At 47.5% G+C, this 60,948-nt stretch overlaps 2 protein-coding genes and 1 long non-coding RNA gene across 3 annotated transcripts; 1 reads left to right on the top strand and 2 right to left on the bottom strand.

Moving 5' to 3' along the window:
- Positions 1-318: 318 nt before the first annotated feature.
- On the bottom strand, positions 319-6,495 carry LOC134473304 (uncharacterized). The gene is made up of 3 exons (XR_010043505.1): positions 6,055-6,495; positions 4,189-4,287; positions 319-3,823 (listed from the first exon to the last, which is right to left on the bottom strand). It is a non-coding gene; the product is annotated as an uncharacterized LOC134473304 (long non-coding RNA).
- Positions 6,496-6,594: 99 nt separating this feature from the next.
- Positions 6,595-13,197, top strand: Fzd5 (frizzled class receptor 5). The gene is made up of 2 exons (XM_013157732.3): positions 6,595-7,154; positions 7,385-13,197. Exon 2 carries the CDS (start codon positions 7,623-7,625, stop codon positions 9,378-9,380), a length of 1,758 nt encoding a protein of 585 aa, XP_013013186.1. The 5' UTR covers positions 6,595-7,154; positions 7,385-7,622; the 3' UTR covers positions 9,381-13,197.
- A 3,984-nt stretch (positions 13,198-17,181) lies between these two features.
- Positions 17,182-50,622, bottom strand: Ccnyl1 (cyclin Y like 1). The gene is made up of 10 exons (XM_005005766.4): positions 50,042-50,622; positions 40,591-40,665; positions 39,147-39,181; positions 33,274-33,374; positions 30,454-30,489; positions 28,235-28,286; positions 27,715-27,834; positions 24,094-24,260; positions 20,946-21,108; positions 17,182-19,678 (listed from the first exon to the last, which is right to left on the bottom strand). Exons 1-10 carry the CDS (start codon positions 50,271-50,273, stop codon positions 19,568-19,570), a joined length of 1,092 nt encoding a protein of 363 aa, XP_005005823.1. The 5' UTR covers positions 50,274-50,622; the 3' UTR covers positions 17,182-19,567.
- Positions 50,623-60,948: the final 10,326 nt, after the last annotated feature.

Below are 60,948 nucleotides of genomic sequence, written 5' to 3'. Positions count from 1 at the left end.
CTTCCTTCTCCTCCCGCCTCTGTCCCGCCGGAGCCCACAGCCTGTGCCACGGTCACCCTCACTGGGGTGGGGCTACCTCGGTCTGCTGTCCCAGGCACTGCCAGCATCTCACCGACACACCCAGAAGGGAGCTTTACTAATTTCCTGGCTGTCACTCAGTCCAACAAACTGGCCATCAAGATTTCCCATCACAAGAAGACATGCTACGAGGCAGCGAATGCTGCCAGGCTTGGTGGCCTCTCCAGGTGGCCAGTCACCAGCTCTGCAGTGCTGTATTTCCCTACAAATAAGACCTAGCCAGAAAATAAGCCTCAGCAGGATTTTCCAAGATGCTTTTAATATAAGCCCTACCCCAAAATAAGCCCCAGTGAAGATGGTCAAAATATCAGTGCATTTAGCAGGTACACTGTAACAGACAACGGAGGTACTAAGTCATAAAATAGCAATGTTAATACAGTTAACTATAAATATTATTGATACTAATTTTTTTCTTTGTCTTTTTGAGACAGGGTCTCATTATGCAGTTAAAGCTGGCCTGGAGCTCACTTTGTAACCCATGCTGGTCCTGAACTTACAACAATCCTCCTGCATCAGCCTCCCGAGTGATGGGATTACAGGCATGCACCACCATGCCTGGCTTAACATTAATATTTAAAATAAATGACAACATAAATTATAATTATTTATAAATACCCAAGTGGGTGCCCCTGGATAAGAGATAAACACCTGTGCAAACAGATGAGCCAGAGACTCACTGCCCAGTGACGGGTGGGAGCCCAGACGTGCCACAGGAGCCACAAGCGTGCTTGGAAGGGGTGGACAAGGCTGCGGCTAAGGCGCACCTCCCTCCTTCAGTGTGTTATGTGCTGGCACCACGTACTGTAAGCAGGCCATGGGACCGAAGCCCTCATGCAGACCCGGATCGCTGCCCACGAGACTGGGGCAATGGCTGTACCAGGAATGGAACCACAAGCACAGCGAGCCGGACTCGGGGTCTGGAGACTCACGCCAATGTTCTGGAAGATGGAGCCATGCCTGTATGTGGATAAATGTAGACTTCTGTACATGAATAAATGAATAAAGGTAGATTGTTGCATATGAAAACATAAGCCATTCCCTGAAAATAAGCCCCACTGCATCTGTTGGAGCAAAAATTAATGTAAGACTAGGTCCTGTTTGGGGGGACACAGTATGCAGTGGCAGTGGAAGTGCCACCCTGACTCCCACATCATGGCCACTGTGGTGTGCGCCCTCCGACCTCTGCCCCTCCAGCTATCCAGCAGCTGGGTGCATCCCAGCCCGGTTCAGCCCCAAAGCTTTCTCCGCTTGAACGCTAAGTGTTCCGATTTCCTGCGGCAAACCCCGGAGTGCCAAGGCTCGCACTTGGCCATCCAGCAAGCCTGGGGCCTCCCCAGGCCCTGCTCCGTCCTCATGGCCTTCCCTGCGTAGGCTCCCGGTGCCAGTGCCCAGCTCGACGCTGGCTCAGAATCAATGCTCAGCAACCTGCAGCTGCCTCTGCCAGGAACCCAGAGGTGCTGCAGGCGGAGCGAGGGGCGCCCCGGGCTGCGCTGTGAAACCGGGACTGGCTGCAGGCGGAGTTCTCTACTGGCTCGCAGGAAGCTGGGGCTCTGGCTTCCCTGCACTGGACCTCTGCACGCAAGGCCCACGCCACAGCTGCAGATTCCACTTAACTTCCAAGAGGGGCGAGGTGGACGGGGACCCCGCTCTGCAGCTGGCGGGCCCAGGACCCCGTGCATGGTTCATGCTGGCTGCCAGGCCCACAGCAAGGCCTGCGGTGGGCACAGGCCCTGAAGTCAGGGAAATACAAGAGGGAAGACGTGCTGAGCTACTTGGCTGACCTAAGCCTGTTTCTTCACCCTCAGACATAACCTCACAGATGGGTTTTTATACAATGGAGCACTACTCAGCTATAAAGAAGGATGAATTTGAGGCTTTCATAGGTAAATGGATGCAGACAGAGGCCATACTCACAAGTAAAATAGATCAGATGTGCCTGGTAAGCATCATCTTGTCTCCCTAGTGTAAGAAACTAAGATACAAAATCTTCGATAGATACTGGGGAAGGGAAAGGAACTGCTCACAAGGAAAGAACAACTGGGATAAGAGGAAGGAGAAATGAAGGAAAAAGAAAATAAACATCTATCTACTTGTATTTCACATAAATATACAATTATACTAATTTTTCTAGTTCACTGAAGACAACAATATGCAATATATTAACCACTGTTAATTTCTTTTTTTTTTTTTTTTGAGACAGGGTCTCGCTATGCAGTTCAGGCTGGCCTTGAGCTCACTTTGTAGCCCAAGCTGGTCTTGAACTTACAACGATCCTCCCACTTCAGCCTCCCAAGTGCTGGGATTACGTGAGCCACCATGCCCGGCCCATTGTTAATTTCTTACCCCGTTTTGAAACTATATTACTGTTTTTATTTTTGTTTTTCTCTCTTTAAAATAAAATTTAAAGATAGATATATACCTCACAAGCTCCCTGGGGTAAGAGAGGTGACATATGTAAGAAGGTGAGCACAGATTATGTGAAACACATACAGGAAACCCTCAGCACCCCTCTTTTGCTGGTATTATGGTTTTTATTACTGCTAATACATTTTTACCACAATTCCACTGCTCCCCACAATTTTACCTGCCACCCAAGCAGACTCAGGTGCCCAGAGCGCGGGTCTGTTCCTTCTCTGGGAAGACGCCACTTCCCACACCAATGTGATTAATTTTTCATATTACTATTATTTGTGGTGCTGGAACTTGAACCCAGGGCCCGCACCTGGAGCTGCATCCCCAGCCCACCTCCTTCCCCTGCATGGCAGTGTTGCTGAGAAAGCATTTGCAGCCCTCAGGCATCAGCCTCCCAGAGTACCAGGAGTGCAGGGATGCAACACCACACCCAGCTGTTAATCCCTTTTTGGCAAAAGACCTAGCTAGGCACCACACCCAAAACAGCTTTCCAGGGTTCTCAAGCCTAGTGAAAATCAGAATCACCTCACGGTTAAACAGCAACAAAAAGAACAAGAAAAAACCCTAATATCTGGATCCTCGGCCAGAAATCCCCACTTAAGAGCGGGTCAGGCGCGGGGTTCTTCGGCTTCCTAGGCAGTTAAACCGTAGCTGGGAGGCACTGACTAAGGGGGGGGGGGCGGCGCAGTTTTCCTCTCCTGTTACCCCCACCATGGTGCGGGAGGAGGACGGAGGGTCACAGCCGAATTCGTCCACTTACCACGCTGTGGAACTGCAAACGGTTCTGAGGTTAGCGCGCTGGCTTCTCACCCGCTCGAGGCTGATAGGACGGGAAGATGCTGAGCTCATGGCAGATGTTAGGGTCCCTGGCTGTGCAGGCTCCTGTACACACAATGGCTGCTGATGTCAGGTGCGCGCACTTCGATCCCAGGCAAGCGAGACCGTCTGTGCTTCGGATTGAACTCAGTAACAGCCACGCGCTAAACACAGCTGGCATCATAGCACATGCTCAGAAATACAGCACACCTGAAAATCATGTTTCTTTGCATTGTTAAAGTAACATACCAAAGAGAACACCGAAAACTGGGAAGACCCAAGGGGCACAGTCAGTAAGGGCAAAGCCAGAGTTTGGACCCAATGCTGCTGCAGGGAACAGAGTTGGGCCCAGCTGAGACACACAGGTCACGTGCCAAGGCTGTGTGCAAGCGCTCGGTACCACCTCAGCTGTCACTCACATCTGCCGACGCTGTCTGTATGCAGCATGCCATTTCTGCCCCAGGGTTCAAGAGAGTAAAGAACATACATGGTGGTGTGTGCCTGAAATCCCAGGACCCTGGGAGGTTAAAGCAGGAGGGTCATAAGTTCAGATCCAATTGCAGCCTGGGTAATTTAGCAAGACCCTGTCTCAACACACACACACACACACACACACACACACACACACACACACGATGTAGCTCAGTGCAAAGGCCCTGTGTTCAACCCCCAGAACTGCAAAATAAACAGGATACAAGAGCTATCTGTTCATTCCTACAGCTTTGAAAACAATGCACGTACGAACATACACCTAGTAAAATTTTATATGCTATAATTATTCCCTGGCGACAAAATCCAAAATCAAAACTTCCAAACTTAGGTAATGTCACACTTATTAAAGAAACATTCCCATTGTTCTGTTTCAACAATCACTAAACATACCTTCAACTCTCAGCTGAATTTCATCAGTTAGGCTCTGTAGAAAAATGTTCAAAATGGCAACAAGATCTTCAGTTCAGAAATTCGAGGTTTGCTGAACGGCTGTAAGGATGGAAAATGGAAAGAGAAATGTGGGCGTCAACAGATGAGGGTGCTTGGTAATGTTCTAAAGCATTAGAACTGCAACTGCGGGGCTGGGCACACAGAGCCGTTGCCTAGCACACCACACCGTAAAACAAATAAATAAGCACCATTTTAAAAAAGTGTTTTCCAATTTTACTCAGGAGAAATTTTTGTTAATTTTTTAATTGACAACAAAATTATATACATTGTAGAATAGCTAAATCAAGCTATTATCTGCAATGCCTCACTGTTGTAGGGTGAAAAAATCTACTTTCTTAGCAATTTTCTCTATCATCATCATTAATAACCAATCTTTATGAGTCATCATGACATGTAAAATGTTTATTTCTACCATTTCCATGTATTAAATAACTTTCTGCAAGTCCTTTTGGTATCAATTTCTTCATCTGACTGCCACAAGGATTAAATGAGGTAAAATGTTATGAATTATTTAACATCCTGGCTAAGACACACTATGCAGCATATTAAAAATCGCCCTTAATCCGAAGCAATATATGAAAAAGCAAAGATTAAAGTGGTAGAAAAAGATACAAAATAAGTCTTTATGGAAGCGTTGTCTTCTATCATTCTTAAAGATCTCACTGTAAAACTAAGGTTTTTGCTGTAAATAGAGAAGGTATACACATCAGCTGATAACCCAGCTTGAGTCAGAGCGCGGTGAACTAACACCAGCTCTCTGGCGGAATTCCTTCGCGAGTGACTAACATTCTCCGGCTTCAGGTCGTTTTTATTATTAGCCAACACTTGTCCGACCCCAGAACGCGCCGGCGGCCAGAAGCGCGCCGAGCGGCCGCCCCGCCCTCGCCCCCGCGCAGGCGCAGACGCTGCCTTCCCCGGCTCCCCTTGGCCGCGGCTCCACAGCACCCCGGCTCTCCAGCTCCTGTAATTTTCAACCGCGATGTTTGCGGTACAGGGGCCAAGCAGTCCCCCGAACAAACGAGCTACAGCATGATCACCTGTAGAATTTCAGGGACGGGAAGATGGGTGCACAGTGTAAACACCACTAACGCTTCTGACATCTGTGCAGTCACTGATATTTATTCCTTTTTAACCTCGAGGCTGGGGTTAATATTATTTTCCACAAAGTCTGTTGGGGGAGCAGGAGGGAAGTGGCTCTTCTGCACTTAGCCTCCTGGTCTGTGCACAAGGAACCCAGATAACCGACTGTACCTCGCAATGAGTCTAAGCCTCGGTACCCCCTGCCCGTTTCCAAGCCTTTTTCTCCCGGTGAAGGCGGGGATGGGACGGAGGTACAATGTAAACCGTCTCGGCCAGCACGCTCAACACCTGTCTTCCGACATGATTAGAACACGCAGCAGAGGCATCTGCAGAACACTGAAAACATGCAGCCTAACGACCCCCCCCCCGGGGGCGCCCCGCCCGCTCCGGGTGCCCCCACATCCCCGCGGCGCTCAGAGCCCGGCTCTGCAGCGGGGAGCCCGGGGGCGCGGCCAGGACAGAGCCCTGAGCCCAGCTACCTGTGAGCGACTCCGGACCTGCCTGGGATTAGAAAACTGGCTGATAAGGGTAACATTCCAGGAGTCTTCCAAAGTCAGAAAGTCACTTTGTCAACATAAAGGTCGGGGCCTGGGGGCCACGGAAGGTCCGCGGGAAGGGTGGGGGTGCTTGCCAGGCGCCAGGCCCCTCGGGGACCAAGCCTGCCGAGGTCCCTGGCTTGTGTGAGCTCGCGTTCTGGGCCCAAGGTGGAAAGGCTCGCTGTCCTACCTGTGACGCGCACTGGTCTCGCAACTGTAAGGGTCTCAGGTTTTGCGTTAGTGTCGATTAGGGGATGTTGAGCACAAGGTAGGGGCTAAGTATTGGCTCTTTGCCCAATACAAGAGCGCAGGAGGGAGACAGAGGGGACTGTAGTTTTTACACAGCGCCCTAGGACGCAGACCGGAGCCTCAGTGGGGTCTCGGGAGCAGAGGTTCGCAGCAGTGGCGCCCCAGGAGGAAGCGAGCGCGTGCCAGGAGCTCAGAGGGACCTCAAGCCCGGGCTTCCCGCCCAGGTTCTCAAGGCGAAGTGATTAGCATTCGCCCCGCCTCCGTCCTTTACCGGCCCACTATTGGCCAACGTTCTGCAGCGGCCGCTCCGGGCGGGGCCCGAGGGCGCCAGGGGAGAGGGCGAGCCCTCGGGGAAGTGGGCGGGGCCGAGTGGGAGCGTGGCGCCGCGGTCCCTGGACTCCGAGCCCGGGGGCGGGGCCGGGGCGGGGCCTCCGGGCGGGCTTTAGAGGCAGGTGACCCGGCCCGAGCGCGAGGGCAGTCGGCCCGGCCCGGACTTTGTCGCCGCTGCACGCCGCTCGGTGCCAGCGGGAGGTAGGCGGAGGGGCGCAGAGCGCGGGGAGGAGCCGAGCCGGGCGCGTCCCGAGCGCCGCCACTGCCCCGGGTGTCTGCTGGAGCGCGGAGCCCCCTGCAGGGGAGCCGGGGAGCGGCTGGCTGAGGCGGGCGCTTACCGTGCAGCCCCGGCCCGGCCGGCGCGACTGTTGGATCCCCGGCCGCGCACCGCCTTGCCCCGCCAGGTGCCGCGGGGCTCATTCGGCCTGTGCCCCCACCCGACTCCCCGCGGCCTGTCCTCGCCCCGCGCCGCTCGGGCCATGAGGGGGGCTCCAGAGGAAAGGACGGCGAGAGACTGGCCTGCGCCGGCCGAGCTCGGAGGGCGCTTCGCTCTCTGAGCCGCCCCACCTGCTAGCATGTGTCGCCGCCGCGGTGACCCGGCCTGTCGCTAAACTTTCCCCGCTCCGGCGCGCCCGGGATCCCGCTTCTGAGCGGAGTGACCGGGGATCAGGCTGGCTGCGGACTTCGGCCCTCTCGGCGGGATCCCCAGAGGTGAGAGCCCGCGCCTTCCCTCGCTCCCAGCCCCCGTCCCCGTCCCTCTGCCTCCTTCCGGGGTACCCGGAGCTCCAGTCCCGAGGCCTGGCCGAGAGAGGGAGGGTCCCGGGAGCGAGCACTCGGTCCCGAGGGGAAGAGGGGGGTAGCTTGGAGATCGGAGCCCTCCGCCCGGGACCCAGCCGTGCTGTCCCTCTGAGAGTCGTGGTCGCTGTTTTTTCTTTTCCAAGAGTCCTTCCCCTGGGATCGGAGCCCGACTGTCCCTCCCCGGCCCCATCCTGCGAGGAGCCACAGCGCCTGGCCGAAGCAGTTTGTCTCTGGACAGATTTCTTTAAGAGAAAAAGAAACCAACAGGTTGTCAGCCCCGGCGCCACGCGCGGCGCCCGGGAGGGGGCAGCCCCGCACTCCTCGGCCTGCGTGGGCCCCGCGCAAGGCGCGGGAGGCCGAGGTCGGGCGGGGGCGGGGGCGATGGCGCGGCCGGACCCATGCGCGCCTCCCTCGCTGCTGCTGCTGCTCCTGGCACAGCTGGTGGGCCGGGCGGCGGCAGCGTCCAAGGCCCCGGTGTGCCAGGAAATCACGGTGCCCATGTGCCGCGGCATCGGCTACAACCTGACGCACATGCCCAACCAGTTCAACCACGACACGCAGGACGAGGCGGGCTTGGAGGTGCACCAGTTCTGGCCGCTAGTGGAGATCCACTGCTCGCCGGACCTGCGCTTCTTCCTGTGCTCCATGTACACGCCCATCTGCCTGCCGGACTACCACAAGCCGCTGCCGCCCTGCCGCTCGGTATGCGAGCGCGCCAAGGCCGGCTGCTCTCCGCTCATGCGCCAGTACGGCTTCGCCTGGCCGGAGCGCATGAGCTGCGACCGCCTGCCGGTGCTGGGCCGCGATGCCGAGGTCCTGTGCATGGATTACAACCGCAGCGAGGCCACCACGGCACCCCCCAGGTCCTTGGTGCCCAAGCCTACCCTCCCGGGCCCGCCAGGAGCCCCCTCTTCCAGGGGGGAGTGCAGTGGGGGCGCCCCGGCAGTCTGCACGTGCCGTGAGCCCTTCGTACCCATCCTGAAGGAGTCTCACCCACTTTACAACAAAGTGAGGACCGGCCAGGTGCCCAACTGCGCAGTGCCATGCTACCAGCCGTCCTTCAGCGCTGACGAGCGCACGTTTGCCACCTTCTGGATCGGCCTGTGGTCGGTGTTGTGCTTTCTCTCCACAGCCACAACGGTGGCCACCTTCCTCATTGACATGGAGCGCTTCCGATACCCCGAGCGCCCCATCATCTTCCTGTCGGCCTGCTACCTGTGCGTGTCGCTGGGGTTCCTGGTGCGCCTGGTTGTGGGTCACGCCAGCGTGGCCTGCAGTCGGGAGCACAGCCACATCCACTATGAGACCACAGGCCCCGCGCTGTGCACCGTTGTCTTCCTGCTCGTCTACTTCTTCGGCATGGCCAGCTCCATCTGGTGGGTCATCCTCTCACTCACCTGGTTCCTGGCCGCAGGCATGAAGTGGGGCAACGAGGCCATCGCGGGCTATGCGCAGTACTTTCACCTGGCCGCCTGGCTCATCCCCAGTGTCAAGTCCATCACAGCGCTGGCGCTGAGCTCCGTGGACGGCGACCCCGTGGCTGGCATCTGCTACGTAGGTAACCAAAACCTGAACTCGCTGCGCGGCTTCGTGCTGGGCCCGCTGGTGCTCTACCTGCTGGTGGGCACACTCTTCCTGCTGGCGGGCTTCGTGTCGCTCTTCCGCATCCGTAGCGTCATCAAGCAGGGCGGTACCAAGACAGACAAGCTGGAGAAGCTGATGATTCGCATCGGCATCTTCACGCTGCTCTACACAGTGCCCGCCAGCATCGTGGTCGTCTGCTACCTGTACGAGCAGCACTACCGCGAGAGCTGGGAGGCGGCGCTCACCTGCGCCTGCCCGGGCCGCGACGCCGGCCAGCCGCGCGCCAAGCCCGAGTACTGGGTGCTCATGCTCAAGTACTTCATGTGTCTCGTGGTGGGCATCACGTCCGGTGTCTGGATCTGGTCCGGCAAGACGCTGGAGTCGTGGCGCCGCTTCACCAGCCGCTGCTGCTGCCGGCCAAGGCGCGCTCACAAGGGCGGCGGTGGCGCCGTGGCCGCCGGGGACTACGAGGCGAGCGCCGCGCTCACCGGCAGGACCGGGCTCCCGGGCCCCGCCGCCACCTACCACAAGCAGGTGTCCCTGTCGCACGTATAGGAGCCCGCCCGCCGGGGACCCGCGGGGGAGGGGCGGCCGGGCTGCTTTCCAAGGTCACTTCCGTTTACCGCCGTGGTGTTGACGCCCCCTCCCGGGGGACCCAGGCGGCCTCCGAGGGGCGCAGCTCTTGGGCGTGGTTTTGCGTTTCTTACTGCCGACTTGAGAGAAGCCCTCTTTTTAATTTATATGTAGGTTTAATTTTTAAACTTTGTTGCATTTTGGCAACACCATTTACCTTTGTTTTGGGGGGTGCTTTGCAGTCTTGAGGTGGGCGTTGTGATGAGTTTCCGCGTGGCTCAGTTGTCTGTGAACCGTGTGGTTTGCGATGGGAAAACACGTTTCCTAAGCGTGTCCTTTGGAAAAAATGTGAACAGTGGAAGTTGGGGTCGCCGTGCCGGGGAGGCGCGGAGGGCGGCTCTCCTGCCTAGGCTTCGCGCCCGAGGAGCCCCGGGCTGCTGGCCGCTTCCTGTGTCCCCCCACCCCACCCCACCCCACCCCACCCCTGCCTGGCGCTCGGGGATTCCGCTTGCATCCTGAACTCTGCGTAGGGAGCTCTGGCTTCGTCGCGCACGGCGGAGCCCTCGGCCCGTCCTGAGTGGGGTGGGGAGTGTCTGGGTGCCCATGTAAACACTGCCGCAGGGAGAGCCCGGGGTGAGCTTGGAACCGGGCAGAGGGAGCCAATGGTTCCTGGTCAGCTCCGCTGATCCCTTATTATTTCCTTTTTAAAAGAACTTGTGTTACAGTCTCGGTGGGAGTAAGCCCACACCCTTTTTAAAAAGCGCTAGGGATCATCACTAAAAGGGGCTCCCTTTTTAGAAAGCTGAGGGACTAAAACGGACGTGCCTGCAGGAATTAAAGCACAGTTCCAGTGCTGCTCTTATCTGCCCCCCCCCCCTTTATCATGCTAAGCAGCCTCTTGCTTTTCTTATTCCTCGCTCCTGGCGAGTTTGATTAGAAACCACACCCACCTGGAGCCGTGCGCGCAGCCTGGGGGAGGGCAGCCGCTACCTGGGAGCGCCTCTGGCCGCTGGGAAGGAAAACAAGTGTGACCCTGAGCTGGGCTGGGCTGGTTTGGGGCCAGATGTCCCCAGAGCCTCAAGGCGCGCAATCCAGAATCTCAGAAAACAGTCGAAACCCACAACATCACTGCGTACGCCCTCAGATATCATCAGCTCTTGTTGCGTTGAGAAGAAAACTTTACTCCGCTTTCTGTTCCTGGTCCTCTTCTAAGTAAGCTCTTACGCTGATGCGCCCACACACACTCGCTCCTTTGCTGTCGCCAAATTCAGCTCGCTTTCCTCATCTGTGTAACGGTCCTCCCTGCATGTGTGCAAGCTTGCACACTGACAAACATGCCCGAGCACACGCAAGCTGCTGTTCGCTCTGTTTGCCTCCCTAGTCTGTTCAAATGCGCCCCAGGCCGTGGCTGGGGGAGGGGCGGCAGCGCCACAGCGGCAGACAAAACACCCGAGGACAGGACTGGCTGGGGACTGGGCTGAAGGGACCCTAAATGGCCCAAGCCATTGCTAGGGAAACAACCGAAAACTTGGCCCTCCAGCTTCATTTGCACCGAAGTTGGAAATGTAAAATTTCAGCCTGGGCTAATTTTACTGCATGGGTGTTGAGTAGATAAGTGGGAATTTAAATACTTAGCTGGTGGAGAGACATCTCCTCCTCAGCTGAAAGACCTTTTAAAAGCTGCTGATATTTCTTTTAAAAACCAGCTGGATCAAAATTAAAGTTTTGGTGGATTCCAGGAAACCTAGCACCCGTAGCTGGGAGCTTTGTGCTTGTATTTTCCGTATTCCTTTCCAGAAGCCTCTTCCTCGAAGCTTGCAGTAGGGCCCCAGACCCTCTTCCATCCTCAGTGAGGACCTTCCTGAGCGCCTTGACCTCTGTCTCCTTTGGTCTTCCTGGGATCTGCTATCTTTGGTCACTGTCCCTGGCATGCGCTGGGAGATGCTCTGGAGGTCTGGTTTCAGAGGCACCCTTCCATGTCCTCTCTCCTCTCCTCGGCTTTCCCACTTCCTTTCCGCCACCCTGGAAGAGGAAGATCCCACTTGGTCCTCTCAGGCCTCACTGACATCCTCACCTTGACTGCCGAGAGGGTGTCTGCGTTTATTTACAGCTGTCTTCCTCCCAGACTCACTTTGCTCCACTCTGTGATGAAAACAGCCAGCATGACAGGCTAGGGGAAGTCCAGCCACTTCTTCTCAGGCAGCTTGGCAAAGTTGGGGAGGACTCAGGCCCACCTTCACACGCCATGACGCCTCCAGGCTGCTGGGCAACCCTCCGTGTAAAGCGCCACCTGTGCCCTGGGTGAAGGGGCGGAGCTTTGGGAGAGTGTCACTGACGGCAGCTGGGCCTCGGGAATCGGGTGGGCACCAAGTAGGCAGTTCTGAGAGTTTATATCGTGTTCCTCCTCCCGTTTTGAAGCTGTCTGAAATCCTTTCTATGGGTGCCTTATTGGTTATTCTGTCGAGATTTTCATATGACCACCACCAGTGGCCAGGGCCTGTGTGTGTGTGTGTGTGTGTGTGTGTGTGTGTGTGTGTGTGTGTGTAAAATTGTGTGCATGTGCAAGCTTAAATCGTGTGCCAACAGCCCTGTTGCAGAGCTGGTGTTCATTAGGCTGGGCCCTCCTGGGCCCGGGCCGCACTCCTCTGGGCTCAGGCTGTGGGGAGAAGCCTGGGGCACACGCAGCTCCTTCAGAGCTGCAGGCAGAATGGGACCCCCACCGCTCGGAAGAGCAGTTGTGTATTTTAATGAACTGCTCCCCCTGCTAAGAAGCTCCTTTCACTTTTGTGTGCTACAGAAAGACCAACGGGAAAGGAGGGACAAAGCTTTGAATGACTGCTTTCTAACACCGAATGTGCAGGCTCGATGGAGTGTAGCACAGATCTGGGCAGGTGCCGGGAGCAGGAGCTGGGCGTGGCCGCTGCCTCTGTGGGCCCTTGCTGGTCTCCAGAGTTCCAGCAAGGGATCCTGGGCTGGGCAGGACAGTTCTCTAAGTTGCCAAGACATTAAAGAAGGGCAGAAGTAGGCTGAATGGAAGCAGCCGTGCTGACTGCAAACTGCAAACTAACATAAGCTTCTAGATGCTTGACGACAGTGACAGGATTTCCTTTCGGCCAGCATAATGTGTGTCTGTGGTACATCATTTACAACATGTCCCTTCGTGTTGCTCCCCACTGTGTGTATAGTATGTGTGTCTTGCCAGTGTGTGTACATATACATAATATATATTATATATATGAGAGGTTTAGTGACTTTCCATACGGGTTTGGTGCAGGTGAATCTATTACTGAGCCACAGGAGGCGCTCGCCGCGCCGGTAGCTGGAGTCCAGGGCCTCCGACCCTTGGGATGATGTCCATGTCTTCGGGGTGCCCGCCCGTCCAGTGCTGGCCAGGCCAGGACAGCCAGAACTCACAAGTCAGAGCCAGCAGTATTTTATTTGTAGACAATCAACTCGAATCTATAAATTATTACTGGCAAATGATTATAATTCTGAATCTATAATGCTCATGAAACTCAGAGCATCCTGATGAGGTTTTATCATTTTCTTTTGTTCCTGGAAGTCAGTAGCAATTATCTGTGGTTATGTTAGTCTCAAGATAACTTGTTGACATTATTTCAGAGAAATTTTGTATGTATTATATTTGTGGGAAGGTAAAATAATGGTTTGAGATTTTTATCAAATATGGAGATTAGTTATTTATGAAAAACAAAGAAATGTCTATTTTTGTTTCTTTGTTCCCAATTAATGTAGATAACTTTTTAAAAATGCATTAAAGCAATGGTAAAGAAAATTAAAAGGTGCTGTTAGAAGTTTCTTCTGCTTGTTTTTCTAAGGGTGTCTGATGCAATGTGGATTCTAACATCATAATCAGGTTTCTCACTAAAATATAAGCAGCAAACTTTTATTAGTAAGTAAAACCGGACAAATCCAATCACTGGAAGAACTAATTAATATATGTGTCACCTGAAATGTCCTACTGATCCATCCTCGGAAGGTCTTATTACTCACTTGAAGGATGCTCCAGGAAGAATGGAGATACTGTCCAGTTTGTGTGGTTTCTTTTGGTGCGGAGTACCAAGAATCGAACTCAGGACCTTGTGCTTGGCAGGCAGATGCTATCCTGCTGAGCTACAACTGCAGCCTGTTGAGCTGTGTCTGTAGACAGGCACCGTGTGAGGTATCTGGGGAGGGATGGGGTCGGGTCCACACTAGGTATTCAGCTCTGGATTCGTCAGGGAGCCTGGAAGTTGGCTTCATAAGGACTCCTCCCGGTTTACCTGCAGAGACGCTGGGTACCATCATCCAACCCCTTCTGCTGACATGGCATTGCCAGGTGTGCCTTTGCCGGCATTGTGTGCTGAAGTCCCTCACACTGATACTTGGTAGTGTCAGCCGGTGTCCTCCAGCCACGCTCTGAGGCATTGTGGGAAAACCTGGGTGGTCAGGAGTTTCAGATGCAGCGTGGTGATGGCACAGATCCGTGCAGATGTGGGTGACAGCCAGAACGGGTCACTCGCAGTCAAGGTGAATGTTCTGTACAAGGGACATGCAGGGTGGTGGCAGTAGCTGCCCCACGGCCATGTGTAGGATGTGGTTCTCCCCTTTGTTTGCTCCTGGCTCATTTCACTGGCTGAGGCGGCGGTTGAGGGAGTCACTGTTGGGAGCAGGGAGATCTTAGGAAGTTGGAGGGTGGACACTAGGTGATACAACTGGCCTGACAGACGGAGTTGGAGCTGCTCAGTTTGTCACAATGAGACAGAGGGCAGAGGCAGAAAGAAGGGTCCTGTGTAGACCGGGCAGTACAGAGCTCCTGGCACCAGGTGAGCACTGGTCTCATAGCTCACTGTTCTCCTCTGTGAAAAGGGGGTGCCAGCAGTGAGAATATCTTGGGGTTCAGAGAGGTAATAACATGCAAGCACAACCAATATACCAGGGAGCTTGCACCATGTGTGGGAACTGTCCCAGGCCCCCAGTAGGATGGTCATATTGTTCCACCTTGATTCCAGCCCCAAGAAACTTAAAACTTTTAAATTTAGAATCTTTTTTTTTTTATAAATTTAAAATTACTCCAAACTTTTAAGTTGCAGAGATTAACTAGAGTTCTTGTATGGCTCCAAGGTGAACATCTTGGCCATCTCAGGGGACCTGCTGTAACGGCACCCTACTGTTACCCTAGATGCCATCCGCTTTAGGATCCAGTCCATGGCAACAGAAAAGCCTTGTTTTTTTCACAGTCATCTCAGTTGATGAGATGCACACAGTCTGGGGACCATATCCTGAGAATCACTGTAACACCTGAACTAAGAGCTGAATTTGTCCCATCCTCAAAGAAAGAGGAATGCAGTTTTAAAGCACACGAGGAATGGTGGAGGGAATGAATAGTTGTGATTTTTAGAAATGGAGGCTGGGTGCTCCTAGTTTGGGCCTGGATTGAAGATGGAATACCAAGGACTTCGAGGTCAGCAGATTGCTAACACAATCTGGCGGGGGACAGCTGCTTCTGGGCCACAGGAGAGCAAGCAAGGGGGTCACTCAGGGCTACTGAGCCCGTGCTGTGTGAACCCTGTGCTGCCCCCAGGCCCAGGCCTGCAGTCCCAGCACACAAGGCATGGGGACCACAAGCTCATGCCTTCCCCGGGCAGTTCTCAGACAGGGTCTACCTCAGAAAGCGAAAAGGGCCAGGGTTGAAGCTCAGGCAAAGGCTCTGGCTTTAACCCGCAGCACTGCCACAAATACAACCTGCATTGCCGCGAGCCTGTATTCCTGCTTTGTAAGTGGTCACAAGCTTCCAGCAGAGCGCTGGTGGAAGGTGAAGGCCACTCTGGGGCTTTGGAGTCACCATCTCGGGGCTGTGGGACTGGTGAAATAAAGAGCAATTTCTGGAAACTAGAACTAATCTGGATATCGTTTGAGGTCTTCTGAAGCAGGTACTGTCTTACCAAGGACTTCGGTTCTGGGGCTGTCACTGGTTTCTCTCATGACATGCAAACTGTTCAGCCCTCCCGGCAAGTGTGAAGTCACCAAACCTGTTCCTCTTAGTGTTAACACCTCCCCCCCCCCCATGGCACTCAGGATTCAGTCCCCATACGTTCCCAGCTGTCCTAATACCCTAGAGAGTCTAAACTACAAACTGGCATTCCTAAAATGTACCTCATAGTGTGTCTGAGTTCTTTTACTTGCTAAAGTCACTTAGAACAGTTCAGTGAAAGCTGCCTTAGAAGCCAGAAGGGCTGGGCCTGTGTTTGGGGGAACAGGTCCCACTCAAGATGTGTTGTTTTCCAACAATGCCAGGCCTCCCAGGTTGGTAAGTGGCTGGCAGTGAAGACTGCTCTAATGCTTGACTTGTTGGTAGTTACTGGCTGCAGTCTACAGATTCTGTACTGAAACTGGCCCTTTCCTGGGGTGCTTTTCCAAGTGGTTCCATACTCAGTGCAGCTTCTGGGTGAGGACAGTGAGCGGTCACACTAAATGTGGCTAGTGACAAGGGTAGGGTAGTGAGGTGATTAGCCTGTGTCTGTAGCTAGTTTCCAAAACACTGCTAACCTAAACAGAAAGTGAAAGGCTTCCAGACACGGAGAATACTTTAGATGTACAAAATTAAGCCAGCAAGTTGCTGTAAACCCAGGACTAAGTGCCTAGATTTCACAAACACGCAGGCATATGGAGGACATGAGGGGGAATGAGAGCCTGGGGTACACACGCATATAACCCCAATGTTCAGCTGTCGGGCAGGAGGATCTTGAGTTTGAAGCCAGCATGGGCAATGGTGGAGGGGCGGCAGCTGTACTGGGATAAACCCCATGAAACTGCTAGTGGGCAACCTTACTTGGGACCCAGGAAACTACAGTGGCATTGGCTTCAAACATCTCAGACCTTTTGTCTTCCCAATGATGTTTAGTTTTCTTCTTTGAGGTCTTTTTGCAATAGTAAAAATCCAAAACCTCAAAACGAAAAGAATCTGAAGCCAAACACTGTTTTATAATCTTCCTGTTACCACCCTCCTGGCAACGTGCTTCCCCACGTCTGTAACGTTACAGGACTTGCGCACTCTCGCCGCTGTATCCAACACGTGAAGCTGCCCTTTTCCCATTCTCACAATGGCTGTCCAGCCTTCTAGAGTGAAAGTGAAATGGGGAACAGCAGTTAGTGATATTCTTAAGTTACAGGTTCCTGTTCAGTGTCCTGCTCCTTTTGTTTGGTTTGTTTCTTGAGACAGGGTCTCTAGCGTCCAGGCTGGCCTGGAACTCACTATGTGACCGAGGCTGACCTTGAACCTTGAACTTGCAGAGGACCCCGGCGCTGCCTCGACCTCCCACATGCTGGGATGACAGGCCTGCACCACTACTATGATGGCACCCAAATGCTGTGTTTGTAACTGAAGCAGAGACTTTGAAAACAGTGTGAAGTCAGAGCGCCTGCCCGCTCTAAGTGACCCTCTGTGCCAAGTCAGTTCCCGTCCCTTCACTTTCTTATTCCACTGAAATTTCTAGCTCGACACTATGCCTGTCATTCCTTTCTCCTTCATATACCCTACCTTCAACGAGGCCATCCAACGTACTGTCACTGAGTATTGAGGCCAGTGACTTTAAGTGCAATAAACTATCTTTAGGTGGGAAAGTGCTTAAAATAAATTTATTACTAAACTGTAACTAGAGGAATGGATGGAAGCAGGTTTAGTAGGGTCAATGTGAAAACACTATTAAAAACTCATCAAGGCCAATGTAAAAATGATTTAAATTCTGGACAGATGTGAACAGAGACATATAAACACACGGTCATATTTAATTAAAATAGAATTTATTAGACTTTCTTTTAATATAAACATGAGAAAGAAAAACCACATTAAGTTGTAGCATTTTTTTTTTGAAACCAAACCACTCAAATCTCCAAGCTCGACACTCCACGAACCATCTGTTGAGGTGGTAGATTGTAGTATGTACAAACCATACTCGGCATTTGTCTGTCTCAAAGAATGATGGAACCTGCAGCATGTAATATAGCGAGAAGCACTGCTGCACGGAGAGAAGTCTCCCCGGCCCAGAAGGGCTGTGTTCACAGGCAAGGCTCGTGGGTTAGCTGGGCGTGGTGCGCACACCCAGAACCCAGCAGTGCGAGGCTGAAGCAGGAAGACGGCAGCTGAGTCTGCGGCCAGCCTGACTACATAATGAGTTAGTTCAAGGCCAGTCTGGATTACATAGTTAAGACCCTGTCTCAAAAACAATAAAAAACCCCAGGATTACACTTCAGAAGGTTAAGAGAACTTTTGTGTGATTGGAAACAGTAATATTTAATACTTCACATTTTATTGTAAATCTGCTTCAATTATATACTCTCCTTTTAAGTTGTGAAGTGTTCTGGGTTCATTGCAGTTAAAATAGGGGGCCAGGGATTTAGCTCAGTGGCATTAGAGCCTGCCTGGCAAGCATGAGGTTGTGAGTTCAATCCCTGGTATCGAAAAAAAAAAAAGTTAAAATAGGGCAAATAGATTTAAAATGAAGATTTAAAAAATATTTAAATCACTTGCTGCTATCAAGTCCAATTAGTTTGCATTAATTACTTTGAATTAAAACTGTTCTTCATAATCTGCCAAACCCAGAGTGGGGAAAAATCAGGTGATCAAAGCAGACAGAGCACAGCCCTGCAAAGAACAACTTTGAAAACAGGCGGCACTTGTGTGGAGAGAGAAAGGAGCCCAAAACAGAGCGACTTCAAGCTTGGGAAGCACCCCCAGAAGTGCAGGTGTGGCTCTGGCTGCGCAAGGCCATGCTCCCCAAGTTGGTCTGAGTCCACTCTGCCTCACCTTGCTGGCCAAGGGCACTGGGGCTGACATTTACGAGACTGGAACAAACGAAAGCCACGGATTTCCAATTTATAAAACTAAACTCTGCAATGAGGTTCTGTGAGTTTGTAGCTCTTCTCCTCCTGCTGTAGCGCCGTGGAGGGTCCAGGCGCAGCACAGCATACTGAGGACTGTAAAGCTCAAAACCGTGCTGCAAGCTGCGGACACTGCATAGCTCACTGTCCGAGTCTGCAGCAGACACCACGAGGCTGGCATCCTGGAAACACGGTAAGTCCCCGACTGTGGACGAGTTCCCTTCCAGGAAGAGGGTGTGTTAAGCTGGATTCGTTTTAAGTTGACAAAGTGAATCTTATACAGTTATCTGTGGAAAGTCCAACTCGAATGTTCCTAAATCAGGTTCTTACTGTGCCTTTTAATACATTTAACAAGAGGAAAATTATTAGAAAATGAGGCACCATTAATGGCTGACAAGAGATATGATGTAGACCCACTCAAGGTAGACAGTAATCTCCTTTACCTTGATGCCCTAAACACTCCAAAGTGCTAGTGGGCAGAGCCCACGGAGACAGAATGGCCAGCGCTGTCCAGCCGTTTTTGGCTTAATGTGTTTACACTGGGCCGCAGCTCGGATGTCCTGCTGCCGCACAGCTTGCATCCCTCGTGGTACTTGCACAACGCCCCACGCATGAATGAACTGCTTCTGCCACCAGTGGCACAAGCAGCCTGAAGAGATGGTCACGCAAGTACCACTAGGTCCCGGCCAGAGGGGAGGCCTCACACTGCCTGCCGACAAGGGGGGGCGGGGGCTGCACTTAGCAGTGCTACTGTCTGTCCCTCAGTGGCCTCACAAGTGTTTCAGCCTCGTGTTTGGGGCTGGGTGCTGCAGCTCAGTGGCAGAGGGCTGGCCTAGCACATGGCTAGGCCCTGGGTTCCATTTCCAGCACTGGGTCATTAAAAAAAGCCCTACTGTTTTCCTGTAATACTGCACTGATTTTGAAGGCATATGCAGCAATATGGACGGGGCAACAGGGAACATCAAAGTTACATTGTTAGTGTCTTAAAACCTAAAAATTTAAAGTAGTCATTTAAAAAACCTCAGCGACTTCTCAGCTACTGGCCTGCACACGAGCAGGCATCTGCGTGTGGCGAGGAGCTCTGCTGTGCATGATCTCTGCTGCGCACACTAAGAAGGGCCAGAGCGCTGCCGCCTTCCCTTCCATGCAGTGCACCTTCACCGTCCAGAGTCTCCTGAACTCGGGGTCTGTCTTCCGCTGAAAATACTCACTTTGCTGGTTTCCAGGCAGGAGAGGGTATTTCTCCAGGCTGTGTGGTTGAGGGGTTCATAACTTTATTAGCCCCGTGTCTCTTACGAGAGGATGGCATTAGAGCGCTGAACACCGATGAAGTTGTCAGCACTCAAAGATCTTCGTATCGCAGCCCTACACAAGTCTTTGTCTTCACACAATCTTGAAATGGCCTAGGGAAGACAAGCAGAACACACATGGAATATAAAATATTCCAGTCATACCAAAAGGAGCGCCACTGACTTGTCACACACATGTGTTCTCAGATACGTCACCCTTCCAGCTGCTGTGGCTACCTGAGGCCTGCAGAGCCAGGATCCAGGGGTGGCGACCTTGCTAATCCACCAAGGTAATGTCCTTCAGGGTGACGACTGGATTACCAGGAAGACGACTGGACTCAGTGACTTTAAAACTGGGTTCTCAAAGACATCCAAGGCATTGCAACAGGCTCCTCACAGCAGAAGGCCTGCCGCCACCCAGTCCTCATCACTAGGGAACTCTCTCAGCCCGCCAGTGAGGAACATGTGCAGCTGAGGGCAGGATGGGTCTGCACGCCCGATGCAGCCACAGGTTCTCCTTTAATGTGCACCGATTATGGCAGAAAAGCACAACTCTAAGATACCACCTCAGGACCACGGAGAGCGAGCGCCATTTCACAGTGTGCGTCTCCCTCAGTGGGGACACTCTGTGTGTGACCCACCAAACCCATAACCTAGAGATACCACTGTGACCCAGGTAAACACCAGTTCCATCACAAAGCTACACATCTCCCTCAAGCAGCGCGTAGCTGAGACAGACACAGGGCATCCTGGGCACAGTCTCTCAGCTCAGCCACCAGTGCTCTGTCCAAGCCCCGGGTTTGCACACGAAGCCACAGCCTGAGTGAGTCAGTCAGGAATGGCTGATAAGCGGTGTGTGCAGACACCATTCCGACACAGCTTCAGGAAGTTAGGGGCAGGGTTATGCAGAAGGGCAGAGGTTCAAAGGGAAACCAATGAACAGATACTTATGACTAAAAATACTCTGAGTAATGGTAAAAGAGGAGATAATATCTAATTTTTAGCAATGTATATCTTTTACAGACACAGGGCTGAAGATCTAGCTCAGCGGCATAAGCGCCTGCCTTGCAAGTGCGCAGTCATGAGTTCAATCCCTGATACTGGGGGGAAAAAAGAAAGATGACACTGGAAGTAGGATGCTAAAGGGTTAATGAACTTACTTTATTTAAAAAATGCAAAGTTTTATAACCAAATAAGAACAATAGTCATTACGGTATTGTTGCCTTCAAAGTACTCAGAGTACAAGATATAAACCAAAAAGAACGCGTATGAAACAGGCCGATGCACAAACTCTGAGTGAGCTACTCCTGTGAATCTGAATCCGACTCTCCCCCACCAGGTGGCCCCCCAGGCTCGCCCGCCAGGGAGCACACAGCCTTACCTCCAGGTTCTGTGCTCTCTCTTTGCTGAGTGGAGCAAACAGAAAATTGACGTTGTTGTCGTCTGCTAAGGAGCGCAGGTCAAAGTAGTATTTGGCATAAACGCTGGCGGGAACGTTAATATTAAACTGGAGCAGCTCCAGGAAGTGCCTCTCCATCTCGTTCCTGGGGAGGGACACAAAACCAACACGGGGCGGTCTCAGTCACCTGGGCCAGGGCTACCTCAAACCTCACATTCTGCTCTGCTAGGATGGCTCTAAACTCAGTTTTCAAGCACATACGGGCTCCCAGCTAGAATACTCCACTAGCGCTCCAGAGGCCAGCTACCCGTGGTCCCTCCGGCTGGCCGGGCGGTAGAGGGAAAGGCTGCGCCCGAGGCCACACTCCTCAGGGCTCCATTAGTGCAGCCGCCTGAGCCACTGCTCGCTCACTCCCCAGGCCCGCTGCAGGGCACAGATGAAAGGGCGATGTGTGCTGTTTATTAGCTCTGAAGAACCTGCAGACATTTGTACTGAGCTGATAACAGGAAGGGGCTTATTGAAGTAGAGATGCGCCAACAAAAGAAGTGGGCACATCACCACGGCAACAAATGGATCCATCTAGAGCCACCGCTATTATCTCTGGGGGGAAAACTCTTGAGGCAACAAGGACTCATCTCAAATAAATAAATAAGCTGCACTGGCTGGGGAAGGAAGTCCCTGCCCCGGCCCCAGCACTGAAGGCTGTGTCAAAGGACACAATGCAAGTTATTGCCCACCTTGACAGGTGACCAACTGTCATCACGACAATCCAGACCTCCTCTGAGACTTCAGCAGGCAGACTGAAACCGTGCCTCACCTGGACTAAGTCCATGGCAGGACGAGCCAGCCCTGGATTTAGTCCAGCAAGTCCTGCTCTGCGGCGGCAAAGTCCACATGTGTGAGGGGGCAGTGTCAGAGTGACCGCGGGCCCGGCCACCTGACCCCAGGGGCTCACATTCGGCACCCTCACCGCTGCACAGCGGTTTCTGCACAAAGTCACATTACACAAACTGACACTTAAACACGGGAGAGGCTCGTTTTATCACACACGCCATTTCCTGGCTTCATTCACACTTGGGAGTGTTTTAGCATCCAGTGGCCAAGGAAAAAGGTTGCTTGCCCCGTCCTAAGTGGGGAGCATCCAAAACGAGCAGAGATGTGCTTTCCTCATTTGTTGAAATTAAAACCAAACTGATCCTACTCCCATAATTAATTTCCTGTTCGTATGGAGCCTTGTCTATAGACATGTAAATCAGATGATGTTTTCAAAATCAGCTAATCAGGACTTAATTTACCACAGGAACGAACGCATTTCAGTATCCCTTTTATTTTTTCTACACTAATACATTTAACTGCAGAAACCCAGTACTTCATGGGATTAACATCCTCGGACAAGAGGCTTCCTCCTGTAGAAGGCAGTAGCCTCGGGAGCAGGGCGCTTCCAGGTTTTGTTACTGTCCCATCAGCTGAATAGCACAGCAAATGTTCTGCACAGGAGCTGCTCGGTTTACCCTACTCTTTGGAAGAGAAGTGTATTCTGATGAGACACACAGAATGGTGTGGAACTTTTAAGGAAAATATGTCACACGTGGCTTTTTAAAAAAAAAACTTTTTCAGTTAAGACTCAAAATGAGACCATTAGACAACAGCAGGGGCTCGAGACAAATGTACATCAAGCATTGCTGCATGCGTTCCCACTTCCAAAGATCATGAACCAAAATGGCCTAGGAGGGGCGCGGCTCCTGGGATTTCTCTGTCCACACACAAAACTCCTCTAAAACCGGCGCTGGGGCCGGCTCTGCCTTCTGCGCTGACACATTTCCCTGGAGCTGCTCTCCTCTTGTAACTAGAACAAAGCCCCAGCCAGCTCCGTCCTGAGAAAATTTCAGCAGCCATCCTGCAGCGCTAGTGCTCAGATGACAAACTCTGTTTTTTCCAAGGGACCAGTTTGCAGACTGATGACAAAGAGCAATCAAAGCCACTTAGCTTCTGGGACTTTCCTAAGTACTTCCACTTGTTTTTGAGTCTTCACTATATTCTGTGTCAGGACGGCTGACCCAGCGGGACCAGTGCAACCACTCGAGTTACTCTGCCATTGGAGGGGTCTGTCTTCCCAGCGCCCCAATACTACTCCTACCACCTACCCCTTTCTCAGTCCTAAAGGTCCCCAATTCAGCTGCACAGGTGGTGATTCTGAACCACAGCCTTATCCAGAACAGTGGGCAAAGGTAACAAAGTCAAACTCTTGTCATGATCTCAGGCTTCCTGTAAATGCTATGACCAGAGTGTCCCTAAATGCCACTCACAAAGATGCTTTTGCTGGCACCTGGGCACTCTGGAGTCCACTGGAGAACATCTTCCCTGCTCCCCACCTCCCTGCACCAGACTGCCCTGCATGGCGGCTGGACCAGATGGAAGCCCTCATCTCTTTGGTGTCTTGGTGCCACCTGTGAGGAGCCTCACACAGAGCAAAGTCCCCCTTGTCCCACAGGCAGCTCAGGGGCCCCAGAGTGCTGCTCAGCTGCCACAGGGCCCCCTGGGGGCTCCCGGCCCATGTAGCCATCACTGCACACATGGCAAGCGCCCTTGCTGGGGCAGCCAGGAGGGCAGGGCCTGAGGCCCTCCCCTCCCCTCTCCTGACCCCTGTCTTGCAGAGGGGGTGGTGGGACAGAGGCAACACACAACCAAGGTGTGGTTCAAGCTGCTGCCAAAACCCTTTCATTGTCCAGAGGCCCGAAGACCTTAACAGTGGCCACATGTCCGTTTCAAAATCCAGGTACATGCCCAACAAAAAGGGACTGGTACTGGTGGGCAGCTTTTAAAGAGCCATAAAGGTATACACTGTAGTATGTCATCCAGTGGTAAGCTTTATAAGATGTTTGGCAAAACACTGCCAGAAAAACTACACCAATTTATCAAGCAAGTTATTACAGTGATGACATGCCAAGGCCTACAAATCAGTGGTGGAAAACGAACTGTGAGGGGCAGCTGGACAGGAAGTATTAGTTTTATGCCTATTTCTATTATCTGCATGTGACATTTAAAAATGCTTCTTAAAACATATACTTTATGGGAGCAAATGAGGGACCGGAAGATGGTTATAAAGTTCACCAAAACCTGACAGACTCACATGTCCTCAACCGTAATGTCCTTGAGGATCTGGCAGTAGTCCACATTCCACACAGCCTGATCGTCCCACACCTTGGAGGCAAGAAGAATGGCTCCCAAAACAATTCTTTTCCAGTTAGTGGGACAAATGTCGATCTCAGCATAAGTTAAAAGCCTTTCTAAGTAAACCTGTAAAAGCAGAGCACTGGTCTTTGATTTTAGTTCATTTAAGAGCTATAGTAAGAACTGTTATGAATCACATTTCTTCCGAGTTTGACTGGAAAGCAAGTGCCTTTTACTTCTGAGTCCTAGAGATTTTGCTCAGTCAGAGCCAGAGGCCAGATTACAACTGGAGGTCAGACAGCACTGCTGCCCACTGGGCCTAAGACAGGCACTGCACCATGTCACACCTAGGGGTGGTGAGGCCCAGCCCTGCCGAGACTCCAGGTACTCGGACACCGAAAACCTCCCCTAGGGCAAGGTACCATGCAGAGCCAGCAGCCTCAGGGGACCTCACATTTTTATCTTCTGGTCACTGACTAACCGTCCTGTGACACTCGTGGAGGAAATGGTGGACAAGGGCGCCTCCCAGTGGCCACTGGGTGGACGGCACGGCAGGTACAGGTCTGGAAAACAGGCCTGGCTCCCTGCTCTTTAGGGGGAACAAGGGACAGCCCTGCCTGGAGCCCTTGGGCCCATCTCCGCTGTCCATTTCATAACAATGAATCTCTTACAAGATCTCCAACTCGAGATCAGTTCTGTTGATTTTGAGGTTTTTGAGCTGCCAGTCTGTACCCCAGGGATGCCTAAACTCGGCTGCTTGTGAGACAACCTCACAACTTTACATCCATCAAACACCAAGCCCCTGAGAACCAGATGAAGTTAACAGCTGAGTGAAGACAGAAGCTGGGAGCTGCTGTTACTTCTAATGACACTGAGAAAGTGGACAGCTGTGCCCCAGTGTCAGACGGGAGATCGGTTCCAGGACCGCATCTGTCTAGCACAGAAGGGTGCCAGCGCTGACTGTCCCAGGATCCGAGTGCCACTTGGATGTGCACCCTCCCTGGTACCTTCAGTCACTGCTGGCTGACTTACATTACCAGATGCAGGGTGGGCACTATGGAACTAGCAGTTACACTATGTAGTGTAGGAAATATGGATAGGAATTGCCCTGCAAATATTTTCGATCCACTGTGGTTGCAATCGCAGCAGCAGGGCCACAGACCCAGGGCAGGCTGTGTATGCTGTCCAGATACTGCACCCAGTCAGCAGAAATGGGCCTCATTCAAGGGTATGGCTTACAGCGGAAAGCCAGCAGCTCAGGACAGACAGGCCTCTCCAACACCAGGGCTACTGTGTGTCACATGGCCCTGGGGAACGTGTCCTCTCATCCCCAAACTCCTCGGCACTGCCAAGCATCCTACGAATGAACCTCCCTCGTAGAACTTGCAGCAAAACAACTAGACCAATTTTACCACTCTTGGCCACATTCCCGTGTCCTGGCCAACACATTTCCACTGCCTGCCCTGCTGTACCCAGGAAGCAACTCCTGTTTATGCAGTTGGCCCCTCCCACTTCTGCGGAACTCAGCTACTGAGTTCCGGCATCTCCTTCTGGGGGCACCTCCCCCTGCCAGGCTCTTCCCGCTACGATGTGCTCACGCTGCCTCCTATTTCCAGCAGGTCTTGGAGTGCTGCTTTTCACCCTGCTCACCCAACCATGCATCTGTTCTGAACTCACCTTTCATCCGCCTACTACCACTATCCCATGGCTAAAAGCACTCCTGGGACACTCAAGCTTATGACCCAGAGGCCTCCTCCCAGCTTGGCACTCCCCCAGGCCGGATAGGAAAGGACACGGCCACCTGCCTCCATGCATGAGCTGCCCCACTCCAATCTGTTGGCCGCTCTTGTCACCCACCCTTCACTGCGGAGCCCAGGGATCCCATCCTGAGTTACACCCAACCCTGCTCACTTACTCACTGTAGTTTCCCCGCTCTCCTCCTCTGCCTCCAATCTGGTTTTTTTGTTTCTTTATGGTACCAGGAATCGAACTCAGGCTTTGTGTTTACTAGGCAGGCACTGTGCTGTTGAGCTATGTCCCCAGCCTCTCTCTGCCTCTAACCTGCACCTTAACCAGTCTATACTCTCTCCAACGCACTCAAAAAACCCTCTCAACATGCTCCCACCAGCCAGAACCCCAGTGATACCCACTCGTCTGTCCCATCTGGAGAAGTCAGACATGTATCGGCAGACACTCACCATCCGGCACAAACACAATGGTCAGCCCTGCTGTGACCATGTTAAATTAGGAGCATTTTGCACTCCCTCTTGAAATCTATCAAAAGTCTAGCATCAGCCTAGAATTTAACCTCCTCCCGAGGCCTACCAGCTAACCCATGCTGTAAGACGGAGCCTGTTGCTCTTCCCGGAGCCCGAGAACTGCCTTCCTGCACTGGCACCTGTGCACCCCGACTTCCTCACTGTGGTCAGGCTGCTGATCAGCATCTTAAGTAGCTCCACCTGGCAGTTCTGTCTAGGACAGAAACCAGCTAATTGCCGTGAGCCGTCACCCTGGTTTACCTTCTTGGGATTTACCACCACCTGAAAAACATACTTAACAACATTCTCGGTCTTTTTCACTAGAACAAAAGCTCGCAGAGGCCCGAACTCTGTCTGACCTATTCTTTTCTCTACTCTAGCCCCGAGACCGTGATAAGGAGTAGCTCTCAGGCAGGCATCTGTGTACCCGGGCCACACAGCATTCTAACCACACCCTCCCTTAGCCGGCTTTCTCCTTCAGCACCCTCTCGTCACCCCTTAAACCTGATGGTGAGGATCTGTCTGAGTTCTGTGCATCTGAACAGCCACTCTTAATTCCTTACTTCTTAAACTCAGCTCCAGTTCCACAGCAACACTGTGCAAGCCTCATCTCTAGATTCTCACCGGATGCTACGCAGTAGGTACTGATCTGAGTACTTTCCCCCCAGGCCCTGCAGCTGACTTTCCACTGTGCACCTGCTGAGGGAGGAGTAGAACAATCAACCACTTAAACACCATTTATGATTCTAAATGCTAATCTCCCCTTAGGAATTCTGGATGACGCAACACTAAAGACCCACCTACAGCTCAGGAGGCGGGCAGGCCTTTCTAAGAAGTAGTACTATCATTATAGACAACTTCACAAGCAGACACAGGTCAGTGGGGGTGAATTAACACCCACAATACTAGGGTCAGAAAACTGAGGGCAATAATTCTTAATCACAACTGTCTGGGGTGCACACACTCCCTGGGACTCAGCTAGAACTGCACGGACATGGTCTGTGTGGACCACTTGGCTTTGTTACTGTTGCCTCCCCCATCCCCACTGTACCCGGAGTGCAGCACGTGCGTAATGAGGCACGGGGGGGGGGTGTCTCTCCCACTACCTTCAGTAGCAGCTGTTCTGTGATGAGAAAAGCAAAGGCAGTACTGTAAACCGTAGCGATTATCACACTCACGTATGTGTACTTACTTTTCTTTTTCACAGGTTTGTCTTAAAAGTTCTGATGATTATTTCAGGAACCTATTTTTATTAGAAAACCAAGACCTCACCCTATGTACAAGACCAATTTCAAAACATGCTTGATAAATAAGAATCTTACCAAAGTTACTATTGCACATTCAGCTGTTAGCTGTGCAGCACTAAAGAGAGTACGAACAAATCTGTAAATGAATTTGTGTTCAGGGTCATGCTTAAAGTACTCCTCTGGAACCTTCTCTCGCTGAAAAAAGAAAGAATGCACTGTAAGTATGCAGCAGGAAAACACTTCACATCCTCAGTGGCAGGCCACATGTACAGCCACAGCCCCCACAGACGCGACCTCGCCATGCCAAGCGAGGCGGCAGTACAGGCTGTAGGAGGATGAAGCTGCCTAGCGCAGCATCTCACGGAGTGTCCCACTCTTGGGTGACACATGACTACACCACAGTTCTCCACTCATTGTGCCACCCGGCAGCATTCATTGCAAGCAGACGTAAGCTCAGAAAATGAGTGCTCCTTTCCATGTTCCTGCCATGGGATTCTCCAATACATTTTCAGTTGAAAGTCTTCTTGTAATTAATGTCAATGCGAACCCAAACAAAAGGCATACAACTCAATGAGAAAAACAAAGTGACACTTACCGTGAGTGGATGTGACCGCTCATCAAAAATATCTAGGGATCTATTTGCATCTCTGTAAAGTAAGATGTACATTTAAAAACTAGTTCGGGAATCATTAATATCCTAGTAACAAATCTTTTAGGGGTAGAGGGGGCTGTCCAGAGAAGCCTAACCCTAACCCTTCTAGATCCTGGCCTTCAGACTTCCTTTGACTCAGCACAGAGAGTACTGTGAAAGCTCCCCATGGCGCCCGGCTGAAACTGCTGAGAGCACGGACCCGCTCTGGCCTCGCTGAGGAACGCTGTGCAGCTTCGCTCCTCGCACAGGGCAGCCCTGCTGGGCACTCAAGGCTCCTGAGCACCTAATATACGCGAGCCAGGTTTAGGTTTCCTGGTTTTCCTCTCTATAGTGCTCTCTGTTTTGATCACGTATTTATTTCTGTTAGCTCGCAAATAAAATTTAGTTGTTTTGGGGCTGGGGATTTAGCTCAGTGGCATAAGCACCTGCCTTGCAAGCAGGCGGTCATGAGTTCAATCCCCGGTACTGATAAAAATGAAAAAGAAAAAAAAAAAAAAAATTTAGTTGTTTTTCTAGAGACCAGTCTCAAAAACTCATGGAAGTAACACACTGCACTCACACAAGCTAGTGGTTCTGAGAGCTCCCTCAGGCTTTTCTCAGCAGATGCCAGCGGCCAAATGGCTAAGACCTCACGCTATGCTTCTCCCCACTTCTGGACACGTATATAAAAGGAAAAAGGAGTAAAACTCGCTTCAGGGCAAGAAATCAAGACTAAAGTACTAAGTCACAAGAACTGTCAATTCATTCCTCAGGGCTATTTGTATTTAAAAAAACCAAAAGAGCCAGGTGTGGTAGCACACAATGGCTGGAGTCTGAGGCAGAACAGTGCTGTGATTTCACAGTGAATTCAAAGACTGCCTAAATTATAGCATAAGACTATCAAAAAACAAACGAAACCAAAAAACCCAGGCCCTGCTTCTTTGATGAAGCAGCAAAAACTAACTAAGCAGCAAAAGCTAAAAAAAATCAAGATTTTGGAAAACTGGTACTTTCTGCTGCGTATCTGACAGCCTATCAATACTTGAAGACTTTGACACCATAAAAAGAAGGAAACGAGTGTTTTCCAAAATGACTAGTGCATAGTACAAAATCATGCACTGGTAAAAGATCTATCAATTATGCAAGATATAGTATATCAATGAGTATTAATGTTGTAAGTTCAGTGATACAATGTAAAATTCCACTGTAATTTAAGAAGTTAACCTTTGTGGTACTTAATACAACAGTAAAGAATATTCACAATTATCTGAAAGGTTTAAATTTTACCTGACTGTGTATCTCCATGAAACTAGGCTCTTTTTACTGCTTGTCAAAACAAAATTGTAAATGCAAACCAACAAATATTAGATTTTCAAAAATTAGCCATTTTCCAATCAACTGAAAAAGAAGCATTTAAAAAGCTGCAGCAGGGCCGGGGATATAGCTCAGTAGCACAGTGCTTGTTTGGCAAGCGCCAAGAGCAAGGTCTTAAGTTTGATTCCCAGTATTTAAAAAAAAAGCTGCAGAAGATGGTTCTTTTTCATGACAAGATATTTATGTCATCCAGGTGGTTCACCATCGAGGATGGGGTGGGGACGTCCCACGGGGACATGTCTGGCTGTCATGGTATGAAGGAGGGTGCTACTAGCAGGGGCAGGGGACAGTGGGACTCTTTTAAAAATGCCGTATAGCAGCCCCCACCACAGAATGATCTAGTTCAAAACAGCAGCAGTGTCAAGGCTAAGAACCCAGTGTTAACATGCCATATATATGCAGGTACATAAAATTATATATAGTTTATAATTTCGGTGTTAATTTCTACAACAGGAAACATCAATATAATCCCAGAAACAAATGTTCTTTGGGATTTTCAAGACCTTAAAAGTTTTAAAAGACAATTATAACAACAAAAAATTTCAAATGACTTGCTTCAGTACTGGAATAAATTCACACACAACACTGCCTGGGATTTAGCTCAACGGCATAAGCACCTGCCTGGCAAGCATAAGGTCAAGAGTTTGATCCCCGGTACCAAAAGCAAACAAATAAACAAACAAAAAACACGAATGTAGTTAAAAATCACATTAAAATGACACCTTATGATGTCTACAGTTATGATCAATACTATACGTGGTATCATGCATTTTAGCTGAAATAACAAGAAGGGTTTTTAAAGAGCTCACCTGTTCTTTATGTGGTAATATATTGCTAAGGTCACACTGTGAAAAGAAAAAAAAACTTCTTTAACAACTGTTTACATCACCTGTTAGACCTGAAGGCATCTGGAAAGGAGGGGAGCACCCCAGCATGCCTGAATTATCCAGTTTGCAATAGTATCACATGGACATTTCCTGTGTTAGCTTTTTCTTTTTTTTACTTTTAGCAAAAATAGAAAAATGCTGGGTAATGCACTGTTTAAAAGCCACATCTCTGTTGGTTACAGCATACACTGTGCATCCTCCATTTGCTTTTCCACCTTAAAACCCTCCATCCTGTGTGTGTTCCATGGATCTGCACACACGCGTAATTTTAAGCCGCAGTCTTTTTTAAAAAGTCAATGGTCCTCCTTGCATTTTACTTAGTTCACTTTTCACCTACCATTTTTCATTACTTCGCTCAAAAGGAAATAATAATGAAACTGCTGTATAACAAGTAACATCATTTAAAATCACTCTTGCATGATTATTAGTAGAAATGTATTAGTAACTTAAACACCTACAAACAAGGAGGTCAAGCTGTCCTGAAATAATGTGACACCCACGCAGTGTGACCACACAGTGTCACCCTGTCAGGCATCACAAGTGAGTTTAAGTGAAGTATTAGTGAACAACGCAGCTCTCCAGGTGTCACATTACCACGCCCCAAGTTAGGCACGGATGTGGTGCATCAGGGAGCAAGGCGTGCTCTGGGGCGCATCACATGCTTCCGTCTGCCCTCACTGTTTACAATGAAGCTCAGGCTGGGGTACAGCCCAGGGGCACAGGGCCTGCCTGGCAAGCACCAGGGCATGTGTTTGATTCCCTGTACCACAGAGAGAGAGAAAGAGAGAGAGAGAGAGAGAGAGAGGGAGAGGGAGAGGGAGAGGGAGAGAGGGAGAGGGAGAGGGAGAGGGAGGGAAATAGAGAGAGAGAGAGCAAAAGAAGCTCAAAATAACTGAGGGGAGGCAAGTCTGAATTTTAAGTCTATACAGTGTTTTAAATTTTAAAATTCCTAAGGTCTGTAACACTACTGCCGTCAAAGATGGGTACTTATATAGCATTTCAGCTTGGTTTGGTTTCCAAACTGAAAAACCACAGACTCTGACTCATGTGCTGAGAGGGCCATCAAGCCTTCTGGAACACTGTGTCTGACACTCCACTTGACAGGCAAGGGGACCACGGCGGGCACCAATTCGGCACAGCCCCACAGAGGAGCCGCTTCCCTGGCACGGTCAGCAGGACAGCAGCAGGGGAGCTTGCCACTCCGACAGACGGACATGGGGTTCGGCCTGGAGCCTAGGCTGGTTTCCTGCAGGACCCCAACGTGCAGCAAAGGTTGGGGCTGACTTAAGAATTAGGTTAGGGGGCTGGGGATTTAGCTCAGCGGCATAAGCACCTGCCTTGGAAGCAGGCAGTCATGAGTTCGATCCCCGGTACCGAAAAAAAAGGAAAAAGACAAAAAAAAAAAAGAATTAGAATCAGAAATGCTTTCCTCTGGATAATTATACTGCATCTTCATCCCTGACTTCCTGGAGGCGTGTGAGCACCCACAGACAGCAAGATTTTGGAAAAGCTGTGTGATTCTAGTAAGGTTTACCTACTTAGAACTACTACCCCATGACATTAAAAAAAATCTTTCATGAAATCCAATCTGCCCTATTACTTAGAGAACAGTTATTTCACCAACAGTTACTGTACTAATTATTTTTAAAACGTACTGAAAACAAACTGAAACAGCTTTACTGTACTGCAGACTTATGGGGAACAGTGTGAGGCGGGCATGAAACCTGCTTGCTTGAGCAAGGTCCCTCTCCCGGACCCAACACTGCACAGCGCAGTGTGCAGATTCCAGAGACGCCCGGGCCTTCACTCAGACAGAGTGGTTTCACCCACGGGGTTAGGGCCTTGGTTGAACACGGAGCACATTCAGTGATTACTGCATAGGTGCCAACCCTCAGGACTTCAGACAGGCTCAGCTTCTGCTGATGCACCATTTGACCTCGACTACTGTAAATGTGGAAGGAAAGTTATACTGCTTTGAGTGTGTATTTGTAGTTTTTAACAGAAGTCATTGGTAATTTAAATGAACTAAAAATTAAATAGCTGACATATCAGAAACAAAATTAAGTTTATAAACTAATTACATTTTTGACTTTAAAGAAAGTTAGGGATAAAGATAATAACATTCTAAAACGGTGTTTGTAACCTGTCTTCTGAAAATCAACACCCACAACCCAAGAAGATAGTAGCAATGTTCCTTGAACAATTCCAATGGAGCAGCAGAGTTGCACACTGGTTTTGTTGTCATTTTAAAAAGCATAAAAGGTTCCTGTCTGGACCTTCTGACAACATATCTTCAGTTGTGACCCATGTGCACCAGTAATGGGGAAAAATTCAAACACAGGTACACTGCAGTGTCGGCAGAGGACAAGCTGCTCCTCCTCCCACAAGTGATCCCCAAAGTGATGACCGCTGCTTTAGGCCAGCAGCCTCACAAAACTACTTTGTTGTAGAAACATCCAATAAAAAGCACTTTGTATTATGTTCAACAGTGTCTTGGCAACATAAATGCATCAAATAAAGAGGTACACCTTTCTTGGGATTCCCTTCCACCATGCAGGCTGAGATTACAATGGAAGCTGAAAAAATAACATTTAGGTCCTTAGACTCGGCATATGATTGCCCTCACTTCTCAAACCGAACACTGAGAAGGACAATCCAATGGCTGAAAGTACCCAGGATGGCTAGGATGCTTTCAGCAGAAGGGGTGTGCCACTTAGCCCTTGGCAACCTAGTAGTACTCACCATTTTATTGTGGTTCTAAGATTAGGCTGACTGACTGTGCTGTCATCCAGAAATATTGTTGAGCATGAGCTATACTTTTTAGTAAGCTGCCCTGGAGACACCTGAAGGGGAAGGGAAATAGAAGAAAATGTCACAGTACGTTAAACCTATAAAGTGTGCCCTTCTCCTGGGTTACAATGTCAAACGATAAGCATTAAGGTATTTCTTACACTGCACAAGCTGCCTGAGTGAGACTCACGTGGCCCCTACAGGAACCCCCTGGAGGCTCTGTGCATCAGGGCTGCTCAATTATCAGTGAGCCGCAGCCACAGGCTGCTCTAGGCCTGTTCCCCGGAGGGAGGGTAAAATGACTACTTTTTAAAAGATCCTCTCACAAGCAAAACAGGTGACAAAACACAGCTTTGGAAATTTAACCTTTACCTCATGTGGAAGCAGACTGCCATTACATCACTCAGGTGAAAACCTTGGCCCTCCACCTCACACAGGCTGCTCTCAGCTTGGAATGCCTTTTCCTCCCCCTGTCCAGAAGCTTGACCCCAGTGGCCACTGCACAAAACACTTCCTTTTCTGTAAACTCATCCTCCAATTCACATTGCTATAGGACATCAACTGCCTGCAGAGGATCCTCTCCCCCAGAAACTGTGTTTCTCCAGAGGAGGATTCTCACAGCATCTACTTCCTGCTGCTGAGCACAGAACATGGGACAAATCAGTGTTTGACAAAGTATTGTTTAAGAACCAATTATGATTTGGAAGGTAAGTCAGACGATAGAAATTTATCAGTGAGAATTCAGCTACAGTGGTTGCACCGATCTTTAAAACACTTTAGAAGTATCCATTTATTTGCAAAGAATAAAAGAATAGGGGCTAGGGATTTTAGCTTAACAGCGTAAGTGCCTGCCTTGCAAGTACGCAGTCATGAGTTAGATCCCTGGTAGCAAAAAAAAGGAAAAGAATAAAAGAATGTAACAATAGTCAACTACTGCAACACCCTAAGCTATGTTGACAATTTCTTCCATAAAAGAGAATAACCAAGTCTGGTCTGAATAGCTCAATTATAGCAACATTCTTTACCACAGACTTTAATGTTCTAAAAATATTAGACACAAACTTTAATGTTCTAAAAAAAAACCAACTAATTCAGATGAGCCTTCCTTCGCTCTGTCACTACAGTGGCTTCCATCCAGCTGCCACTCTCTCCCACCAGTTCTCAGGGCCAAGAGGATGGGGCAGACAGCAGGTAAACGCCAGCGGAGCCAGCTCAGGACGCCCACAGAGTGGGTGACAGCCACTGCTAGCTCAGTTATTTTAGCTGCCAGGCCACTTACTTATTCACACAAAGACCCAGACATATTTCTGAAAGGTGTAACTATTTGGAGGGCTAAGTTCTCTTTCAAGCTACCACAGTATCTAAACTGATGTTTCTTAAACTGTTCAGTTAAGATGTACATATTAACTGTGCTAATGTGTATATGCTTTAATAATTTCAAAAAACAGTATAAACAGAAAAAGTGATTTATTCAAATATTTTTATTAAATATGAAACATATTTTTAAGGTCACTAGTACAGACTATCTTAAATTCAAATTATGCAGCATCTAAAGTTTTTGGATTTTTAAAATAAAAATAATCTTGGGGATAGGAACTATACGTGTAAACACAAAATTCACTTATGTTTTCATATACATCTTACATACAGAACCTAGAAGTGATTTTATACAGTATTTTCAGCAAACTTGTCACATGAGGTCAGCTGGGAATTTTCAATTTTCAGTGCCATGCTAGCACTCAAAAAGTTTTAGATTTCTGGAGCATTCTGGGTTTCTAAATTAGGGGAGCTCAATTGGGTGTAGTGGCACGCCTGTAATCCCAGCACGTGGGAGGCTGAGGCAGGAGAATGCCTGCAAGTTCAAGAGCAGCCTGAGCTACAAAGTGAGCTAAAACTGGCCTGAATTGCATAGCAAGACCCTGTGTCAAAAAAGACAAAATAAATTAGGGGTACTCGATCTGTCACAGGTAACATGGCAAATACTCCATCACTAACAAAAGTAAATTCTGATGAAAAAAATCTCTACATGGGAATAAAAAGAAGAGTGGATGGAAATGAATCAAAATATAGACTAGCTGGTAAAGCTTTAGGTGCTGATCATGTCTCCCATTTTCCTTTCCAGGAAAATTGTTAACAATTTTCCTGTTATGAATGTACACTGGTTTGTCTTTCAAAACACTGCTGCTTGCAATGAGATGTGATCTCACAGCCCTATGGGAGGTCACTAAGCAAGTCAGCAACCTCCTAGACTCAGCCCAGGACAGCCAAACACCTCCCAGTCAAATCAGGCTTCCTCTCATGGGCAGGGAAATACACTGTCGCCTGCCAATGACATGATCAGGAAAGCTGGCAGTAGAGACTCTCTGCTAAGCAGTAGCAGCAGGGGACATAAACCACTTCAGCTTTTCAGTCTGTAGACCAGAGAACGGCAAAATGAAGCCTCTTAGTAAAGTCTGGGAAATAGCTGCCAACAGGTTAACTGTCCCCTCATCCTGCTTAAAAGACAATTTCCTTTTATGGTTAAACCTTACCATTGCTGGCTCACAACCTTAATGAAATACACTGAACTGACAAATGTAAGGCTATACAATGCAAATATTAAAAGGAGCAGCAAAAACCCCACAGGCAGGTGGTTATCAAAACAGACAGTAACATTTATCTTCAGTCAGCACAAGTGATAAGAGTATGGAATTTTGCAACCTTTACAGGAAAGGAAAGCCGGTACTGAGAGGGTCAAATGACAACTAGAAAATCATTATATGTAGCGGTCTACCAAGTCTCAACCCCAACCTTCCCCAGTAAAGAGGAAGTACTTAAAATCCTATCCCCACCCACTGGCTTTTCCTCATGTGCCTACTGGCCTCTCTTTTAACCTATTAAAAAAGTAAAGGCATTCGCTTTCTTCTTTTCTTTTTTTTTTAGTACTGGGATCAAAATCATGACCGTGCACTTGTGAGGCAGGCACTTACACAGCTGAGCTAAATCCCTGGCCTGACTTTCCTCTTTTTTACAAGACATGCTGGATTTAAAAAAAAAAAAAAAAGGATTAATGACTTATCTGCATCATGAATACTGGGACAATATGGCAAGATGCATGTTTTGAACAGAATTTTAAGACCTCTGTATATGCTAATTAGAGGTACAGTTTACAGAGTCTGGGTTAATATCACTGAACATATGGAATTTAAACTAAGATTTACACTTTAAGCTTCTTTTTTTAAATTTTATTTTATTTTTATTTTATCTTTTACCGGTACCAGGGATCAAACTCACAACCATGCAACTTGCAAGGCAGGCTGAGCTAAATCCCTAGCCCCCACTTTAAGTTAGACATGGTGGGCTGACCACAAATATTTCACCTTCTTCCTGAAACAATAAAATAAATGCTATACACCAGTCAGAAGAGACTTCATCATTTTAATTCTTTTTTTCTTCTTCTTTTTGAGACAGGGTCTCACTATGCAGTTCAGGGTGGCCTTGGGCGCACTTTATAGTCCCAGCGGGTCTTGAACCTGCAATGATCCTCCTGCCTCAGCCTCCCAAGTGCTAGACTACAGTTGTGCACCACTATGCCTGGCTGACAATGTTAATGTTTGAAAGACGCAAAGTCGATAAAGGGCTGCAAGAACACGAAGAACAGCGGAAACCAACTCTGGTGGTGAAAGGTGACTGGGACAGGAAGAGGCCGGTCAGCAGTGAGTCCAGCAGAATAGGCCCTCCCCTCGGAGGCCACACAGGAGCCCGGAGTGAAACACAGCAAAGGGCAGGAAGGAGGGCGGAGATCGGCGGGCAGAGCCCAGGCTTGCCCCCCTCCACCTGCGAGGTATCGAGGCATTTATTCTCTAGAGATACTAACCCTGCTTGCTGCCTGGTTTCTGGCCCCAGTAAATCACTCAGGTGTACCTGGCCTGAATCCAGCAGGTAGGAGGGACAAGACTGCCCCCTACACACCGGGCTCCACCTCCTGGCCACTTGTGTTGCGCAAGGACTGGGAGCTTGCTCTGGCGGGCTCTGTCCCAGAGGACACCAGGTGCCACAAATGCAAAGCTGGCCTTGCCTTGCAAGGAGACCCATCAGGGAACCAAAGTCCCACTCCAATGTGGTACTTCCGATTCAAGAACACCCTGAACACCTGTGGCACAGCCACATGCTTGCAAGAAGGTAAAACAACAGGAAAAAGGAGTTTGTGAGAGTGCTAAAAGTTCAGGAGCAAATGAAAAGCTGTTTAAAAAATTCAACAGGAGGGCTAAAGCACAGCATCAAGGAATCCCTAAAAATCAGAACAAAAAATTGCAAATAAGAGGGCAGAGAAATTTGATATTGGTTTAGAAATACTGGTCTAAGAGGCCTAGTAGCTAAATAAAAAGATGGGGGAAAATATCAACTATTAAAAAAATACTCCAGAAGAGAAAATCTGCAGAATTCATAGACCCAACTGGATTTAAGGCCCCATAATAAACTATCATGAACTTCCGGCACTCCAGAGAAAGATAAGATATTAAACGCTCCCAGAGGAGTGATGGGGAAAATGATGGTGCCTGGTTAGGTACAATGTATCATACAATGAGGAAGGATTTAAGAGCAAACCTCAAATGAGATGAACACTGTTGGAGTAGACAGGACTTTTCCCACAAGTGAGACAGACAAAGCCACCTACACACCTTCCCCAAGGGAATGTGCTGCAGAGCACTCGGTGCTCAGGAGGCTGAGGCAGGAGCACTTGGGAGGATCACCCAGGGCTCAAGACCAGCCTCAACTACAGTGAGACCCTATCTCAAAAGACAGACAAAGAAATATGTTCTCATAAAACAGAGTTTCGCAAGACAAGGGAAACAGAATCTAGGACACAGAGGATCCAGCACCAGTGCACAGTTATGTGATGACCTCAAAGAGATGCCCCAGAGAAACAGCAGACCTAAGGACAAAACATCTACAATACTGGAGGGCACTACGACAATAGACCAAGGAGGGCTGCCTCAGGAGAGAAACGAGACACACGTGTTTTAGGAGATGGAAAATATTTTTGATAGGCATGTGACAAATGTTACAACACTTCTGGAGAAAAATAGTTAGAAAACAGACAAGTGAAAATAGGAAATTAATCCACAAAACTGAAGGGATATGAAGGGGGACCTGCCAGGGGTGGCTTACTGTACTGAACCCTGGGACCCAGCGTTGGCTAGGAGAAGACACCTTATGGAGGAAGAGGAAGAGGACAGACATGCTCCATCTCAGAAGCTGTAAGAGGAAGAATGAAAAACACACAGAGCAGCCCACGATACCTCGAGACTCGGCAACCAACCATCCAAATGTGAGCATCAGTGAGTGAATTAAAAATTGATACAGGACACAAAAACAAGTAGGGTCACAACAGAATGAGGACGCTAATGTTCACCTACTGTGACAGGAAAACAACAGAACTAAACACTCATGTATTGAATAGTTCACTATGATTGAAAAGAAGACTAAAATATTAGGACAGAAAGTTTCAGGCAGATCTTTACAATCATTTTATCAAATTTGACTAAAACACCAGAAACCCTTAACAATGTACATTTTAGGGCTGGAGATTTATTCAGTGGCGTAAGCATCTGCCAGGCAAGCATGAGGTTGTGAGTCCAATCCCTGGTATCCAAAAAAAGAAAAAGACTTTTCTCAGTTTAATATTTACGGAAATAGGAGAGATTTAAAAAACCTGCAAGACAGGTAATAACCAAGTCACCATTATATTTCTTAGAAGTCATGACTGATATACTTTTAATTCAAACTATTAATTTCTTTTTTTAAAAAAACTTAATTTCTTAACTTTTGAACTGTTTACTTACATGGTTTAAATGGTTGCTCTTCCTCTTTTCACGCACTAAGAATAAAAAAATTAACTGATCAATTCTTATATAAATGCTGTAGAAAAATAAAAGTACCTATTAATTATCTGATGGGTTACCAATATGCAAAGAGATAAAACTCCATTTTTAAAAATAATTTCTAACAAAATTAGTAATTTAAATCACTGGGAAAATAAGCTCTATAAAGTAAAATCAGAATTATTTTTGTTTTTTATGCAACAGATATTATGTTTAAATGAGAAACTCTACATGCAAAAGTGCAAAACAAATTGGACCAGGTGAGCCATCCTGCTCATAAGAAGTTCTCACACCTACTGTATGTCTGAACTATTAAACAGGCTCCCAAGTAAATGGTATTCCAGCTCTGCATTCCCATACACCTTAAGGACCAAGCAGCTGACCACCCACTCTAATGGACTCAGGGTGTTACTGAAAACATTAATGGGCCCTTAGACAACAGAAAGGCAACCTATCTTGGATTTACATTGAAACAGTGCGCTGTTAGCTGAACCCTGAATGGAAAGCTCTAACACGGCCAGGGGAGCGACCGCTGCAGACGCTAGGCGGCGCTGCAGGCCCACGCACCTCTCCGCGGGAGCGTGGCACGGGGAAGCTTGGCCAGCCTCGCTGCGTCCCAGAAGCCCAGCACTGAGAATCTGAGTGCGAACCTTAAGGACCAGCGCAAGGCAGGCCAGGGCACATGCAAGCTGTGACAATGCAGGCACAGAAACCCGGTGCTCAGTGCTTAAACACTCGCTGCTATGCTCCACTAAAATCTGGTCATATATGGCTTTTCTGGGGGGAAAAAGGATTTTAAATAAGTATGATAGGAAAAAACTGTACAGTGCAGGAAAATCGTATAGTTCTTATTATTACCCTAAAACTATCAGGACACAGGAAACACACACTAGTTTCCTGCAGGCTAACCAGGAAACTGGCGGGCCAGCACACGGTTTGCATCATCTTAAGAAGCAACACTTCAAACAGCTTAAAAGTTCTGAGTAACAGAAATGTGGACGGATTAGAGCACTGCATAAAATGAGTCAAATACCCCAGTCAAATTCTTTATATATATATATATAAAGAACTCAGCTGTAAAATCTGTTCCCATGAAAACCTAATCCAATCTAAGCTGTCATGTGTCTTTAAGTTCTATGGAACACGAGGAAAAAGGCCAAACAGTACAGAATACCAAGTCCATGACCACTGATAAATCATGCAGTCTACCACACTGATAAAGAGCTGTGAAATGTATAAACAGGAAGGCCACACGTTCTCAATGGAAGAGTGACAGAGTAATTATCACGTATTAAATAAGTGAAAAATTTAAATCAACGCATGGCATTCTTCAAAATATTTTTTATGCTCTATCACATAAAATATAGTTTTCAGCCATATGCTTAATGGGAAAAACATGTCTTACCGTCTGTTTGAGATTTGCTCAGGAAAATTGTGCTTGCCCTTGGATGGTCAGAAGGGTTTGATTCCAAAGCTAAATCTACAGAGGAAGAAAAAGAGATGTGATAATTTAGTTCAGTAAAAACACTGATGGTTTTAAAGTAGCTACACAACCGCTTTAATCACATTTTACAGTCTGGAAAAGTTTTTAGTTATACATAAAATCAGACAATATAAAAATTCTATTGTGGAAGTATAAAATTGTAGAGTCGCTATATACATGTAGAATAAAAGTAGGCTCTGTCTTAGGCTTTTAAAAACTTGTAACAAAGGGGCTGGGGATTTAGCTCAGCGGCATAAGCGCCTGCCTTGCAAGCAGGCAGTCGTAAGTTCGATCCCTGGTACTGATAAAAAAAGAAAAAGACAAAAAAGAAAAATTAAAAACTTGTAACAAAATAATCGAATGCAACTTTTTGATAAATCTAATGGAGGCACCTGCCTGAAATCCCAGCACCAAGAGGCTGACATGCAAAGATCACAGTGAGTTCCGGGCCAGCCTGAGACGTTCAACAAAACAAAGCTAATAAAAAAGACAAAAAGAAACTGATGTTTAAACTTGTTTTTAATTCCAAGGCTCCATACTTATTTCTTTTGCCATATACCCCCCTCCCTTGGGACTAAAGAGAACATTCTATTTGGTTAAGACTACAGATTCTTGAATTTTCATAATATACATTTTGCCATTGTTTTTATGGTACAATAAAAGTTATCATGGGGTGAGTGGAGAACCTTTAATATTCTTTAGTACTATTCTCAAGCCACTTAAGCAATTTTGTAAGACCTAGCCTGAATAACTGCATGTCAATAATAGTTCTATTTTTTAAAAGGGAGGTTCAAGGGGTTGGGGATTTAGCTCAGCGGCATAAGCGCCTGCCTTGCAAGCAGGCAGTCATGAGTTCGATCCCTGGTACTGATAAAAAAAAAGGAAAAAGACAAAAAAAAGGGGGGGGGGAGGTTCAGTCATCAAATCACAACATACTACACAGCTTACAAAATCAAAATGCACACTGATACATTAAAAACTAATGCATCTACTAGTGACAACCATCTAACTTTAGCTCACCCCCTTTGAGCCTTGCTCTTCCCCTGCTCAGGTAACACGGTTAGAATCTTGGAGGAATGTAACTTGGGACTTCCCGGTTAACAGGACGCCCAGGTCACTGGACACTCATATAGTTAAAGCAGATGCTCTGCTCCTCAGGAAAATTCTTCACTCAGGTTTACTGAACTGCTTTTGAAGAAAACCACTGTTAAGAAAAAGACTCACACAAAAAACATTTTACCAGTGTTTTCACATCTGAGATGATGAGACAGCGTCAGCCATGAGGAAAACTAAAATCCTGTTGTATGCAACATGAGAGGCAGAGCTTTTCCAGAAGAAAGCAAATACAGTGCCGCTTGGGATTCAGATGATACTAAACTACCACAAAACAGCTTATAAAAGATCTGCGGTACACAACTCAAAATTTTCATGGAAGTCCAGGAAAATTAGGTTTCAGAGAAGCAAGCTTCACACACACACACACACACACACACACACACAGATCAAAATGAGCTACTATGGATCTAAAAACAAAAGTCAAAAAGGCTGGGCTAAAATAAATGACAGTAGGCAGAAAAAAGGAAGATCTAGCTCAAACCAGTCTAGCACTCCCTTGCACCCAGGGATTTAGGGTGGTCATATGACCCCGGGCTGGTCAACCAATCACAGCTCTCTCGAGACTTCCCAGGAACCAGAGGAGAAAAGCAGAGCAGGCCAGGAAAGCCTTTCAGGAGGGATGAACAGAGAGAAGAGAAGCGAGACACAGCCCTAGGTCACTTCGCTTCCGAACCAAGCTGTGCGGGAACAACCTGCGAACTCCGGGGCTACACAAGTCTACTGAGACAGATCATCATCCTCCTGTAAGAAACCTGGTTATTCGGAGGAGCACACTCCAGGTGGAGGCAGTTAAAAGTCAACTGCTGAGCCAGCATGGGTGGTTCACACCTGTAATCCCAGCACTCAGGAGGCTGAGGCAGGAGAATGATTACAAGTTCGAGACCAGCCTGGGCTACCAAATGCTCGCAAGGCCAGCCTGAATGCATAGAGAGACCCTGTCTCAAAAAGAAAAAAAAAAAAAAGTCAATTGCTCATTTAACAAACGCCATGAACAGAAAATTGGCTATTGGTACAAGCACCGCCACTACTTTTAGTTTCTTATGCATGTTTTAAAAACAGCTGCTGGAGAATTACAAGCATCGTATCACACCAGTACATGCTCACCCATGTATAAACTTTATAGCAGCAGCTTGTAATAGCTAAATCTTGGAAACAAACCAAATGCCCATCAATTGAGGAATAGATAAAAAAGATGTGGGGTTTTTTTTTTAGAGTGGAGTACTACTCAGCAATGAAGGACAAACTTGAGACATTCCTAGGTCAATGGACATATACCAAGACTATACCTAAGTGAAATAGACACACGTGTAAATATTGCTTCATTTCCTTGGTGTGAGAAACCGAAAGGGTAACTAAGGACCAAAGTATGATAGGTAACGTGAAACAGGAAGAAACAGTTTTAAAAGAAAGTGAAACTCCTAGGGAAGGGAGAAAGGGAAAAGAAGGAAAGGGAAAAATTGATAAAAGGAGGATAAAATGGAAACAAAGCTTTGTAAGTGAGGACACGAAGAGTGGTTGAAGGGGATTGGGAAGGAAGAAAAAAAAAGAAAACAATGATGTAACTATCCACCATGCATAGGCACAAATTCCCTATGATGAATGCATCATTGTATGTATCTAAATTTTACCAATAAACTTAAAAAAAAAAAAAAGGTCTTGGGCAGAGAATGTAGCTCAGAGGTAAAAGCATTTGCCTAAGGCACGGAGTTTGATCCCCAATACTGCAAAAACAAAAAAACCAACGCCCCCAACCACACCAAAAATCCTACCGGGATACAATTTATGTTCTGCTAGAGAAAAATGGTCTCCGCCCCTTTCCCATATATTTACTGTTTAACATATAGTGATGTATGTACCAAGTATTACTCTGATGCTTTACTTAGCCTTTATCTGAGAGTTTATACTCTTAGAAAACTTAAGCAAAACCAGCACATATATAGCATTTTTAAATTATTTTTTTCTCTTTAAAGTGAAGAGACCAGAAGGTTGGACTGATTTCAGTGACCAATATGTGATGCTAGGACTCAGGCAGGCACCCAAAGCGCATCAGGGCACAACGCTGCCAGCTGTACAGGTTCTAACTCCCATCCTGGCTTTGCAGCCTTTAAAGTCCTGCTGACCGGAGGGACAAACATCACTTGGGAGTAATCTGCCTGTATTTAACTACACAGTGCGAACACTCTCCTGTAGCTAACAAAGATGCTTTTGCTTTGGTGATTTTTATATCATTTCACACACACTGTAGATACTGAGTTCACCAGGGCCTTGACACTGTCACCTGTATGAGGTTCTCTGAAAACACTAATTTCACCTGTAGCCCATGAGTTTTCTCTGTAACTTCTACTTTCTGCTAGTGATAAATACAACACCTTGCAATTTTAAAGAACAGACATTTAAGCCACTAGGCAGTAAATTCACACATTAGTATCACTCTGTACTCTCCACTAACTGTTCCTAAGAATCAAAGGAGACTGATGAACCACTCTCTGTACTTTCACTTCTGCAAGACTACCAACTAGTACAGCCAGCATTAGGCCCTATAAACCTGCACACACACGCATGCACGCGCATACACACACACACACACACGCACGCACACTAAAGAGAGATGCCAAGGAAATAAAAATGTCAATTACCATGCATCATTTATGTGATGCCTTTAAAAAAATGTAATAAACCTAGTTTTACTTAAACTAGGAAAAAGATTCTTATCTCGTGATTCAGGATTATGATTAAATCCCCACTGTAAGAGCCACCCCTTTGCTATTAGTTTAAATTGCAATTTAATTTGACGGCTTATTGGTATGATGCACGAAAAACACAACTTAAACATTTTAAATCTATTCTTAATTTAAATGTCATAGAGGAAAAAAAATCTGTATAATGTTACTATCTAGTACTGCTTTTCCCCAGCCTAATATAAAACAACACTGAGATTCCATCTCACCCCAGAAAGAATGGCTATCATCAAGAAACCACCAACAGCAAATGCTGGACAGACTGTGGGGGAAAAGGAACCACTGCTGGTGGGAGTGTGGGCTGGTATAATCTCTGTGGAAATCAGTGTGGAGATTCCTCAGAAAACTAGGACTGTGGGCCAGGGATTTAGTTCAGTGGTACAGGTACCTACCTGGCAAGGGTGAGTTTGTGAGTTCGATCCTTGGTACCAAAAAACAAATAAACTAACTAACTAGGACTAGGACTAGGACTAGAGGTCCCATTCAACCCAGCTGTTCCCCTTTTGGGTATCTTCCCAAAAGAATTAAAAACATCATACCACAACAATATATGTGCACTCATGTGTATAGCAGCACAATCTGTAATAGCCAGCTCTTGGAAACAACCTAAATGCCTATCAACTGAGGAATGGATAAAATGATGTAATTTTTTTTTTTTACAACAGAGTACTACTCAGCTGCAAAGAAGGATAAAGTGAAGACTTTTATAGGTAAATGGATGCATCTTGAGAACATACTCATTAGTGAGATAAATAAGACACACGTGTAAACATATTGTTTCATTAGTGTGAGAAACTTGAAAGAAAAAACACATGTATGTATATGTGTATAAAAATAATAAGACAGTTATACCACTGATTTCTCTGAGCTCACTAAAGAGAAAGATCTTTTTTTTTTTTTTTATCGGTACCAGGGATCGAACTCACGACTGCCTCCTTGCAAGGCAGGCGCTTATGCCGCTGAGCTAAATCTCCAGCCCCAAGAGAAAGATTTTTGCGGGTATTGTTTGGACAATTGAAGGCAGATGCCTTGTGCTTTAGGTGAATGATCTGGGGATGATGATAAGCAATGTATGCACCACTGATGTGTTTTGAAATTTTGTTGTAGTTTTTTTTTTTCTTTTCTTTTTATTTTTATCCTTGAAATAAAATGGATTGGGGGGGGGGGAACACATGCAACTTAGAAAAAATGAAAAGCATTACTGAAAGCTAAAAGTGTTAAACTTATGAAACTGTAAGCTGTTATGAAAATGGTAAAACATTACAGCACGTGGGCAGTGACCAAATGCTACCTGACAAAACTAGCATGTTTCAGAAAAAAGAGGCTGATTGCAGCACACCCCAATTAGAGATGACGCCAGCAGTCTCTGGGCCCACTGCTGGGCACCTGCTGCATTTACTGACCTGCTCTGCAGTCCTGTCTGTTCCTCGTCCCTAGCGCAGATGCCTGCCCCCGTCCAGGTTCCCTCAGCCTCCCAAGGCACACACAGCTCCACACGCCCCATCTCCACTCCTGCCCAGCTCCCCCAGCTCTGGCTGCTGTGCACTCCCGGGTGGGGTCTGCCTCTGCCTCAGCTCTCAGTCCTGCCCTGTTTAAACCTCGATCGGTGTCTTAGTGATTGTGACTGAAACCTAACTTTCCACATACTGCAGTACACTTTTTTTTCTTTACATATGTTTAGGAGCACTTTACTCAATTTCGAGGCCATGAGTTCCATTTCACTATACATTGCCCATTGTTACTGTTTTAACTAACGATTAATCACCATAGTATCTAGAAAAAGGTGACAGAAAAGACAAGAACTAAAGAAGCCCAAATGAGTCGTCTATAAATTCTACATCTATAGGCATACTGACCTACCAAGCCATAGTCTAAAAAACCTGGAAAACTCAATTTACAGGTAAACTCCTTCTCACAGGTAAAAGAGGAATAAATTCTATGCTACCTAATTCAAAAACACTCAGAATCAAATGAAATACAAGCTTAACCTATATATAGTACACAACGCACAATCACAGAACAAAGCTGTCACTAATAACCTCGAGAGCAAAAAAGTAAACCTTCACTATTTTAATGGAAAACCCATACCCAAATAACACTTGGGCAAAATCCACTGAGGTTACTTACTGAAGGAAGAGTTATACACACAATCACACACAACTGCCAAGAATTCCCTCCAGTGTTTGTTTTAATAAGCAAACACACTCTTTCCCTTCCCTTCTTTCATACCGATTATGGCTTTTTTTCCACCTAACACACCCTGCAGATCGCTCTTTAGCGGTAGAGAGCCCTCTTCAATCGTGTTTTACAGCTCCATAGATACACACCTGCCTAGGCACACCCCGCTGGCCACATGCGGATAGATCGTATCAGGCCCTCACGGAACATTTGGGTTATTACTGTTTTGCTAGTGAGAACACAAGGAAAGCTGCGCACACGCTGGAGGGAAACTGCAGCGCAGCTTCCATTTGCACTTCTTGGATGTGTGCCCGCGCACTGAGGGTCATCTGCGTTCCCTCCTCTGTGACTCTGTTCCGATCTGCCTCACCGCCGATGACGTTTAGTCACTTGTTTCTTCAAATCTGCCTGTCTGTTCTCCAAGCCACTCCTGCTCTCCTCCAGACCACAGCACTGGGTGCTGGTCCATCTCCCTGCCTCAGTTTCCTCACAGCGTCTGTTGGCACTTTTTTTAAAAGGTCATATTTTTTTAATATTTATTTATATTATATATTTATATATTATATTTTTAAAAGTGAGGGGATGAGAATATAGCTGGGAGTGAAGGCCTTTGGTCAGTCTCCAGTGATGTAAACAGAACGGGGAGGGGACCAGGAAGAATCCACAACAACATGTCAACCTAACATCTGCCCCATGACTTTTCTGTTTCCTAAATCTTTTACACCAAGCACATTATTATGGAGGGTCCAAAATGACCCTCCATAAGAAATCTGCATTGCTCAGGTTTTTTGCTACATCATCTTGACAATTCCTCCTCTCCCTTTACCTCTCAGGGACAGGAGGAGGAAGAGGTCATCTGAAAGAGCACCTTAGCCACTAATTTAGCAGCACTTCAATGATCAGAAAATAAAAGCTGTAATCCCAGCACTGGAAGGCTGAGGCAGGAGGCTCACTGCAAGTTCAAGACCAGCCTGGGCTATAAAGTAACCCAAGACCAGCCTGGACTGCATAGCAAGACCCGTGTCTCAAAAAGACCAAAAAAAAAGCTGTATGAGAAATTGGTAACAATAAAATTGGTTTAATGCTAATGAGACTGTAGTTATCTTACTGTTATTAATATTGCTATCATATAGTGTTAATGACAAAGTAGTACAAAATACTTTTGTTTCTAAAGCCTGCAGCAGATTCTAGGAATATCTCTGAGATGACCAAAAATGCTACTGAAAGAGAAGAACGACGCAGGATATCTTTTATGTATAATTTTATCTAAGAAATCAAAATTTAATTTTTTATTGTAGAAAAGCTAGAATGTTTTATATCTATGTATTTCTCGGTTTCTACAGGAAACTGAAAAAAGCTAATGTTCAACATGTCTATACATTTGGTGTTCTGACACGGTTTCTATGGAGATTTAGGAATGGCCAAATACTGAAACAGGTTTCTCAGCATTGTTTTTTGTTTTGTTTTTGTGCCGGAGATCGAACTCACAACCCGGCGTTTGCCAAGCAGGCACTTATGCTGCTGAGCTAAACCCCTGGCCCCTCTCAGTATTTTCTCCAATGTCAAAAACTTTTTTTCTTGCAGTGCTAGGGATCCAACGCTGGGCTTCATGCACGCTGGCTTCCCTAGGAAGTGCTCTACCACTGAGCTGCAGCCCTAGCCCTAGCCCACACACTGAAATGGAAATGTAACTGTAGTGCTAGTAAACACAAAACAACAAACTCTGGGCTCACACCGGCTTTCGGATTCTCTGACTTGGCACTTACTGTGTTAAGTGTCCCCCTCCTGTACTTCCCCACTTGCTGGCTTCTCCTGAAGCTGCACTCTGCCAAACATTCTCAGCTTCAATTCATGGCCATAAGAACAAACCCACCGACAGAGCTGCCCAAATTCAGTCCACTGCATTGCATCTACTTTTTAAAAAAATTGTTATCCATTAAAATAAATGCATAAAATAAATGCATTAAAATAAATGCACGGTGCAGAGAGATAAATGTTGCCTCTGAACCTAGTAAAAAACCTTACATGAAATTAGATAGCAGTAAATTCGAAAAGACAGGTCTACTTTACAGGTAAAGCATAGACGCATTGTGAAAACAGATTTTCCCTGAGCCCTGAACCCTGAACCTGGCACATCTGTCACTTCCACGGTCTGAGCTGGGAGCTGGCCTCGGATCATCCCCTAACTTCATTTTTTCTCAGCAGTGCAAGGAGAACATACATACACAGGTTTGCTCTGTATTTGAAGAGCTAAATGGACTTGGTCTTCTTTCGAGAACAACGGCGTTACCCAGAATTTATTATTATTATTATTTTACCTAGATTGGTCTCTTTCCAAAATTCCAGAGATGAAAACCGAGCCCCCGCCCGCCCCTGCGGTTCAGTCCTAAGAACTTTTACTTCGCTGTTCTCAGCAGCAGAGCAGAGATCCACTGGCAGGCGTGGGGGAGGAGAGAGGAGAGGGAGCCATAGCAACGAAGCCTCCCGGAGCGGAGCGCAAGCCCGGCGCTCCAGGTCGCAAACCTTCCAGCGCTCGCGAAAGCCTAAACTCTGTCGAGTCTCGTTTGAAACATCTGACCGACAATCGCATGAGCTACCCGGGCAAACGAAGTCCAGGACTCGACCAGAGCAGGGATGGGGATACAACTGTTCAAGCGGGGACTGTAAAGTAATCACAACTCCGTGGGTAAACTTTCCTTTTTCGCGAGGGGGAGGGGTCCGCAGCCCTGACGGTAGCATTTAAACCTTCCACGGTTATTTTAAGGTCCTCCTCCCCTTTTCTTCCCTTCCGCGCTCAACTTATGAGAGGAAGAAATAAAACAGCTTCTCAGACAACTGTAAAAGCGCCTACTTAACACCACCATATGAAGTGCTGCGGCAACGCCTATTTGAACTTAAATTTTTAAGTCTTCACACGTTTGGGGTCCGCCTGTTCCGCACCAGCCACCTTACCAGGTTGGCGGAAGGGCACAAGCAGGCTCTCCCTGGCTCAGTCACTCAGTGCCATCTGGATGGGCAGCGAGAGGGAGGCGGAGAGGATGCTCCAAAGTTGGAGGACGAAAATTTTTCTTGAGAAAAGGAACCAAAAAGTCTTGAAAAGTCCCACAGGACTAAGTGTGGAGTCCCAGACAGGAAAGGTCCCAGGATGGGATGCGGACAGAGGAGGGGGTCAAGCACGCCGCGATAGTCAAAGGGTTGGTGGCAGAAGCCGGTCGCGGCGAGGACGGCACGAGGCCGAGACAGGCTGCTCCCCGGAGCCTGGCCCCCGGGGCAGGAAGGAGCCCGAGGTGCCCGGGGTCGCAGCCGCCTCTCTGGGGACCCCGCGCGCCCGCCGCTCTCACCTTCGGGCATCTCCCGGTCACTGATGTGCTGTAGGTGGTGGCCCTCGCCAGCGCCCAGATCCAACTCCGAGGGTTCCGCGGCGGCAGGCGCTGGTGTTACTCCCACCGCCGCCGCGTCGCCGGCCGCCGCCTCGTAGGTCTCGGACTCACAGCTGGCTTCGGTCGGCCCCTTGCGCCCGCCCAGCTTGGGGCTGGCGCTGGGCGACACGCAACAGGTCAGCGTGTTCCCCATGGGCAGCGGCGCGCCCCTCCGCCCGCGCCGGCGCCTTCACGCGGCACCGACCCCGCGGCGCGCGGCAGGCGCCCCCTCCCCCAACAATGGCGCGGGCGGCCCCGGGCTATGCCAGGGCTGCGCCGCGCGCTCCGACGCCGCCTCGCCCGCCGTGCGCTCGCCGCTTGCCCGCCCCGCTGCCCGGCCCCGGGCAGGGCTCCGGCCTCGGCCGCGCCGCCGTCGCCACCGCCGCCGCCACCTCCCCAGAGCTGACTAGACTGCGAGGGCGGCGACCAGCCCGGCTTATTTAAAAGGGGTGGGGACCCGACCAGCGCCGAGAGGCACAGCCACTGCCGGCGGAGAGCGCAGCCAGGGCTCCTCCTTTTTCCGCCGCCACCTCCCAAGTGAAAGCCCTCACACCGCACCTACCAACCGGAGGGCGCTCTGAGATCACGTGGTTAGCATCATCCTATCATAATCAGGCTTCTCTCCACGAGCCCGCCCACTCACTTACGTCACAGATCCCCGCCCCTGGTGCCCCGCCCCTCGCTCGGGTCGGGCCGCGGCTTCCATTCACGGTGGCAGCCAGGCGCTTTCCGGTGCTGCGGGGTGCATCCGCGCAGTCTTGTGCCTGGAGCCAGCCGGGGTGGACGGACTTTGTAGAAAGCTATGGTTAACGGCTCGGGGTTCTCAGAGTCTGACAGCTTTCGTTTGCCTGCGGAAATTAGTGACCTCCGAGTTGGTGGCCGTTTTTGCAACGGAAGGCTTCTCTCCTGGGTTCCCTTCCGCCTAGAGCTTGACGTGCGAGTCCCGGGCCGCGGGCTGCTCTACGTGAAGGGCTGTGACTGCTCTGGAGTGGGACCCCGAGGCCGTCGAACACATCGCCCCTCTACTTCCTTGCCTGTAGCATGAGAATCAAATGGGTCCCTCGCTGCTCTCTTCTGTTTCTCACTAACAGCAGGAGTTTCCAGGTTTTCCTCCCACTACTAACACTGTGTAAAGCATACTTTTTCTCGCACAAAATTGAGAAGCATCAAGTGGGGCAGCAAGGGCCTAGTTCCATAAAGATGATAAAAGACAGATTGGCATTACGTGTCCCGTGCTGTTGCAACTGAGATAGTCGGTTAACCTTCAAAAGCAATCCCATATTAAGTTTTAAGAAGGAAACTGAAATTCAGAAGGCAGGTAACTTTCCCAAGGTCACGTGACTGCTCAGGGTAAGGCCGAGGTAATGTGAATCTTAGGTAGTCTGGTTCTGCATAAGCATCTTGTCCTGATTATGTGACGGTAAAAGGAGAGGTCAAACTCAGAGGAAGTGACAGTGAACATTAGGGCTTATTTTGTATTAAGGAAGAGCGAGTTTTTTTTCACATGGATTTTAAATTGCTTCCCTTCACTCAACATTGATGAAGTTCGGTCTACGCGTCAAAACGCTGCCTGTGAAACAGTCCCAACCCTCATGAGTCAGGCAGATGAGAAACAAAGGCTGGGGGAGTCCAGTCATCTGAGGTCACACGGCTGGTATGCAAGCCCAGATCTATCTGGCTCCAAAGCAGATGCCTGAGCAGAGTTTGAATTTTAACCTCAAAACGTAAAAGTCAGTCAACAATGTGAAATTAAGATGTCACTATCAGAAGTGTTTGTGATGAGCTCACTAGACAATGAGGAAGGATGAAAGGATTCCACAGGACCAATGAAGGGATCTAGTTCGTCCAGGAGAGCAGAAAGAGTTCAAATCAAAGACAGTTGCAGTGACAGAAAAGCAAAGGATTTTATGGTCATTTGGCAGATAAAATAGGAAGTACTTAGTGAATGGATGTGGAGGAGGAGAAAAAATAAGAGAAGAAAGATTGCTGAGGTTCTGATTTGGAGGACCAGGTACTTGACCATGCCATCTCTTAGGCACGAAAATGTGGGAAGAGATACAGGGGTAGCAGATTGTCTTTTTCCTTAAGTAGCATATCAAAATGGAGCTAACTGAAAGTTGGATATAAATCTCTGTAAGTTAAGTCCCATTTGTGATATTCCAACTTATGCTTTCAAAAGTAACAGACAAACTAACTCAAACCAAAACAGAGCAGGTGGGAACAGTTCCTAAAACTTACATGCTAACAATCTTACTTTTCTTCTTGACTTTCTTTTGTGCCTACTTTCATAGAGCGGCTTGGAATCTATAGTTTTAGAAAATGGGGTATCTTATGCAAAATAAAACTTTTAAATGAAACCAACAATCAAAGGTGGATTTTTATCAGAGAATGTAGAAAGTAATTGAAATCATGAGTGTGGACGTGGTTACCTTAAGATAAAAGGAAATGTAAGAAGGAAGGAAGCAGAATAGGGAGATTGAAGTGGCTGGCGGGAGGCAAGCTGCAGAAGTGAGCAGGGACATGAGTTGATCAGGAGTGGCTGATCAGGTGAGTCCCATGAGAACAGGAACCAGTCTTCTTTGCATTCCTGCAGCCACAGCAATGCCTGGCACGGTGGCTGATGGGTAGACACTGAATATTTATTACTCTAATAACCAAGTCACATGCTACCGGGAGGGCTGGAAAGCTACCCCAAGCTGTTGGCTCTGGCAGCTCCGTGCTTGGGACTGTGTGTGAGAAGCAGGCCAGCGGCCAGTGGAAAGGCTGTGAACAGCAGGCGAAGAAGCCAAGCAGGAACTGAGGGCATCTCTGCCCAAACCTTTGGCTGGGGAGGAAGACGCAGTGGCATTTAAAGGGAGACGTAGTCTAAGGAAGTTTCTCCTCTTTTGGAAATGGGGAAAAAGGATGATACTATGTATGTTAAAGAGTACGAGCCGGTGGAGGAAAGAACGTTTTGAACTTAGAGGAAAAGGGAAAAGCTATGGGGCAAAGTCTCCAAGAAGGCAGAAGTGGGATAGATTAGCCTTGGATACAAAAGCTGGCAAACAAGCCAGGCCTGCTGGCAGAGGCTTGTAATTCCATCACTATGGGAGGAGGCTGAGGTACAAAGAAAGATCTCAAGTTCAAGCACTACTTGGGCAACTTAGTGATTTACTGAGACCCTGTCTCAAAATAAAAGATTAAAAAAGGGCTGTAGCTGTAGCTCAGTGCTAAGGCCTTGGTTAAATACCCAGTACCACAAAATAAAACCAAAAAACAAAGAAGAAAGCATTTATGTAGTCACAGAGACATTTGTGGTGGAGAAGTTTAGAAAGAACTTACTTGAGGACCTCTCTTTTCCTGTATTTAGAAAATCACTGTGGGAAAGAGGCAAGGATAGCTAGGAGTTGTGGCATTCGCTGGTAATCACGACTATTCAGGAGGCTGAAACAGGGATCATGAGTTCAAGGCAAGTCTTGCAAAGTAGTCAGACTCTATCTTACAATAAAAAAGACCCACAGACATAGCTCGGTGGTAGAGACCTTGGCTACCTTGTACAAGGCTCTGGATTCAATCCCCAGACTGCAAAAATAAAAAAGCAATTAGATGTACAGAAGTCTATGCTTCGTAGAAGCCAAAAATACTTAACAGGAACCAAATATAGTTGACCTTCACATCTGAGAGATTGGCACAGACACCCAAACTCAAGGAGGCTCAAATCCCTTTTATAAAAACAGCATATTTGTATACAATCTGTGTACATGTTCCTACATACTTTAAATCATCTCTATATTACAATATAAAAATATATTAAAAATGTTCAACATCACTGGCTACCCAAGAAGTGCAAGTTAAAACAACACTGAGATTTCATCTCAGTCCAGAAAGAATGGCTATCTTCAAGAAATCAAGTAACAAATGCTGGAGAGGCTACCGAGGAAAAGAAACACTACTCCATTGCTGCTGGGAATGTAAACTAGTACAACCATTATGGAAACAGTGTGGCAATTCCCTAAAAAACTAAAACTAGAAATTCCCTTTGACCTGGCTAGCCCCTTCTAGGTATATCCCCCCAAAAGTTAAAGACATTATATTACAAGGATAGATGCATGTCTACAGCAGCAGAATTCATAACAGCTAAATGTTGGAAGCAGCCTGTATGTCCATCAACAGATGAGCAGATAAAGAAAATAGAATTCTGTGCCATAAAGAAGGATAAAGTTGAATCATTTACTAGGCAAATGGGAATATATTGAGACTATATTAAGTGAAATAAATCAACACAGCTGCTTAAATATTGCATGATTTCTCTGGTATATAAGAGAATATAAAAAATATAAAATAAAAACAGACAATAGGAATGAAAAGATAGAAAAAAGTTACCATAGTCCAGCATGGCCAAAGTACCTAAAAATGTACCTTGATTAATATAATTGTTTTATGCACTTTATAGGCTTTTTGATCTGTTAGTCTGACTGTTAATCTGTGTTCATGATAATTAACTTGGTAAAGACTTAAAAGTAAGCAAATAAACCTGATCCTGGTAGAAAAATGAGAAAAAAAGATAAAGAAAAAAAGAGACAAAAATAAAATTATATATATATATATATATATAATATACATAATACAATGTAACTTCTACATCAGTGAATATTACCCTGTATGGTTTCTAGAAAAATGAAGAGCAGAAAGGTCTGCATGTGTTCCGCACAGAGGCATAGTTTTCAAATATTTTCAGTCCACAGTAGGTTTGACTCACAGAGGCAGAACCCATGGATTCAAAAGTGTGGCTGGTATGTCTCCCTCAAAAACAGATTAAATTGAAGAGAAATTTGAGCAAAACACAAGAAGCTCAAGTATAGACAGGTATATCACCAAGGTAGAAGGTGAGACCAATTATTTCCTCCAAATACTTAAGCGAAATAGAAAATAAATTTTAGAGGAAAATAAAAGAAAATTAGGGAGACAACGATAGCTACTTGCAAAAAGTGTGAACATTTACAAATGCCTAAGAGTACACAAAAATGGCTAGAAAGAGTGTTATGCTTGGGGGTGGGGATTTAGCTCAGCAGCATAAGCGCCTGCCTTGCAAGCAGGCAGTCGTGAGTTCGATCCCTGGTACCAATAAAAAGGAAAAAGACCAAAAAAAAAAAAAAAAAAAAAAAAAGAAGTGTTATGCTCTAAACCAGAAGAAAAAGCCACTTCAAAAAGCAGGGAAGCAGAGATGATTCTTCACTTAAAAGATTCAAGAGCCAGGCGTGATAGTGCATATCTGTAAACCCAGCATTTGGGAGGCTGAGGCAGGAGGATTGTTACAAGTTCAAAACCAGCCTGGGCTACAAAGTAAGTTCAAGTTCAAGGACAGCCTGAACTGCTTAGTGAGACCCTGTTTCAAAAAAAAAGAAGACTCGTTCAACGTTTGGGGACAAAAAGCATAATTTTTAAAATGTAACAAAATGTAGTGGAATGAGACAATGTTCTGAGAAATTTAATTTCAGTAACCAATATCTATTTAAGTCCTCAGGATCTAGTGACTGTGCTCCAAGATAATAGTAATAGGTGTTGTTAGATACCGTTTGGAATGATTCTTTGAGAAGACATCAAAGATCAATTTCCAAAATAAGGCCCACATTTAACAGACATTCTCAAAAATAGATACACAAGACTTTTTTGTTTTTGTTTTTGGGTTTTTTGTTTTGTTTTTGGTACCAGGGATCAAACTCATGACCTTGTGCTGCTAGGCAGGTGCTTATACCCCTGAGCTAAAGCCCAATATATGTAACTTTGAAAGCTTGACGATTTAAAACTTGCTAAGAAAGATACTGAAAGCATTGCTTTGAAAAACTTTTATGTTCAGGGAAGCCATTTCTTCTTCTCCTTCTTTGTCTTTTTGAGATAGGCTCTTGCTATGCGGTTCAGGCTGGCCTTGGGCTCCTTTGTAGCCTAGGCTGGTCTCAAACTTGCCACAATCTGCCTCCCTCAGCCTCCCAAGTGCTGGGATTACAGGAATGTGCCACCGTGCCCGGCTTCTTCTTCTTCTTGTTTGGTCTTTGTGTGTGTATCTTTTTGAAACAGGGTCTCACTAATTCAGTTCAGGTTGGCCTTGAGCTCACTTTGTACTCAGGCTGGCCTTGAACTCGAAACAAGCCTCCTGCCTCGGCCTCCTGAGTGCTAGGATAACAGGCGTGTGCCACCACACCTGGCTAAAGCATTTATTTTCATTGGAAAGCATTATGGAAAAAAAGAATCCACATCCTTTTGTAATTGCAGCAATTCTGGGAGAGTAAAGGGAGGTAAACCAAAATAATACGATTAAGCAAGAGTTTGGTTCTGTGGAAGTACGAGGCTTTGTCTATATGGGTCTGGTGAAACTCAGTTATTCATCTGTTTTTTCAGTTACTTTTGTGCAGAGCCCTTAGTACGTGTCACATACTGTTTAAGTGCTGCAGTTGTTCTTTTGATGAAGAGAAACAAATCCTCTACCAGAGGACTCAGTAGACGGCACTGCCCATCACTTCCGGTCTCCCAGCCATTGTGCGTTTGTTGCAAACCTCAGAGGAGAGGCAGGGAAGAAGAAGGGGGATTTTTCAGTGCATTCACAGCACACTGCTTGCATAGCCTTGGTTGGCAGAGAGATGACCGCATCTAGTTGCAAGGGAGACCGAGGAAACATACATACATTCTAGATGATACACACAGAAGGAACAACAAGACACTGGAAGGCAACTGGCCCTCTATCCTGCTAAGCAAAGGTTAGGGATGTTTCAGTTTAAAGCAAAAATCAGCATGATAAAATTTTGAAACCATCAGAAAGTACACACGAAAAGCCCATACAAGATATTGTATAATGATCTCTTAAGAGGATATAAAAAGTAGAGGCTTAGGGCCAGGGATTTAGCTTAGTGGTATAAGTGCCTGCCTGGCAAGCACAAGGTCATGAGTTTGATCCCCAGTACAGACAAAACAAAACAAAAAGTAAAGGCTTAAACTACAGCATCAACCTAGGTTAGAGACAAAAAGATTTTATGGCAGTCCAGGCGATCAGGGTTATGTACTGTTTGTTCTGACTTTGGCTTCTAGCTTCAGGGCCATAACTGGCTCCAATAGCATGAGATTTTGTGTCTATGTCATAATCATATTCTCAAAGTAGATTGTGAGCAAAAACTCAAGAATTACCATCACACCTGACATGATGAGGAATAAGCTCTCATTCACAACCTCAGGGCATTACAGTCTGAGCTTTCCAGTAACGTGGGTGTTTGGTGGTGCTGGTACTCACGTCTTCAAAAGCTGCAGGATGTAGCCTCTGCCCGCTTTTCCCACTGCTCGGCTGGCTACTCTGCTCAGTGTGTGGGGTTTGTTTTAGACAACCCAGTCAGCTGAGATGAGAATGCTAATTTATGGGAAGTGAGGCTTTGAAAAAAAATAGAAAGCAGGTCAGCGTGCCACACCGCAGAGCAGATGACACCCACGGGGTAGGAGGTCTGGTCCCAAACGTCTACTTACAATCCTAGTTATTTGGGGGTAGAACAGAGTTTCAAACCTCGGGGGATCTTAGGAGCTAAACTCTAGGTGGGACTAAGAACTTCCCGGTGCTTTCCTGGCCACTTCATTCTCCTCCACCTCGTAAGGTTGGTTTGCTTCTGATTTCGTTGTCAGGAGCCAGAGAAAATCTAGAATCTTTCTCAGCCTATGGCTACTTCGGAATGTCACCTGTAGGCCAGGAAAGAAGCATGGCATTCAGGTTCCTGTTTTCTAAAGCAGGGCCTGCTCTTCTTCCAGCCCACCCTGCCAGCACAAGTGTCCCAGGAGAGCTGCCCCGGCCAAGCTGCAGGAAGTGAGCTCACTGCGCAGGCCGGGGCAAGGTCCAGTAGGCAGAGAGTGAGGAGTGGCGGGGGGTTGTTCCCTGCTCCTGCTGATGCTCCACTCCAGGGATCGTCCTGCTTCCTATAAAAGTCTTGCTTGGTTCAAATCAAATTACTCCTGTTTATTCCCATTTGCTTTCCCAGACTTGTCCCTGTCATAGAAGACAGGGATTCTCCCCCCGCCCTCCCCCCCCCACACACTTGTTTCATTTATGTAATATCTTAGTACTCATAAGAAGCATCAACTTTGACTGCTTGGCTGAGCTGACCAGGGTCCTCTGACACAAACCATTTCTGGCAAGGATGTAACATGTTGCTTTGGTTTCTTCTAGGAGTCTTTTTCACAGCAAATCCAACTGAAAGACAGTGCTAGAGGAGGAAGAGGAGGAGGAGGAGAGGGAGGAGAAGGAGAAGGAGAAGGAGGAGGAAAGGGGTGAGAAGAAAGAGTTTCCTTCAACTTGACAGCAGGGAAAGTTTGAAGAAATCTTTTTATCTAGGTTTGTATCCAGAGTTCATAGCTTTCAGGCAATGCTGTTTGGCCTCCCTATTGCTTATCCTCACTGCATGGAGTCCCCTTGAAGCACCTCTAGAATTCCTGTGTCCAGAGGGGTTAGAGCAGCAGCCGGGCTGCAAGTGAAGTCCACAAACCTCATCTTAACAGGCATAGACACAGGAAGCACAGTAAACAAATTAAAACCACGACACCAGACAACCGAGGCTGCACCTGACTGCACAGGGCCTGACTCCTGCTGAGTGGCCCGGCATCCATGGGACGCCCTGCGCGAGGCCCTAATGAATGATGCTGCCCCTCTGCTGTGCACTTTCTTTTTAGGTGCACTGGCCAGGAAGATGGAATATAATACACCCACGAAGACAGCAGAGCAACTGATTACGCCATCAGGGCTCTGCCCAGGAGCTGAGAAGGACTCCAAGGCCACAGTAATGATAAAAGCCAAGTGTTCTAATAAGCTCTGTCTTACAATTTCCAGGCAGAGTGTTAGCTCTAAAATCCAGAGCTGGAAACCGTGTAGCTGCTCCAGCTTGGCCATCTGGGAAGCTTCTACGAAGTTTCTGAGGTCCGAGTAGAGCTCCCCTCCTCTGTAGTGCTTCCCCCGAGGCTGTGAGATTCTCCACAGCTCAGTGTAATCAGTCTCTCCTGTAAACCATTTCCATACTGCCTCACATGACATGATGGTTGTCTTCTTCCCTGACACCCCTGTTAGATACACCTTCATGACAGAATGATGCTTTTTTAAAAATCCCCAACATTAAGTATAGTGCCAGCACTCTTTGACTCTCTCTCTGTCTCTGTCTCTCCTCTCTCAACGTTCATCACTTGGGATTAGGAAATCAGGCAGCTCATAGTGGCCAGATGATGGGGCCTCAACTGCAAGGGCAACCCGACAGGGTCATGCTGGCTGCTTAAGGCCATGTGTCTGGAGTGGCAGCTCTGGGGGTACCTAGGTTCCCCACTTCTGGTGCATGTCATATCTCTGAGGTTGGAACATCCCTGATGGTTTCTTCATTACAAATCAGATCCCTGGTTCTCGGAGTCTGGAACATCTGAGGCTGGCTGGACACCATCTCTCACATCATTGTGGTCTTCAGCTCGCCAGCCTTGCAACAGAACACAGCTGTGTAATCCCTGTGTGTCCACACTGCCACTAAACACAGCCATCCAAAAACTGTGGAGGAAGGTGAGCTGTGGTGAGTTAATTTCTTCTTCCTTTTTCTTTCTTTCTTTCTTTCTTTTTTTTTTGAGACAGGGTCTCACTATGCAGTTCAGTGGCTTTGAGTTCACTTTGTAGCCCTGGCTGGTCTTGAACTTGTAATGACCCTCCTGCCTCAGCCTCCTGAATGCTGGGATTACAGGTGTGCGCCACCACACCAGGCTCCTTTCTTCATTTAAAGGCGGGGGAGCCTACTTCTTCACTGTTATGAAGTTCCTCTGGATCACTACTTTACCCTGGATTATGCTAAAATTGCCAAACCAAATCTAATTGTGTACCATTTGGTATCTGAATAACCCCTTCCACCCTTAGTTTTTGGGTTTTTCAGTAGCTACACAGAACACAGATTTCTACCGGTGCTTTCAGAAACATTTCTGGAGATTAAGTTGTTCTGTGACATTCACACATTAACTCAAACTGAAAAATAAAATATGTATGCTACCAATATCAGTTTTTTAGTGATTGTCTTTACAAAGCAATTTCAAATTAATGGTTTCAGCAAAAGATGAGTCTTATGTAAAATAAAACTATTACAAAAAGCAAAATTTTAAGTGTAACTTTTGCTACTGTTTTAACAGTAGGATATATATACAGTGAAATGCTTTACAAGTGAGTAAAGTAATGCCCTCAAAAATCCCATGCTGTGACCATCTGAAAGTCCCTCAGGGAAACCCTCCCCTGGGATCAAAGGCCTGCCAGAGACCTCACCACCATAGTAAGGTTGATCCTTCTCCTGGTGGGGTGGGGGGTGCCAGCTGGTGCCCAATTGTCAAGGTCACGCATTCTCCAGAAGTACAGGACAGGAGTCTGCAACATCTGCAAAGCCTGCTCAGTGCTCTTTTGGGTAGAAATCATGCTTTGCTGGCATTTTATGTGTCTATAAAAGAATAGGATGAATCCTGTCCTCAGAGTCCTCGGTGATGTAAAAGAGCTGCAATTAGGTGTCTTACATGGTATAAAGGAATAAACAAGGTCGGGAAAAATACAACTTCCCTCACCGGTACCCCAAGAGGCCCTTCACTGAGGCTAAGCAATCGCAGAGCATACAGTGTTGGGGTGCGGGGCAGGATCATTTATGTAATTAATTATAGTTAAAAGGTAATTAGTCACGATTAGGATAATTGATAGTCTCCTACCTTCAGGTCATGAGCTAGAAGCAGTGCTTTCCTGAGTCAGGATGGAGTTCAAGGCAAAGTCAAACGCCGTAATCCTTTCTTATCTTTATTGAAATGGTTGACATCTGGTTCATCAGAGC

Source organism: Cavia porcellus, unplaced genomic scaffold, assembly GCF_034190915.1.
Source record: "Cavia porcellus strain 051 isolate PalLab524CR breed Dunkin Hartley unplaced genomic scaffold, mCavPor4.1 scaffold_26, whole genome shotgun sequence".
Lineage (NCBI taxonomy): Eukaryota > Metazoa > Chordata > Mammalia > Rodentia > Caviidae > Cavia > Cavia porcellus.
Note: the sequence above shows the minus strand (reverse complement) of the source record. Positions and strands in the feature narration are given on the sequence as shown.

Coding starts and splice junctions, on each gene's coding strand:
- Fzd5 (XM_013157732.3), top strand. CDS start 7,623: ATGGCGCGGCCGGACCCATGCGCGCCTCCCTCGCTGCTGCTGCTGCTC.
- Ccnyl1 (XM_005005766.4), bottom strand. CDS start 50,273: ATGGGGAACACGCTGACCTGTTGCGTGTCGCCCAGCGCCAGCCCCAAG. Junction 28,287..30,453: donor TATTACCACATAAAGAACAG/GTGAGCTCTTTA, acceptor CTTACTTTACAG/AGATGCAAATAGATCCCTAG. Junction 24,261..27,714: donor AATGTGCAATAGTAACTTTG/GTAAGATTCTTA, acceptor CTGCTTTTACAG/GTTTACTTAGAAAGGCTTTT.